The sequence below is a fragment of the Budorcas taxicolor genome, chromosome 8 (assembly GCF_023091745.1).
Source record: "Budorcas taxicolor isolate Tak-1 chromosome 8, Takin1.1, whole genome shotgun sequence".
NCBI classification, from domain to species: Eukaryota; Metazoa; Chordata; class Mammalia; order Artiodactyla; family Bovidae; genus Budorcas; species Budorcas taxicolor.
This window is the reverse complement of record NC_068917.1, coordinates 90,832,130-90,904,218: the sequence shown is the minus strand read 5'-3', so window position 1 is coordinate 90,904,218 and position 72,089 is coordinate 90,832,130.

Genomic DNA, 72,089 nt, shown 5'->3' with positions numbered 1-72,089 from the left:
CAGGAAGCCGCTGCCCTTGGGCTGGTCCTCACTTCACTGAAGCCACTGCCCAACCCCTGGGAGATATGGCTCAGGGAAGCAGCTTCTGTTGAAAGAAGGTGACTTATCTCCAGTCCACATTCGCTGCTTTTCGTGTTCTAACATTTAAGAAGGAAATCCTAAACTGGAGAGGAGACTGGAGAGGAGCTTTTGATGCAGCATGGCTTAAATTGGTTTTCAAAGTGGGTCCCTGGAAACTGGTTAGAAATACGTGTTTTCGGACCCACCCATCTGCTGAGTGGGCACCTCAGGGGTGGGGCTGGGACCTTCTAAGTCCAGAACACCCCTTCCCCTCACTCACCAACCCCTTTTCTGAGCAGGCCTGGCTCGCTCCCTATCACTACATTCTTTATTTCTTTGATAAGACTGATCACAATCTATATTCGTTTCCCCCAGCAAATGCATTGATTCTCACCTATAAGCTCATCAGCTTGAGGGCCAGCAGGGCTGTCTTTCAGTTGCCAGTGTTACAACCTGCCAGGAGCAGACCGTAGGCTCATATTTTGAGTATGAATGTGTATGTGAATTTTCTTAGCTTCTCATTCACAATTTGGAGGTAGACTCTGCTTCAAAGATCCATGGCTAGGATGAGGGCAGGCAGCACCTGTAACTCACCTAGCCTGCTGCTACTAAGTCGCTTCAGTCGTGTCCGACCCTGTGCGACCCCAGAGATGGCAGCCCACCAGGCTCCGCCATCCCTGGGATTCTCCAGGCAAGAACACTGGAGTGGGTTGCCATTTCTTTCTCCAGTGCAGGAAAGTGAAAAGTGAAAGAAGTCGCTCAGTCATGTCTGACTCTTTGCAATCCCATGGACTGCAGCCTACCAGGCTCCTCCGTCCATGGGATTTTCCAGGCAAGAGTACTGGAGTGCCATTGCCTGTGTTCCTCCTATTAATGACCTCTAATAAATGCTAGTGACCTTCCTTTATATCACACAGGCAAGGGAAAAAAAAAAAAGAGTGGGATAAAGGGCAGATGGCAGCCTGCTGGGTAGTAGTTCTTGCTCTGTCTCTCGGGAATTGCAGATGCAAACACTGGATTACTGAAAAGTGCTAGACTTGCAAGTTCAGAGACTACAGTTTGGATCCCTAACCCACCATTTCCAAGGTTGCCCCTCGGGTGTTTCTCTGAACCACTCTGACCTTCAGTTAATTTCCTCATCTGTCAAACAGGGTAATAAATGTTTCCCTTAAAAAAAAATTTCATCCACAGAGAATAAACACATGGATACCAAGGGGGAAGGGTAAATGGGATGAATTGGGAGACTGGGACTGCATAATACAGTCCCAGTGAGACCGGGAACAGTCTTCATTGCTCTGCGGTGACCTAACTGGAAAGGAAATCCAAAAAAGAGGGGATATATGTATACACGGTCTTCCCTGGTGGCTCAAAAGGTTAAGAATCCGCCTGCAACGTGGGAGACCCGGGTTTGATCCCTGGGTTGGGAAGATCCCCTGGAGAAGGGAATGGCAACCCACTCCAGTACTCTTGTTTTGAGAATTTCATGGTCAGAAGAGTCTGGTAGGCTATAGTTGAGCAGGTCTCAAAGGGGTGGACACGACTACAGTAGAATGGTAGAAACAGTAGTTACAGTAGAAACTAACACGACTCTGTAAAGCAAGGATATTCCAATAAAAATTAAAAAGCATTTAAAAATCTCATACAGATTCACATTTCCAGGCCCCTTCCTGGATTAGAGACGGGGGAGAGGCTGGAATTTGTATCTTTAAATCAAGCACCCCAGTGGATTCTTCTGGCAAGTTTGGAAAATACTGACACCAGATGCTTGCTAAGGTCTGGCTCTATGCTATGATCTATACATTTAGATAAATAATTCTTGAGAAAGAAGGTGAGGTATTATAATGATTTTGAAATGATATGCCTTGTATTTACTGAATATCATTCATTGTGATCCTTCATTTTCATGTGTAATCACTTGAGGGGCACAGTTTGCATTTTCCTTTTCAAATGAAAACCTCTCCCAGGGGCTGCTCCTCAGTGCCCTTGGCCATCATGACAGGTAAGAAAATCTTATGTCAAAGGCACAATGTGTGTTATCATTAAAGGGAGGTTAACTCCAAAGCATGTGGTATAGAAGGAAACTGGATCAGGATTCCAGAAACGGAAAGACCTGTGGTGACTCAGATGGTAAAGAATCTTCATGCAACGCAGGAGACCCAGGTTTGATCCCTGGGCTGGGAAGATCCCCTGGAAAAGGGAATGGCAACCCACTCTAGTATTCTTGCCTAGAGAATCCCATGGACAGAGGAGCCTGGCAGACTACAGTCTATGGGGTTGCAAAGAGTTGGACAAGACTGAAACAACTTAGCATGCATGCACGCATAGGCTGATATACAAGCTAGCCCTTGAAGGCCAAGGAAGGTTTGTATAAGGAGGACAGTGAATAGGAAAATGGACCCGAAAGTGATAGGAGGAAATTCCTACACTAAGCAAGAATTTGGGTGAAAGCGTGCTATGGGCTGATTGGGCTATAGAGGCACCGTTGTTTCTGGAGGACAGGGAGTGTGTCAGGGTTGTTGGGAAGACAGGGCTCTTGGAGATTCACTGGGACCACACTTTGCACCTTACTTAAATGATACAGCAGAGTTCTTAGAAGTTAGTGATTCAGGCCATTGGCAGATAGGGCAGGTGTGCCAGGGAGAGCTCTGGTGGGGAGCGTGGTTCAATCTGGCAGACGTGGTCTTGGTGAAGCAGTGGGAATACTGAGGGAATGTTGTTGGAGTGAACTTCCAGGAAAATAAAGGACAGACCTTAACATTTGTGGAAACAGGAGTAGGAGGGACAGCTTCAGGAGTGCCCCAGGGCTTCCCACAAGGAAGAGCCCAGAGGGTGACCTCGGGACCACAGGGTGACGGTGAGCTGGAGCTGACATGGGAGCAGTGGGAACTTGTGTTGAGGTCAGGGTGGGCTGCGCCGGTGTGGGCTGAATGCAGACAATGGCAAAACTGGATTTGACTTACAAGAAATCAGGGTTCATGATAGAGAATTCTGGAGTCTCTTGCATTGAGTCTGCACTTCACTTTGGGGAGAGTCATCATAGTAACCGTGTCCTGGGAATCTGACATATTTCTTGTTTATTTAGACTTTGTTCAATTTCTTTCAGTAATACTTCATCGCTTTTAGTTTTCTTTTCAAAATACAATGGATATGTTTTAATTTGATAAAGTAAAATTTTAAAATAGTGTTTGAGAGAGGTAACTTGAGTGTTCAGTCACTGAGTCGTGTCTGACTCTTTGCAACCCCAGGGACGGTAGCCCGCCAGGCTCCTCTGTCCATGGGGATTCTCCAGGCAATTGGATGAGATTAATTTGCTGGAAAAGCTCAGCAGTCTCTGTAGAAGATATCCCACTATTTAGTTCTGATCATACGAAATGCATCCTCCTCATGGGACCATCCCGTTGTTTAGCACATACCAGATCATGCAGGCCCCTTTGTTGGGGCCCCCTAGGCTCAAGTGAACATGTTGCTGTGACGAGGCCCAGGAACGTGTGAAGTGACATGGACTGTTGGAGAGGTGTGAGGATTTAGGCCAGGCCCTCTGGGGAGGTGACTTCTCAACAGGTTTTCTCAGGTAATGGGCACTCTGAGCAAGGGTGCAGTTGGAGAGCCAGGGAGTCCAGGCCCAGCCTGAACTTGGCTGTGCCAACAGAGCCAGCGTGGTGGCTTAGAGTCGGTGAGAAGGAAGGTGGTACGAGGAGGTCGGAGGTGTGGGCAGAGTCCCCAGTTGAGACCACAGGAGCAGACTGGTGACATCAATCCCAGGTACTTCTTATAGATCCAAGCAGAGGAGCCCCAGCCTCCTGCTAGTGGCTGAATGGTTCCCCCCAAGAACTTCTCAGCCACGTCAGATTCTGAATCTTATTCTGAATGGGTTTTAGTGGGATATGCTCTGACTCAGAAGTTCACAGTGTCTCTTGTTGAGTTGAAGCAGGGGCCATTGGGCCCCCACATTGGACTTCCTCATCTACCCAAGGAGTGAACACTGAGGAAGTGGGGGTGCTCATGGAGAGTCCTCTGCGCGTCTGACTGTCAAATTTTGGGCTCACTCTTAAAAATCATGCAGAACCCCTTGAGGCTTTTGTTTGTGTAGGTGTATCTAACAGTGTTTACTACATGACCTATCAAAACTGAAAAAGTCTTAAAACACAAGTTCTTTTGCATGGATGTGGTTGCCAGAGTGATGGGCTTGCTAACGCTTCACGCGGCCTCCAGGAATATCCACTGCCCACCTCTGCATACTCACCGGGGAATGAGAATGAAAGGGGAATATCATGTACTATTATGAAAACAATCTTGACTTTACGTGGCCCCGAGAGAGGCTTGGGGAACTCCCAGGGGCTCCCAGGCTGCACTTGAGCACTGCAGACTCAGGCCAGTGCTTCCTGTTTCTCACAAGGTGTCTTGGAGGTTAGGACAAGGGCCTCTCCCACTGCAGCCAGGGCGTAGCTCCGACCAGCTCCCTGCACTCTGCAGAGCAGGGCTAGGGACGCCGCCCGCTTGGGAGGTAGTGAAAGTGAGGGGCCTACCCTCCTCTCTATTCAGGTTCTGAAACTGAGAAGGCACACAGTTGAATGGGAACCTCACTGCCATTTTCCTCCTGACAGAGGCTACGATAGGGACATGGCATGGGGTGTCAGCCTGGGAGCCTCCAAAGGGCCCTGCTGCTGCTGCTGCTAAGTCGCTTCAGTCGTGTCCGACTCTGTGCGACCCCATAGACGGCAGCCCTCCAGGCTCACCCATCCCTGGGGTTCTCCAGGCAAGAACACTGGAGTGGGTTGCCATTTCCTTCTCCAATGCATGAAAGTGAAAAGTGAAAGTGAAGTCCCTCAGTCGTGTCTGACTCTTAGCGACCCCATGGGCTGCAGCCCACCAGGCTCCTCCAACCATGGGATTTTCCAGGCCAGAGTACTGGAGTGCCAATGGACACTAGCCTCGGGCAAACCTGCTGGGCTCCTGTGGGTGGGGCCAGGGCTCCTTGCACAGCAGGCAGGCCCCACCTGGATCAAGGTGGGATGCAGAGGGCCTGGCCTGCATGCGCCCCCCTGTTATATCCCCTCACCCTCGACTCCAGGGCCAGGTGCAGAGAAGACAGGATATCTGTCTTGCCCTCTGTGTCCCTCACATCAATTGACAGCGAACTGAAGCCCAGTTGTCCTCTCAGGTACCGGATTCATTTTCTTCCCAGTGAAGGTCTGGGGTTTTCGTCCAGGGCTTCAGCCTGCCTGTGATGCGGTGCAGCGAGGAGGTGCCTCTGTTTTGCTGATGGTGTGGTGGTCGGCCTTTCAGTGACAACAGCTTCTGCGGCCTGCCTAAGCTACCAGGTGGGGCATCCCCTGCTCATCACACTCAACCCTCTGTCCCTTATCCTCTGGGAAATTTCTCACGATTCAAGTCCAACTGGAGGACCCTCTACATGTTGTCCAAGGGTGTGTATGTGTGTGGTCTCACAATTCTCATTTCACCATTTTGGTGTAGTTTCTGAGTTGAGGTTTTTTAAAGTAAAATATATTTCCTAAAAAATAAAAAAAAATTAGTTTTTTGTTTTTTGGGTTCCAATATCACTGTGGACAGTGACTGCAGCCATGAAATGAAAAGATGCTTGCTCCTTAGAAGAAAAGCTATGACAATCTAGACAGTGTATTAAAAAGCAAAGACATCACTTTGCCAACTAAGGTCTGGATTGTCCAAGCTATGGTTTTTCCAGTAGTCATGTATGGATGTGAGAGTTGCACCAATAAAGAAAGCAGAACAATCAATGTTTTCCAATTGTGATACTGGAAAAGACTCTTGAGAGTCCCGTGGACAGCAAAGAGATCAAACCAGTCCATCCTAAAGGAAATTAACACTAAGTATTCATTAGAGGGACTGAAGCTGAAGCTGAAGCTCAGATATTTTGGCCACCTGATGCCAACAGCCAACTGTTTGGAAAAGATCCTGATGCTGGGAAAGATTGAGGACAGGAGGAGAAGGAGGCGACAGAGGATGAGATGGTTGGATGGCATCACTGACTCAATGGACATGAGTTTGAGCAAACTCTAGGAGATCATGAAGGATAGGGAAGCTTGGTGTGCTGTAGTCCATGAAGCTGCAAAGAGTTAGACATGACTTAGTGACTGAACAACAACAGCAACAAAATTTCCTGGAAGAATTGGGTCTCTCATTCTCACAGGTTGTGAATGGCCCTAATGAATGAGCTGGTCGTTTCTCCCAAGAGCAGCTTTGCCCAAAGTACATGAGATGGTATAGGAGGAGAGCAGGTGTATTCAGGGACCTGGGCTGAGGGACCTGCACAAGGGCATGGCATCCTGTCTGAAGCAAGAGTTTTCCCCCGGGGCAGTTACAGGGGTAGGGGAGGGGGCTGTTCAGGGTCATCCCCTACCCTTGAGCCTTTCCCTGTGGGTAAAATGACTTTGGTTCTCTTTTCTTACTGACCTTTAGTCATTATGACTGAAATAGCCTGAGTTCTGGGATGGGAAGCCCAAGGCTCCCTAAGAGACTGGTCATTTCTCATCAGGACAATAAACCTGAAGACTTTCTTCCTGCTGAGACTCTGAATGAACCCTCCTGAGCTCAGTACAGTCTGGCTGTGTGGTCCTTTTCTCATCACAGAGAATGCCTGCCTTTCAGGACATGGCTGTCTTAGTCACTATCAGGTTTTAAAAGATAAAATAAATTTCATATTCCTTATAACCCCAGAAGCACCCGTGATTCCCATGAAGGATATGTAAGCATCTTTGTCACTCCTTAAGCTCACATATGCCATTGCCAGAGGAAGTCACTGTTTAGTATACAGCACTTGGGGGACGCCTCAATTTACATGTGTTATGCACTTTTGCACAGATGGAAGCCATAAGTGGCTACTGTTTTGCTTTCAGCGTATGTGTGTTTTATATCACATTATATGCTGGACACGATTCCGCATCAGCACATGTTGATTCACCTGATTTTTTTAAGAGACCACAGTGTATTCCATCGTGTGGATTGGAACTTATTTAACCAGTTTCCCTTGGAAGGATGTCTGTCTACTTGTCTCCAGCAGAAATGTAATATATTTGACAATAAGATCACAAAATTGTATTGAAGCAAGGAAATGCCACCAGATGGTAACTCAGATCCACAGGAACAAATGCAGAAATCTGAGATGAGAACTGGAGGTTAATAACTCCATTACTGTATATGTGCTCTCCTTTCTTCTTATAAAGACATTAAGCAATCAAGTTTAAAAAACAGCAAAGGATCTGACAAAATGTTTCTCCAGGGAAGATATAAAAATGGCCAATAAACACATGAAAAGATGCTCAACATCATTAGCTAACAGGGAAATACAATCAAAATTATAATCAGCTATCATTTCACACCCAGGAGGATGACTGTCATCATAAAGACAAACAATAACAAATATTGGTGAGGACCAACACCAGATGGAAGAGAAATGGAATCCTCATTCCCTGCTAGTGGAACTGGAAAACAGTCTGAGAGTTCTTCAAAGCATTGAACATAGGTTAATATGTGACTAGTCAATTTCACTTCTGAGGCTACAAGCAAGAATAAAGGAGCACATGTCCACCCCAAAACGGACATACCCATGTTGGTAGCAGAATTATTCAGAATAGACAAAAATGGGAACTAATGAATGGATAAGTAAAATGTGGTACACACATACAATGGAGTATTATTCAGAAATGAAAATTAATGAAACTCGACTACACACTCTAGCATGGATGAGCCCTGAAAATACGGTAAGTGAAAGAAATTAGTCCAAAAAGCCCACATAGATAATTCAGTTTATATGAAATATCCAGGATAGGTGACTCTAAAGAGTCAGAAAATAGAATAATGGTTGTCTAGGGCTGGGATGGGAGAGTTTTAGGGCAATATGGGCAATGACTGCTGATGGATGTGGGATTTCTTTTTGGGATAATGAAAACGTTCTAAAAGTGGTTGTGATTATGTTTACACAAGTCTGTGAATATACTAAAAACCACTGAACTGTTTAGTTAAATGCAAGAATTATAAATATGTCCAATTAAAATGCATGATTTACAACAAATTGCCTCAGTGGATAGAGTCTTCCAGCAATACAGGAGACCAGGGTTCAATTCCTGAGTCGGGAAGGTCCCCTGGGGGAGGAAATGACAATTCACTCCAGTATTCTCGCCTGAAAAATCCCATTGACAGAGGAGCCTGCCCTGCTACAGTCCCCTGGGTCCCTAAGAGTCAGACATGACTGAGCATTCACACCGGCTTGACTGGTTAGACGTATATAACTAACAATAAACTGATCTATCATCTATCTATTTCTGCCTATCAGTCTTCTATCTTCTCATCTCATGTTCACTTTGGCCTCATGACCGATTGGTGAAACTAGGACTGTTTGGATGGTTTATATTTAAGCATGTTAACCAATTTCCTCTGCTATTTTCCACTGTTTTATTTAGGGTGTGCTCTTGATGTTAACACTACAGTTTAGTTCTTAGATTATTCCAGGATACTGAGCAGGGGTTTTTATGGAGCTAGGTGAGGAGAAAACAGCTCTCAGCTGTAGATCCAGTGACAGATGAGACCTGGGTCTTCACTTCTGGAAGAGGTGGATGTGTTCCCTTGAGGTGGGTGTGTTCCCTTGAGGTGGGGAGGATTGCATTTTGAAGGAGCAGATTGGGGCTGTCACTTGGGGCGTGATTACTGTGAGAATGGCATGGAAGGATGTTGAGAAGCCGCAGGAGGGCTCAGAGGATATGATGGCTCCACGCTTCCCTCCTAGACAGCCTACCTGCATTGCAGTGACAGGAGAACTCAAATGCATGATTCTGAGACCCCTTTCAAATTGGGCTTCTATGTTCAATTTTGGTTTAAAAGTCAGATGACTTGGTCTGAGATTTGCAAGGCAGAGGGCCAAGAGGGCTGCACTTTGGCTGCAACTATTGTTTCTGCCAACAAACATGGCGGTGGAGACGTTGACTTGCTGGCGAAGGGATGAGCAGGACAGAGCAAGGTCCAGTTTCTGGGGTTGCAAAGCCTGACCAGCAGGACACAGGGCACCCATTTGATGGGTCACAGCAGGGTGGTGTGACCCTGGAGTTGGCAGTGGCCTTTCCAGTCAGACTTTCGTGATACTAGTGGCTTTCTGATGGAGGCAGTTTCTTGGTTGTGGCATTCTTTGGCAGTGTCAGGGTGATGCTGGAGAGCCAGTGGGTTTCTGATTGAAGAGGGAGAAGCAGCCCCTTCCTGGCTGCTTTGGGAGCTATTCTCAAAAGCCCATCCTGGTGTCTGTTTCTCTGGCCCTGCCTGGACTTCTGTGAGCCACTCAACAGTCCACAATGAATCTCTTTCTGTTCTAAACCAGCTAGAGAGGATTCTGGTTTTTGTAACTGAACCCTGACCAATACAGTGAATTACATCAATGAATTTCTTAACACTGAACAATTTTGCATTACTGGAGTGAACTCAACTTGGGTAGAGTGTGTTCTCCTTTTAAAACACTACTAAAGTTATATTTGCTAATTCTTTACGAAGATGTTGACATTGCTTTCTCATGTAAGGCTGGTCTATTTCTATTTCATATTAGTTAAGTTATTAATGTCTTGCTGACCTTGAAAAAAAAAAGAATCTGGGTGATTTCTTTGTTTGCTGTATTCTTGAATAAGTTGTGATAGTAGCTACTTATTCCTTGAAAATTTTGAAGATTTTCCACATAAAACTATCTAGATGAGGCATTTGGGGGTCAAAGTAACTTTTATTTCTGAAAATTCTTCCATTGTTATTGATTTGTTAGATTTCCTATTTCTTTTTAGGTCGATTTGTCAAATATATATTTGTTGTTATTGTTGTTCAGTTGCTAAATTGTGTCCAACTTCTCCATCCCAAGGAGCCTGCTAGGCTCCTCTGTTTATAGGATTTTCCAGGTAAGAATACTGGAGTGGGTTGCCATTTCCTTCTCCAAAATATGTTTACTTATATAATATTCTATTTTAGATTAAACTGAGCTGTCTCATTTAAATTATTTCTTGTTTAGTAATATAAATATCTATAAACTGTACAAAGAAGATCTTCATGACCAAGATAATCATGATGGTGTGATCACTCACCTAGAGCCAGACATCCTGGAATGTGAAGTCAAGTGGGCCTTAGAAAGCATCACTAAGAACAAAGCTAGTGGAGGTGATGGAATTCCAGTTGAGCTGTTTCAACTCCTGAAAGATGATGCTGTGAAAGTGCTGCACTCCATATGCCAGCAAATTTGGAAAACTCAGCAGTGGCCACAGGACTGGAAAAGGTCAGTTTTCATTCCAATCCCAAAGAAAGGCAATGCCAAAGAATGCTCAAACTACCGCATAAGTGTACTCATCTCACATGCTAGTAAAGTAATGCTCAAAATTCTCCAAGCCAGGCTTCAGCAATACATGAACCATGAACTTCCAGATGTTCAAGCCGGTTTTAGAAAAGGCAGAGGAACCAGAGATCAAATTACCAATATCCGTTGGATCATGGAGAAAGCAAGAGAGTTCCAAGAAAATGTGTATTTCTGCTTTATTGACTATGCCAAAGCTTTTGACTGTGTGGATCACAACAAACTGTGGAAAACTGTTCAAGAGATTGGAATACCAGACCACCTGACCTGCCTCTTGAGAAATCTATATGCAGGTCAGGAAGCAACAGTTAGAATGGGACATGGAACAACAGACTGGTTCCAAATAGGAAAAGGAGTACGTCAAGGCTGTATATTGTCACCCTGCTTATTTAACTTCTATGCAGAGTACATCATGAGAAACACTGGACTGGAAGGAAGAAACACAAGCTGGAATCAAGATTGCTGAGAGAAATATCAATCACCTCAGATATGCAGATGACACCACCCTTATGGCAGAAGGTGAAGAGGAACTCATAAGCCTCTTGATGAAAGTGAAAGAGGAGAGTGAAAAAGTTGGCTTAAAGCTCAACATTGAGAAAACGAAGATCATGGCATCCTGTCCCATCACTTCATGGGAAATAGATGGGGAAACAGTGGAAACAGTGTCAGACTTTATTTTTTGGGGCTCCAAAATCACTGCAGATGGTGATTGCAGTCATGAAATTAAAAGATGCTTACTCCTTGGAAGAAAAGTTATGACCAACCTAGATAGCATATTCAAAAGCAGAGACATTACTTTGCTGACTAAGGTCTGTCTAGTCAAGGCTATGGTTTTTCCAGTGGTCACGTATGGATGTGAGAGTTGGACTGTGAAGAAAGCTGAATGCCGAAGAACAGATGCTTTTGAACTGTGGTGTTGGAGAAGACTCTAGAGAGTCCCTTGGACTGCAAGAAGATCCAACCAGTCCATTCTGAAGGAGATCAGCCCTGGGATTTCTTTGGAGGGATTGATGCTGAAGCTGAAACTCCTGGCCAACTCATGTGAAGGGTTGACTCATTTGAAAAGACTGATGCTGGGAGGGATTGAGGGCAAGAGGAGAAGGGGACGACAGAGGATGAGATGGCTGGATGGCATCACTGACTCGATGGACACGAGTCTGAGTGAACTCTGGGGGTTGGTGATGGACAGGGAGGCCTGGCGTGCTGCGATTCATGGGGTCACAAAGAGTTGAACATGACTGAGCGACTGAACTGAATATAAATATGAATGGCTAACAAGTTTTTCTCTGAATATTATTTTGTATGTTTCTTTTTGTAACATATAGTTGGATTTTATTTACTTACCTATTCTGAACTTCTTTCTATTTTAAGCAAATAAGGTTATATCACATTTATGAATATATCAAATCAGTTTGTTCTTTTTAACTGGTATCTACTGTTTATTTAAAAATATTTCTCTTGCTTTCTCTCTTTCGTTCTGTAGTCTTTTCCTTTTTGTTTACTTTGGTAATTTAGATACTTTTTTTCTTATTTTGGTTTTCTTTAAATAATGCCAAAATTTCCAAATTTTTAATTAGCATTGTCAGAAACATCAATAAGAACAGCAACACTATTTATTGAAATCTCACTAAAAAGCATGAGCAACTTAGCTCACCTTTACCTCCTCTCATGTTTCCTTCCTCCATCATGTATGGACTTTTTTCCCTGTTCCAGTATGGGTAGGTACAATGGGGATAAACTTTGAAAGCATGAATGAGATTTAAAAATATCTAGTAGTTAATATTAGTAAGACTAATAATTCTTATGAATCTTACTCTCTTGTAGCCTTTACACATGAATTTCAACCCACGTCTTTTTCACCGGGAAAGAAGAGAATTGCTTTGAGCGCCTGGCATAGACAAGTTTCCAGACGCCAGGAAGAAGAATCAGGTAGATTTGACTCCAGATAGACCTGATTTCTGAGGGAAAAGGGAGAGCAGTCGGTCAGCTGTGTGTTTTCTGGCTCTGTTCTCTCCAGAAAAAATGATGCATGTGAGAGACTCCCAGCAGGGTGGAATCCAGTCCCTTTTGGGTCTCTTGGAGGATACCCCTCGATGAGGGAAAGCTTGCTCTAAGGGGAAATGTCAATGGTGCATATTTAGATGTGTCAGCTGCAACACATCCCACCAACCCTCTCCTGCCCACTGTGCCCTTGATCCTAGCATCATGAGTGAGTTGTAGAAGCTTCTCATTCATCTCACTGAGAACAGAGAGAGCAGCTTAGAACCGGAAGTCAGCAGCCATGGAGTGACATAGTGAAAGGCAAGATGACCTGGTGATACACACATGTTTTTGAAATATGCTTTAAAAATTTTAGATATTAGGCTATTTCCTGTTATCTTATTGTTATTGATTTCTGACTTTGCCATCTGATAAAGAATGTGGTTTATATGATATTGATTTTGGAGCATGGGTTGAGACTTCTGTGGCCCAGTGGGTGGTCTCTTTTAGAAAACATTCCAGGCATACTGGAAATGCACAATTGCAATTTCCATTTGTTGGGTGCAGGGTTTTGCATATGACTCCTAGATAGGTATACTCAGTTCAGTTCAGTTCAGTTGCTCAGTCGTGTCCGACTCTTTGGGACCCCATGAATCACAGCACACCAGGCCTCCTTGTCCATCACCAACTCCTGGAGTTCACTCAGACTCAGGTCCATTGAGTCAGTGATGCCATCCAGCCATCTCATCCTCTGTCGTCCCCTTCTCCTCCTGCCCCCAATGCCTCCCAGCATCAGAGTCTTTTCCGATGAGTCAACTCTTCGCATGAGGTGGCCAAAGTACTGGAGCTTCATTCAGCTTTAGCATCATTCCCTCCAAAGAAATCCCAGGGTTGATCTCCTTCAGAATGGACTGGTTGGATCTCCTTGCAGTCCAAGGGACTCTCAAGAGTCTTCTCCAACACCACAGTTCAAAAGCATCAAGTCTTTGGCGCTCAGCTTTCTTCCCAACTCTCACATCCGTACATGACCACAGGAAAAACCACAGGATTCAAAACAAAATCCTAAATTTTTCTTTTTGCATTTTTCTGGGAGAGTAATATCATTTCTTAGTATGATTGCATATTTTTCACTTTCTCTGGGAAATTATGTTAGATTTGTTTTAATTCTTTTGATGCTATGCTATTAGTTCTTCCCAAAGATAATAGTTTTATAAATTCTTGGAAAGTTATTCTATCATTAAGTTATGATTTTCTTTATTGCTCTTTTGTCTTGATATCTGTTGTGTCTGAGCTACTCAGTGTGTGGTATTCTGTTATGGAAGCCCAAGCAGTCTCATGTAACTATGCTTAACTTTGTAAGAAACTTCTAAACTGTCTTCCAAAGTGGCTGTGCCATTGCATTTCCGCCAGCAATGGATGGGAGTTTCTATTGTTCCACATCTTCACCAGCATTTGGTGCAGTCTGTTTTTGGATTTTTGCTATTTTAATAGGTATGTTGTCATACCTCATTTCTAAAAAACTCTCCCCCCCCCCCCCCCCCCCCCATTTGACTGTGCTGGGTCTTAGTGGCTGCATGTGAAATCTGGTTCCCTGACCAGGGATGGAACCCAGGTCCCCAGTGCCCCCACTGCATTAGGAGCATGGAGTCTTAGCCAGTGGACGAGGGAAGTCCATCATTGTTATTTTAATTTGTAATTCTTTAACAACAGATTATGCTCTCCATCTTTTCATGTGCTAATTTGTCATTTACATATATTTCTTTATGAGCTGTCTATCCAGATTTTGTAGTCATTTTAAAACAAGTAGTTTTTAAATTAATAGTGAATTTTCAGAGTATTTTTGGATATACAAACATACCTCATCTTATTGTGCTTTGCTTTGTCTAGATTTGCAGATACTATGCTCTTTACAAATTGAAGGTTTGTGGCAACTGGGCGTCAAACAAGTCTACTGGTGTCATTTTTCCAATGGCATCTCCTTACTTCATGTGCCTCTGTCATAGTTTAGTAATTGTTGCAATATTTCAAGCTTTTTCATCATTATTGTATTTGTTACAGTTACCTGTGATCAGAGATTTTTGATATTAATATTGCAAAAAGATTATGACTCACTAATATTTCAAATGATAGCATTTTTAGCCAGAAAGTATTTTTAGTTAAAGTATGCATATTCTTTATTCAGACATGAAACTATTATACACTTTTTGTTAGTTGCTCAGTCATGTCCGACTCTTTGCGACCACAGAGACTATATTCCGCCAGCCTTCTTTGTCCATTTAATTCTCCAGGCAAGAATACTGGAGTGGGTAGCCATTTCCTTCTCCAGGGGATCTTCCTGACACAGGGATTGAGCCTGGGTCTCCTGCATTGCTGGCAGATTCTTTACCATCTGAGCCACCAGGGAAGTCCAATTAACGCCCTTAATAGACTACGTAACTTTTATGTGCACTGAGCAACCACAAAGTTAATGTGATTCACTTTATTGCTATATTTGCTTTATTGATATGATCTGGAACTGAACCTGTAATATTTCCAAGATATGCCTGTGTTTTGGGTCTGAATCCTTTACCAGACATGTGTTTTCCATATTTTTCTTCCAGTTCATGGTTTACCTGTTACTGTCTTAACAATGTCTTTTTCAGAGCAGAAGTTTTAAATTTTAATATAGTCTAAATTTTTCTTTCATGGATTGTGCTTTTGGTCTGTCTGAAAACTCATTGCCAAACCCCAAATCACCTAGAGTATTTATCTATTCTTCTAGAAATTTAAGTCTTACATTTTAGGTCTTTGATCTTTGTGTTAATTTTTGTGACAGGTGCAAGGTATGTTATGTTCATCATTTTTTTTTTTTCCTTTGGTATGTTAGATTTCATTAAGAACATCCAGTTGTTCCAGCACCATTAAAAAAAGAAATGACTATTGAGAATTCCCTGGTGGTTTATTGGTTAGGACTCCACACTTTCACTGCTGAGGGCCTAGCTTCAATTAAACAGGGAACTAAGATCCCACAAGCTGCTCGGCATGGCCAAATTAAAAGACAAAACAAACAAACACACTATCATTTCTCCACTAAATTACCTCTGCTAATTGATTAAAGGGCTTCCCTGGCTGCTCAGTTATAAAGAATCTGCCTGCAACTCAGGAGATGTGTGCAGGAGACACAAATTCGATTCCTGGGTTGGGAATAACCCACTCCAGTTTTCTTGCTTGACTTTCCTGGTAACTCAGATGGTAAAGAATCCACCAGCAACGTAGGAGACCTGGGTTCGATCCTTGGGTTGGTAAGATCCCCTGGAGGAGGACATGGCAACCCACTCCAGTATTCTTGCCTGGAGAATCCCATGGACAGAGGAGCCTGGAGGGCTAAAGTCCATGGGGTTGTGAAACAGTCAGACATGACTTAGTGACTAAACAATAAACCAACAACAATTTACTGACGTTGAGTTGACTATATTCATATCAGGTAATTCTAGGCTCTATTCTGTTCCATTGTTTCTGTGTAATCTTTCATCACTGCCATGTTGCCTTGACTACTGTAGCTCCATGCTACGGGTTTAAGTGAAATAGTATCAGTTCTGCACCTTTGTTTTTCTGCTCCTCCTCTTCTGCTTCTTTCTCCTCTTATTTTTTCAATACTGTTTTGGATATTTTAGATCTTTGACTATTCCATATAAACTTTAAACTCAGCAAATGCAGTTTGCTGATATTTTATTGAAATTTCATTGAGTCTTTAATCAAGTTGAGAAGAACCGATTTCTTAACAATATTGAGTTTTCCAATCACAATCTTTGATTTTTTCCCCCTAATAATTTGTCATTTTCTGCGTATACATCCTGTGTATTTTTGGTTAGATTTATACATAAATTCATTTTTGGTGTTATTGTAAATGACACTGTGTTTTTAATATCAAATTTTAATTACTCATTGCCAGGATAGGAAAGCAATTGACTTTTTATATTAACCTGTATACTACAATCTTTCTAAGCTCGATTATTAATTTCAAGATGTGTTTTGTTGTTGTTGTTCATTCTTTGGGATTTTCTATGTAGTCAATCATGTTATCTGTGAGTAAAATGAGTGTTATTTCTTCTTTCCTAATTCATTCTTTTATTTCCTTTCTTCTCCTATTGTACTAGTTGGCACTTCTAACACAGCACTGAGTAGAAGTGGTAAGAGGAGACATCTTTGCCTTATCTCACATCTTAGGGGGAAAACGTCTACTCTCTTACTATTAATTAACTATGATATTAACTATAGCAGCTTTCTGTTTCAATTTGTTTTGTGTGTGTGTAGTGGGGGTATATGTTCTTCTCAAGGTGAAGAAGTTCTACTCTATTCCTACTAGCCAATTTTTTAAAAAATCATAGATATGTGCATTTTTTAAAATGCTTTTTCTACATCAATTGATATGATGGTATACTTTTTCTTCTTTTGCCCGTTGATGTGATAGATTGATTTTCAAATATTGAATCAGTCCTATGTACCTTAGAATCCCACTTACTCATGATGTATAATTAAATTTTTTATTAATTATTTGAATGACTATTTAGATAAGGTCCGTATAGTTAAAGCTATGGTTTTTCCAGTAGTCATGTTTGGATGTGAGAGCTGGACCATAAAGAAGGCTAAGTGCTGAAGAATTGACACTTTTGAACTGCGTTGTTGGAGAAGACTCTTGAGAATCCCTTGGACTGCAAGAAGATCAAATCAGTCAATCCTAAAGCAAATTAGTCCTGAATATTCATTGGAAGGACTGATGCTGAAGCTAAAGCTCCAATACTTTGGCCACCTGATGCGAAGAGCCAACTCATTAGAAAAGATCCTGATGCTGGGAAAGATTGAAGGCAGGAGAAGAGGATGTCAGAGGATGGGATGGTTGGATGGCATGAGTTTGAGCAAGCTCCGGGAAATGGTGAAGGACAGTGAAGCCTGGCGTGTTGCAGTCCGTGTGATCGCAGAGTTGGACATGACTGTCAACTGAACAACATTTAGATAAGATTCTTATATTGGAAAAGATTGCTATGCCTTATAACTCTCTTTTAATCTGTGACTTCCCTCTTTATCTTTCTGGCTTATTTTTCTCAAATTCAGTCATTTGCCTTGTAGAATTCCCAACTGTTTGGATCTTGTTGATGTCCTCCCCATATTTTTATTTAACTTACTTGTTCCTCTGTCTTCGGTATTTCTTACAAACTATTAGTCGAATTCAGAGACTTATTTTGCATTTAGATTGAATTGATTGATTGATTTGTTTGGGGGCCAGACTATTTCATGGATGGTGTGTACTTCCATCAGACAATATATAATATCTGCTTGTCTGTCTCTGTGATGTCAAAAGCCACTGATGTTCATTTTCCAGATACATAATCTCATTAACAGTACAAAATTTAGATTTCTAGTTCCAGCATTTTTTCATCATTTAGTAGCTGGAATATTACTATGAAGAGAACATTTTCTCTCATTAGCTACCTAGTGAAAGAGTTTATTTAGGGAAACCAGGATAAATCTTTGATGCTTTTTCTTCATTTGCCAGTTTTTAAAATAATGAGATCATTCCTATAATAACTTTTGAAGAAAGTACTGTTATGTACTCAATGATTTAAATATCTTCTTGTGTTTTAATCTGCTGCTCTGCCCTTACGATCTTTGGTGTTGCTCTTACTGTTCCTTCTATGGTGATTAGATCCCATTTTCAGTGGCTCCTTATTTCCTTTTTGCAGAAACCTCATGTTTTATTAGTGTCCTTGCTTTCAGATCAGAGCAGTTGTTCCCCTTGTGCCTTGTACACTTTCTGCTCTGGTGCAGAGTCAGCCATTCCTCAAGGAGCCTTGGTCCCTTTTTGTGGGAAATTCAGAGATTGCAATCTGTATGCTTAGCAGAGTTTTAACAAGAAATTGGAAACGGCGTGTGGAGACCAAGCCTTGAGCAGACTGGGGCCCGAATCACGTGTGGGAGGACTGAGTCACGTGTATCCTGAGTTGTGAAAATATTCCCATGGAATGACTTTGTTTTTCTTCTGTTGGGGGGGCCCAGAGGTTTCACCCGTCCAGGACAAGTTTTCACATTCATTTCTTGGCTTAAGATCCCCCAAACCATATGAACAGAGCAGATTTGGAATCCTTACATGCATGTGGTACAGCCTGAGGTTTTGATTTCTCATGGGAAACCTTTTTCTTCTCATTTAGGGCCCCAGGCAGATGGCAATCCTGCCTGACACATCCCAGGACTGGCAGCTGGAATTCCTCTAGCCTCGTCTTTTCACAGGGAGGGATGGTCGTTTATGGGCAGCCCTTCCGTTCTCACCGTTGGGCACTGGAATCTCAGTGGCCTGAGTGGGTCCGTGTCCCGCCTCCCACCCAGAATATCTTTGTGCCTGTTTCCAGGTAATGGGGCCTTGGGAAGCATAGCTTTTTGTTCCTGTTTTGCTTTTGTTTTGTTTTTCATTTCTGGTATCTAATAACTGAGTTCTCTCTCTTCAGAGCCTAGTTAAAGGTTTTTAACACAGTCATGTGAAGTGAAAGTTGCTTAGTCATGTCTGACTCTTTGTGACTCCATGAATAGTCTGTGGAATTCTCCAGGCCAGAATACTGGAGTGGGTAGCTGTTCTCTTCTCCTGGTTATCTTCCCAACCCAGGGATCGAAGCCAGGTATCCCGCACTGCAGATGGATTCTTTACCATCTGAGCCACCAGGGAAGCCTAAGGATACTGGAGTGGGTACCTTATCCCTTCTCCAGTGGATCTTTCTGGCCCAGAAATCAAACCGGGTCTCCTGCTTTGCAGGCGATATTTTTTTACCAGCTGAGCTACCAGGGAAGCCTTAAGACAGTCATATTCAGCATATAAAATCTGTTCCCTTTTCCTCCTTCTTGTTAACCTGGGCACCATAAAATTATATGTTCTCTTTTTCCGTCTCTGGTGAGGTTGCATTTTATCCATGAGAGCGGGTCGTGGGGAACAGCTCTTTCTCTCGGGATGCTGGCTCCTAGCTGGATTCTCTGTGTTGTGGGGGGAAGATGCCCATAGCTGGAGGTTTTGATGTTTGTGATATTTAACATATCAGGTGCAGTCACCTGCATGGACCTTCTCCTGCCTCTTGGAAGCTGGGTGGGTGACATGTGTCCATTGCTCAAACACCTGTCTCAGAGTGATGTGGGCTCCTGGTGTATGGTGTTGCCCTCATGGATAGAGAGCTATGTCTCCTAGGCGCTTGCCAGGTGTCTTGGCCAAAGCCTCCTCTGCCATCTTCCCATTCTTTACCAGGTCGCTTTTTTAAAAAGATGTTTTTTTTAAGAACATTACCACCAAATACCTCACATTTTCTTATCATCAGACTGTTTTCCTCTGAAGGAATCACAGGCAGTGTCTTCAGAGATATCAGTGCCAAGTGGTGCCTGGAAGGCATTTGGGATAACACTTGACCTACTAGTGAGCCTGGGTGGATGGAGCAATGATGCCGTCTGGGAACGTTCCCAGACATGAATACAAAGGCCGGCATTCTTCTCCTTTCACTCTGGGCTGTTTCCTCTGACATGTTTTAGTACTGATTAGGGACTGGTGGGTCCCTTTGTTCTTAATTAAAAGTGATTGTCTGTAAATTCTACCTTTCTATTTTGTTTTCCCTCAAATTTAAAAAGGCAGAGGCCCAAGAAGACAGACTCAGTATCACAGTCCATACTTCCTCCTGAGAGCAAGGGCCACTTCAGTGGGACTTTTGCAGCTCACATTTCCTCTAATTTTAATAGTACAAAGGTCTTCTCAAAGGTAGTTATCAGGTACCAAGGGACTATGCATACCCATATCGGATGCTGGTGTGTCCTATGGCCTTCCCCAGTGTAAGGTTTCTAAGGAGCCAGCTGGTGATGCATTCATCACAGGTTTGTATAAATGGTGCATTTGCAAGAAAAAATGTGAGATTTTCTGACCTAGTAACTGTTGCTTAGAAACTGTTGTCCACAAAACCTAGAATTCAGGAAAGGGCATTGCTGAAAGGGAACAAACTCTAGACCTAGATACAAAAGATGCAAGTGAAAATCCTAGTCCCAGTAGTGGGATGTGACCCTGGTACATTTGAATTTATCACAGCTTGTCTCATCAGCAGGCCAGCTCAGGATCCAGGGATACCTACATTGTGGGAAATGCTGTGGATCCAAGGATACCACCAGGAGAAGAGATGGGCATTGGTTAGCACCCAACACTTGAGGCCAACAATGAACCTGACAGCAGGTAAGACTCAGAATATTTGTTTAAGGCATGCTCTGTGGCCCCAAGCAGCATCGTCCTTGGACTAAACAGCTCTCCTCCGTGCGGGGCTCTTTAGGATTCACCTCTATTTCCATCCCATGTGGCACTTTCTAGTTCTCAGTAAAGGCTTGTTCATGGGCAAGTAGGGGGTCTGATGAAAAATATGAACGTGCCCAGCATGACTTTGTTCCTTTTTGTCCAATACAAGAATCATACTGCGTTGAAACTGATGATATGTTGATCGATGCAGGCAAGCAAACCAGACCTCTCTGTGCATGGAAAGTTCTCTTCTTTCTTCCTCAGCATCTACACCTGTGCCTTTCACTCAGTGTGGACAGTTCTGTCCTTCAGGGGCCAATAATATTCGGTTCCTGCTTTGATACTGCAGTTTGGATGGTGAGGGATACTGTGTCCTGATCACTTACTCTTGCCAGACTACTTTTCTGCTGCTGGAAGTGGAGACACAAAAGACAGGTTCGAACTCTCCCGGGGCTGCAGCTTGAAACTTCTAACTACACTCCAGGGATCCTGCAGGAATGTGGGTCAGTGGTTCCCTTTGGAAAGTGATGAACACAAATGAATTTATTTTGCCAAAAGCTTGTTTCTGGATCACGGTGGAAATACTGTTGGATTTCAACTCAAAAAGACCAAATGGCAAATTTGTGTTTGCTTAGCCCAAAGGAGTTCCTTGCATCTCCTGAGCCTCAGTTTCTTCATTTGTAAATTAGGGATGGGAACCTACCGTGACAAGGTTGCTTGCTGGGTTGGCTGAAATGACAGTACTGGAATGACAGGATTGCTCATCTGTTCCACATTATTGGGTTGACACCAGATGGATTTGTTTCACCACAGTTGTCCAGCTTCCCTGAAATACCATTTCCCGTGGGACAGAAAGCTGGGCCATCTTAACGTATGTTGCTCTGAAGTTAAGTCCTGATACACTGAAAGTCATTTTGTTCAATTCCCATTTCACAGGCTCCCAGTTTTCCATGAATGGAGAGTTCATGTATTTTTTTATCTCTGATTAGAAAACCTCCAAGTCCCAAATAAGGACCTTTAGTGAAAACTCAAGAGATTTTAGCTTCAAATCCAGAAACAGTTAAATTAGCCAATGTGATAACCGCACTCTGTCCCAGAATGTTGAATGTCACAGGCTTCAGAGTATGTCTGCAAGTGGTATGTAATCAGGTCAGCAGAGGAATGGAAATGCTGGTTAATTGCTTCAATCTTTTTCTCCTTCATTCTTTTAAATGCATTTCAATTGACTATTAACTGGAATGTTTTTCTTCCCAGAAACAGTGAGTGTCTCAGAGGTTCCCATGGGGTACCCTGTGTTTGGGTGTGTGCAGAAGTTCTGGGGGCGCCCTGCAGTTGGGAGTAAGCAGAGTATCTGAAGGGGCACCATGCATTTGGAGGGCACCCTGTGGTGGCTCAGATGGTAAGGAATCCGCCTGCAGTGCAGGAGACTTGGTTCAATCCCTGGGTGGGGAAGATCCCCTGGAGAAGGGAATGGCAACCCACTCCAGTATTCCTGCCTGGGAAATCCTATGGACAGAGGAGCCTGGTGAGCTACAGTCCATGGGGTTGCAAAGAATTGGACACGACTGAGAGACTGACACTTCCACATTTCCACGGTGTTTGTGCAGAGCTGCAGGAACTTACAAATCCCTCCTTCCTGTCACCCAGCCAGGACTGCTTTTTCTACAAAAAGGACTGATACTAGTGTGGGTTTTAACTGCCAGCAAATACGAGGAATTTCTATCTTAAGCTTTCTCTGGAAGTGTGTCATTCCTGGTATGGGTGTGGAGCTGCTGGGTCTGTTTACAGCTCTCTCTTCTTCACTGGTTCCTTGGAAATCACCTGGGTCACTCTGGCATCCACCACTCAAGGCACCGGGAAGATTTGTCTCAGTGCTGCTTTACACTGAAAAGCCCACCTACCTGCTTACCAACACAAGCTCATTGTGTTAGCAGTACATGGCATTAATTGCTTGTAGTGCTTAAAATTTCTAAGTGAGGTAGACCCACTCTCTGAACGCGTGCCTTGCTCCAGCCTACAGTTTATCTCCCCTGATGGCCGTTCTCTCCTCCTCCTTAGTAACAAGAGCTCCAGGTTTTAGCTGGGATCGTTATGGCAGTCAGTGCCACATGTCCCCGCTCCTTTATGGCTAGCTATAGCCAAGTTCCTACATCCCCCTCTTGAGATGTGGTCCTGAGCGTTGTGTGGACTCTGGAAGCACCATGTGCTTCCCTGGGCAACAGCCTGAAAAGTGGATGTACAGAGACTTCATTGGGAGGTGTCATCCCAGAGCAGCGAGGGGCAGGAAAAGGGACTCTGGCAGGAGAGACAGAGATGCCTCACTGAGCTGTTCAAAGCTTCCCAGAGAAACATGCCAGTTTACTCGGTCATCCGGAACTCCTCTCCAAATAACAGTCCATCTGGGGGAGAGAGGAAGGGAAACCAGTGTATATGCCAGCACCCTGTCTCAAACCTCTTGTTTTTCAAATTTTAAACCATAGGGTATGACCTCCCCACTTCTTCTCCTGTGTGTATCACTTCTGAGGTAGCCTTGGGGAAGGCTAGGTCCAACCCCCAATGATGTGGGGCTTCATCTGAGCTCAGGAGTGAGGGAACGTGTCAGAGTCTTCATGGGTACCAGAGTTGCTCATGCTGTCTGGTGGGAGCAATAGAGCCTGTGATGCAGCCTGCCTTCACCCCAGAGATGCTGAGATAACCAGTCTAGGAGAGGAGGTGACAGAGAAGCAGCTGAGCCCTAGCAATCTAGGGAAGGACAAAAACTGGGTTTAGTACATGTCCTTAAAAAGAGTGGGTGTGCCCTGGAATGCATATGTGATGGCTGGAGCTCTGGTAGCTATTCGGAAGCTCAAGGAAGAGGCAAAATGCTTATAATGGTTGGGTATAATCTAGAATAAAGCTCATGCTCCTGATAGCATTTTGAATTTACCCCGCTAGTTAACCAAACTGGTGACCTCCACACTTCTTTTATAGGTCTTGTTGTCTTTTACGAAAAAGAGAAACAGACTTCTCTTTTGTTAAAGCTAATGGGCTTCCCTGGTGGCTCAGATGGTAAAGAATCTGCCTGCAATGCTGGAGACCTGGGTTTGATCCCTGGGTCGGGAAGATCACTGGAGAAGGGGGTGACTATCCATTCCAGTATTCTTGCCTGGAGAACTCCATGGACAGAGGCGCCTACAGGCTCCAGTCCATGTGTTCACAAAGAGTTGAATGCTACAGAGAGACTAACATATTTCTTTGTATTTAAAGGCAAAACAAATTTCAACTACTATAGCACATGAGAACAGTTTGTTGGACGAATGAATAAATGTCCTGGTTGATTAATGTTCGTCATATATCCAAAATAGTAGGTTTATTGCAGTGTATTTGACACCAGTGTTTGTCCTCTGCACCTGTGTGAATCCTGCCTGTCCCTAAGGCTGGGGAAAGTCTTGACCCAGCACATGCTGATGGTCTTTGCATTAAAGCAGTTTCATTTCTTCCTGTTTCCATGTTTCCCTGCATTGTCTTTTCTTAAATATGAACCCAACACCTCCACCTACATCCACTCAGCAAATTCTTCCCCTTTGTCTAAAATTCTCTATAAATGTCACCTCCTTGTGCAGCCTTCCAGCATCCTCCTGGGGAGGGAGAACTCGCCCATGTTCCTCCAGCACTCAGAGCACACACAGTTCCTGCCTCCGCTTCCCTGCCTGGCTCCCTGAAGTTTCTACATCATCCCTTCTCTCTCCTCACACCTTCCACCCATCTTTTCCCTTCCCACTCTTTACTGAAGGCATGACTTACATCTTCCACAGAGAAAGTACAAGCCTCCAGATATGAACCTGCTCTCCTCCACATCAGTCAGCCTCCGTGTGCAGCCGTGGACACTGCCCTGTCTCCTGGTGATGTGTCAGCCTCCCGCAGGGTGAAGACGGCCTTCGCCACTGGGTGAGCCATCAGCACTCCTACAGAAAGCTAGAGTCTCCTTCAACCCCCACACTCATCGGCTCTCCTTAACTTTGTTGTAACAATTTCCCCTCTTTTTTGGCACCATCAATTCTTCTATCTACAGAATCATTCTCATTAGCATTTACACATGCTGTAATAAATCTCTATCCACTCCTTCCAGCTGCTGCTTCATTTCTCTGCTCCTCTTTATAGCAAACTCCTTGAACAATTCTGTTTTCATTTCTCTCCCTTTTCTCCTTTGAGTCCATTCCAGTCCTATTTTTCTCCCCTCCAAGGTCACCATTGACCTTGACAAAGCTAAATCCAGGGGTCAGTCCTGGCTCCGGCTATCCACCACTGCATGACAAAGGTACCCCCCCCCCCCCAATTTAAATAACAATATATTGTGATGAATCATGATTTCGTTGGTTGACTGGGCCCAGCTGGATAGTTCTAGCTGGGCTTCTCATGAGCTTGCTGTCACATGGTTTCTGGGGCTGGAGTAACCTGAAGGCAAGACTGGGTTGTGCATCCAAGATGGCACACTCATCCAACCAGCAGTTGGTGTTGCCCGTGGGCTGGGAGCTTGGCATGACCTTCACCACAGAACCTGCCCATGGCCTCGTCATGTGGCTTGGACTTCTCATTGAATGATGTTGGGTTCCAAGAGAGAGCATTTCAAAGGTGAGCATTCAGGAGACAAAAAGCAGAAACTACCAGGTCACTTAAATCTCCATCTAGAGCAGGTGTGGGCTCCTTCTTCTGGGTTGTGATGGTCAAAGTGTCATGGACTCAACAGGGAGCTTGAGAAATAAAGTTTGCCCCCGTTGAGGAAGTGACAAAGTCACATTGGGAACAGCCTTTGGCACAGGGGAGCTCCCTCCCCCTTGAGACATGGTCTTCAGGGTCTTCCTGGAGGCATTTTCTGCATCTCCCATCTCACTAGCTGCTTATTCTCAGCGCCTTTCCTGGATCTTTCCACTTCCACACATTGGCACTTCCCAGGGCATCATCTTTGCCCATTTTTGTTCAGCCCTTTTGTTGATCATCTGTCTAGTACCATGACTCAGAGTGGTGTGAACCTGGGGTCATAGTTGCCATGGGGTGATACTATGGTGGATATACCCGTAAGTAACTGTTCTGTGGTTCATATGGATAGGGCTCCTTCCCTGAAGGATTTCACAGGGGTCTGCACCTCAGGGTAGTCTCTCTAAAGTTAAAGAACAGTGGAATGACCCCCAAGGCAGGTCTCACTGCTGTGCCCAAACGTGAGCTCCACATTGTACTTGCCTGAGAGAGTGGAACCTCCTGAATTTGCTGCTATCAGTGGAACATGAGGGGCATTGATGTGTCCCTTTAGGCCAGGAAGTACTTATTTACTGGTGCTTGTCTTTCTTCCTTTCCTGCCTCTCTGACTGAGGAAGAGTATATTGATATGGTCACGTTGTATGTGACTCAGAATGCCAATCCGAGAGACAAAGTTATAACTGGTTCCCTGGTGGACTTGAGATGACTGCAAGATGAATGCTAGCTGTGCTAAACCACTGAGACATAAGCTGGGCTATTATCACAGTGTAATTGGTCTGTTATGATGGATGAACACGTAACAGAGCTTTCCAGAAAAATAGGGGTATTTCTTTTTTTTCCCCTCAATCTAAGCAGATAAGAACCTCCCCATGCTCCCAGACCTCCAGCTGCCTGAGTTTAAAACAATAGAAAATGAAGATCCTGAGTGCCTAAACATTCTGGATGTGACCTCTAAAGCATTAAAGATTCACTAACATTTGATCTCTGCAGATTTGATTGGTCTGCAGGTGTCTATCACATACCTGACATTTGTCTCACCTACAAACATGATTATAGAGGTCCAAAGCAGAGTATAGCCCTGTCTCTAGCTGAGATAAGACAAACACAAACAAAGTCATCACATACACAGTTATGGAAGAGCTGCAGGCAATCAGATCTTAGCATTTGTTGAAAACTGATCCACAGGTTGGGCATGTGAATATAAATGAGACATTGTCTGCTTTCTAGAAGTCCCTGATATTGTGGGGCCTGTGATATGGTTGCTCATTCACTCAGCAAGTTTTTACTGACAATCTGCTATGTTCAGGCTCTGTTCTGGGCATGTGGGATACAGCAGGCAACAGAATCAATTGAATGAGGTCTCTGTCCTGAAGCTTTCACTTCCTGGGTGGGATATGGGACAGTCAGCATTACCTGGCATATGGTGATAAGAGCTATGAGGAAGAGTGACAAAAGGGGGAGGCGGATCAATGTATGGTCAGAGATGCCTCATGAAAGGGGATATGTAGATAGATACCATGAGTAAACATGAGTGAGACAGCCAGGTGGGTCTCTAGAAAGAGAGTGTTCCAGGCAAAGATTTGAGAATGCAAAGGCCTTGAGATGGAAATTTCTTGGAATGTTGGAGAAACAGCAGAGATTCTCTGGGACTCTGGAGCATGATGGGTGGAGTGGCAGGAGGCAGGAGGTGGCTGGGGGCCCCTGTTTGGACTTAGGTTTACAGCCCAGCCTGTGGACATTGCACCATGGATGCCCTGAGTAGGCACAGGAGGCCAACTGCAGGTTGCACTCGGAAGGCAAAGAATTGGGTGGTTCTTTAAAAATGCTTGTAATACAAACATCAATAAAATACTGGGTAAAAATGGAGAAAAAGCCTCGTCTCTTTGTAAGTGTCTTAAGAGTCACACAGCTTTATTTCATGTCCTCAAATATTTAAACAGAGTTTAGAGATTCAAGTGAATTTTTTTTGTCTTCTTAAAGCATCCAGGATCTCCTAGTTCCTGCTCCACATGGGTTGAGCTGTTCTCTTGAAATGTTTTTTCATCTCTGACTTCCTGGAATGGGTTTGCTTAAGGAAATCAGTTTTGAGAGTTCGCTTTCAGTCCTGGCCCACTCATGGGAACCTTGTTACAGCAGTTGGCATATCCTATGAGCACCCGAACTTCAGGGCTGTTTTCTGGCCCCTGATACTGCTGGCCTGTTCAGTTGACCCCTGGCAAGAGGGAAACTCCCTTTACTGGTGAAGGCTGAGTACCCATGGCTCAATTCTAGTCTTTTGGGAAGACAGAGACAGAAATCTAAGGTTTCAGAGCAAAATAATGATTCGAAAAAGATGCTTTCATCAAAAGTCAGTCCCCAGTTGCTGAGAATATTGTTGTTGCTCTCCATTTTAAATTGGATTTTCATTTGAGGATGTGGTATTTAAAAGTAAATCATCATCCATGTAGGTTTCTATGGAAGCTCCCCGGTTTCTTGTGGTGAAATTAAATCAGACAAAGAAATGAAGGGAGGAGCAGATGGGCCCATTTTCCAATTTGGGCTCAAGTGGATCTCAAGGGAAGTACAAGGGTAATTCAAAAGAATCTAAAATGTCATCTTCAGAGAAGGCTCTGATTGGTGTCCAAGGAAAGAGCTGTCCTTCCTTTGTCATCACATTCCTCTGATGGAATGGACTCACTACTGGGCTGCACTTCATTTGACTTGGGTTAAGGAAAGGCAGTGAGGGCATCTCATGTGCTGTAATGAACTGAGCTGTGTGCCCCCCCCCCCCCAAACTAATCTGGGCACCCCTGGTAGCTCAGCAGTAAAGAAAGTTCTTGTGCAGGAGCCGTAGGAGATGCGGGCTTGATCCCTGGGTCGGGAAGATCCCCTGGAGGAGGGCGTGCCAACCCACTCCAGTATTCTTGCCTGGAGAATCCCATGGATGGAGCAGCCTGGCAGGCTATAGTCCATGGGTCACAAACAGTTGGACAAAACTGAACCTAGATACCATATTCAAAAGCAGAGACATTACTTTGCTGACTAAGGTCCGTCTAGTCAAGGCTATGGTTTTTCCTGTGGTCATGTATGGATGTGAGAGTTGGACTGTGAAGAAGGCTGAGCGCTGAAGAATTGATGCTTTTGAACTGTGGTGTTGGAGAAGACTCTTGAGAGTCTCTTGGACTGCAAGGAGATCCAACCAGTCCATTCTGAAGGAGATCAGCCCTGGGATTTCTTTGGAAGGAATGATGCTGAAGCTGAAACTCCAGTACTTTGGTCACCTCATGCAAAGAGTTGACTCATTGGAAAAGACTCTGATGCTGGGAGGGATTGGGGACAGGAGGAGAAGAGGACGACAGAGGATGAGATGGCTGGATGGCATCACTGACTTGATGGATGTGAGTCTGAGTGAACTCCGGGAGTTGGTGATGGACAGGGAGGCCTGATGTGCTGTGATTCATGGGGTCGCAAAGAGTCAGACATGACTGAGCGACTGAACTGAACTGAACTGAACTGAAGTGACTTAGCATGCAGGCACATACAACCTCATCTGGTGAAGCCCTAACCTCCAATGTGACTGACTGTATTTAGATACAGGGCTTTAAGAATGTAATTCCCGAATCCATGAGGAAGGCTGGTCCTATGAGAAGGGACCGAGTCAGCCAGCTCTGTCCCTCTGTGTCTGTGCAAGAGACATGGCCATGTGAGGACAGCAGGGAGGTGGCCACCTGCAAACCAGAAACAGGGCTCACACTGGATCTGCTGGCACCTTGATCTCAGACTTCCAGCTTCCAGAACTGTGAGAAGTGAATGTTTGCTGGTTAAATCGTCTTACCCTGTGGCATTTCTTAAGGCTGCCAGAGTCGACTAAGACGTGGAATCAAATGTTAATGCAAGACCAAGTGGATACAGGGGAGAGGGGCAGTGAGGCTGTTTATCGGCTCCCACTGACCACCAACACTGGGCTCACATGCATATGACGCAGGCCCATGGCCAGTTGAGCCAGCCCCGGCTGAGCAGGCCAGGATCCTGTGGGCTGTCACCCTCTTGAGCAGGAGCTGGATGTTCTCTCTGTCATCAAGGCTTTCGTCCTGCTCAAGAAGCATTTCTTCCCATCACTTTCCACTTACTCACTCAGTTTATCGCCTACGAGTCTATTCAGACCAGTGATGCAGTGCCAGCTTGTGGGTCACCACAGGGGCCAAGCCCTGTGCTGGGCATGTGCTGAGCTCTCACTGAGGACACAGTCAATTGTTGGTTTGGCATGGGGAGTGGATGACAAAAAACATTTTAGGGATCATAGCTCAACTATTTGACAAATAAGACAAAAGGTCACATATACAACAGTCAGAATATTGGCATCATAAGTGATAGTTTTTATTTTCTTGGGCTCCAAAATCCCTGCAGATAGTTATTGCAGCCATGAAATTAAAAGACACTTGCTCCTTGGAAGAAAAGTTACGACAAACCTAGACAGTGCATTAAAAAGCAGAGACATCACTTTGCCAACAAAGGTCAAAACTATGGTTTTTCCAGCAGTCATGTATGGATGTGAGAGTTGGACCATAAAAAAGGCTGAGTGCTGAAGAACTGATGCTTTCGAATTGTGGTTCTGGAGAAGGCTCTTGAGAGTCCCTTGGACTTCAAGGAAATCAAACCAGTTCAATCCTAAGTGAAATCAACCCTCAATATTCATTGGAAGGATTGATGCTAATGCTCCAGTACTTTGGTCACCTGATGCGAAGAACTGACTCACTGGAAAATACCCTGATGCTGGAAAAGATGAAAGGCAAAAGGAGAAGGGATCAGCAGGGGATGAGCTGGTTAGATAGCATCACTGGCTCAACGGGCACAAGTCTGAGCAAACTCCGGGAGAAGGTGAAGGGCAGGGAAGACTGCTGTGCTACAGTCCATGGGCTCAAAAAGTTGGATACAACTGAAGGACTGAACAACAACAACAAATAACAAGTTTAAGTAATAAATGAGGCAAGAGATGCTGGTCCGGACACTCAGGAAATGGACTCACTCACCTGTGACCAGGCCTCACTGGGCACCAGCTGTCCCCCCACTGCTTGTGAAGGGGGCACAGATCAGATCTTTGCTCTCTGCGAACAGGGGTTCTAACACAAAGTATTCCTAGTTCTCTCCCAGTAAAATCCCTCCCCCTCCCTTTGAAGGTGTGAGTCAGGAGAGATGGAGAGTCGCCAAGAGGTGTCAGCCTGGGTGCAACTCCCTTCCTGTGGGAGGAAGCTTCAGGAAAAGGAAACAGCACCAGTTTTCCTGCATAGTCTAATTAAGGACACAGAAGGGAAACAAGTGAAAGAGCAAATCAATCAAGGCAGTTACAGCTAGTGATAAGCAGTGTGAAGGAAGCAAACGGTACCCAGGGGTGGAGGAGAGTCACTGGAGAGCCTGTGCTTCTCCGGGAGAGTCCAGGAGACATTTAGGCTGGTGGCTCAGGACCCATCACTGAAAAGGAAAGGTGATGAGGGGCAGGGAACAACATGTGCAGAGCCTTGCAGTGTGGCAGAGTGGGGCATGTGCTGGAAACAGAAAGCAAGCCAAGGTCATAGCAGAGTGAACGAGGGAAGGATGGAGGAGAGGCTGGCGAGATAGAGCAGGCTCATCCCACATGGAGCTGGGGGAGAAGAGGCCAGGAGGGAGGGAGGTGGGGGAGGCCAGTCAGGGAGCAGTCACGTGGTCTAGGTGGGGCAGTGGAGTTTGCATTTTGGCAATGGGATTGGAGAGCTGGGGGCAGGTCTGAGACATGGTTTGAAGATAGAGTTGGCTGCTTCGCTGATGGACTTTGTATATGGAAAAGGGACAGGTAAGAACCAGGGGAAACCTGGCATTGGAGTGGCACACATTTGACTCTTGGTGAAGATTCTTGTGAACAACGGCCAGAGCATCTCAAAGATCACGACTGCTGCTGCTGCTGCTAAGTCATTTCAGTCGTGTCCGACTCTGTGCAACCCCATAGACGGCAGCCCACCAGGCTCCTCTGTCCCTGGGATTCTCCAGGCAAGAACACTGGAGTGGGTTGCCATTTCCTTCTCCAGTGCATGAAAGTTAAAAGTGAAAGTGAAGTCGTTCAGTCGTGTCTGACTCTTCACGACCCCGTGGACTGTAGCCCACCAGGCCCCTCCGTCCATGGGATTCTCCAGGCAAGAGTACTGGAGTACTGGAGTACTGGAGTACTGGAGTACTGGCAACTGCCGTTGCCTTCTCCGAAATATCACAACAGATGTGCATAAGTGTTCCTTGAATAACGATTGCAGGGGCTTCCCTTGAACTTCAGAGAACTCAAAACTGAGGGATTTAATTTAAAAATTTGTTGGAATGGAAGATAGTGGGGAGATGCGGGAAGAGGGTCACATTGAAAGGCAAAAGGTGAACCACGGTATTGATTCATCTTTCTGGTGTCTCCTCTCATTGCTCCCAAGGATCCAGGCATTGATCCATGTCTCAGAGTCATTATAAAATATTAATAGATATACACTTTTTATTTCCATTTTACTTTTCTGGAAATATCTATTTTAAGGAGGGCTTGAGAGGATTCCAAGTCCAAGGAAATCTAGTCATTCCTTAATCCATTGAGCAGGTGCCTTCCAAGCAGCTGCAGAGAAAGAGTGTTTCCACAGTGCCTGCCAGCCAGCTCAGCTGTTGTCCAGGAGACGAGTGCTCCATGGACCTACTCAAGCCTTTCCCAGTCTCTTTCTTGCTCTTAACTCTGCATGTGGAACGTCAAATTGTCAGGAGATTAAAGTGCTCACTTTTACCTCTAGCTGGAGTTCCTAAAGGGTTTTAAGGAAATAGTGATTCCCCAGTAAATGTGTAGACTGATCCAAATCACCATTTTACTTGCTATTTATTTAGTACACTTGGCTGAATAATGGCTCCCCAAAGATGTTCACATTCCTAATACCCAGAGCCTGCCGTTGTGTTACATTACACAGCAAAAGCTCCTCTGACGATGGAATTAACTTAAGAATCTTGAGATGGAGAGATTATACTGGAATATCCAGGTGAATCCAATGTCATCACCAGGTTTCTTATCAGAGAGAAGCAGGAGGGTCAGAGGTGGAGCTGGAGAGAAAAGTTATAAGGATGGAAGCAGAGGCTGGAGCAATGTGATCTGATGATGGAGGAAGGGCCATGAGCCAATGAATGCAAGAATCCCTGAAGCTGGCAAGGAAACAGGTGATTCCCCTGGAGCCTTCAGAAGGAAGGCAGGCTGGTTTGCACCTTGAGACTAACCCAGAGAAATAGACTTAGGGCTTTAGACCTCCAGAACAATAAATTCATGTTGTTTAAAGTCACATAAGTTCAGTTCAGTCGCTCAGTCGTGTCCGACTCTTTGCAACCCCATGAATCGCAGCACGCCAGGCATCCCTGTCCATCACCATCTCCCGGAGTTCACTCAGACTCACGTCCATCAAGTCAGTGATGCCATCCAGCCATCTCATCCTCAGTCGTCCCCTTCTCCTCCTGCCCCCAATCCCTCCCAGCATCAAAGTCTTCTCCAATGAGTTAACTCTTCACATGAGGTGGCCAAAGTACTGGAGCTTCAGCTTTAGCATCATTCCTTCCAAAGAAATCCCAGGGCTGATCTCCTTCAGAATGGACTGGTTGGATCTCCTTGCAGTCCAAGGGACTCTCAAGAGTCTTCTCCAACACCACAGTTCAAAAGCATCAGTTCTTTGGCGCTCAGCCTTCTTCACAGTCCAACTCTCACATCCATACATGACTACTGGAAAAACCATAGCCTTGACTAGACGGACCTTAGTTGGCAAAGTAATGTCTCTGCTTTTGAATATGCTATCTAGGTTGGTCATCACTTTTCTTCCAAGGAGTAAGCGTCTTTTAATTTCATGGCTGCAATCACCATCTGCAGTGATTTTGGAGCCCCCCAAAATAAAGTCTGACACTGTTCCCACTGTTTCCCCATCTATTTCCCATGGAGTAATGGGACCAGATGCCATGATCTTCATTTTCTGAATGTTGAGCTTTAAGCCAACTTTTTCACTCTCCTCTTTTACTTTCATCAAGAGGCTTTTGAGTTCCTCTTCATTTTCTGCCATAAGGGTGGTGTCATCTGCATATCTGAGGTGACTGATATTTCTCCCAGCAGTCTTGATTCCAGCTTGTGTTTCTTCCAGTCCAGAGTTTCTCATGATGTACTCTGCGTATAAGTTAAATAAGCAGGGTGACAATATACAGCCTTGACGGACTCCTTTTTCTATTTGGAACCAGTCTGTTGTTCCATGTCCCGTTCTAACTGTTGCTTTCTGGCCTGCATACAGATTTCTCAAGAGGCAGGTTACATAGATTATAATAATTTGTTACAGGAGCAAGAGGAACCTAAGATGCCTAGCACATCAGTTCTGCAATCATCTAATTGCATGGGTTGAACATTTAACCATGTGTTCTCATAGAATTCACCACTCTATGCCATCCTATACCCCAGTCCTTAGTTTCATCTAGGCTGATTTTGATACTTGGCCAGATTAAGCATTTATGTCCCAGTAGAAAGAGAGGATATTAGCTGATTTCCTTTGTTTGGAATGAGCATGAAATTAGAATCCAAAGTCATCTGACTACTTGGATATCTACATGGTGGTCATAAAGTCTGGAAACAATGATGAAGTTATTTTTATTATTTAAATCATAATATTTATTAATGCTTTATTGATTATTTTATCTATCTTGATAGAGATTTTCTAATTTTAAAATTTGGAAGATTGGTAATGTGAATATTTCAAAGCTATTTTTGTGGGCTAATATATTTAGTTTTAAGCAAATAAAAAATTGATTCTGGAAATCCACAATTTGTAAGTTTGACAATTGTCCATGGCACAAACAGATGATTTTGAATGATTTTTTTGGGGTAAAGGAAGGAATTGATACTCATTGGATGCAACCATTATTTTATCTGGAATAAGCAAGACCAAGTTCACCTCTTTTTGGTTTATTTGTATTTTCATTTGTTTAAACAAACCATTTCATTCACAGTAAAAAACTATATTGGTGAATATTGCTTTAATGGCTTGTTTTACATATGAAAGATTATATTAACTTTATTTTAACTGTAAAGTTATTCATTCAATCTTTTTTTAGGATGACTTAATAGACATAGGGGACCCAGGTGGCACTAGTGGCAAAGAATTGACCTATCAATACAGGTGAGGCAGGAGACATGGGTTCCATCCCTGGGTTGGGAAGATTCCCTGCAGTAGGAAATGGCAATCCACTCCAGTATTCTTGCCTGGAAAATCCCATGCACAGAAAAGTCTGAGAGGCTACAGTTCATGGTGTCACAAGGAGTTAGACATGACTGAGAATGCATGTGTGCACGTGCGCGCTCGCACAGACACACACGCAGATGTAGCATTGCTATTCAAAAATATATGCATGTTTAAAAATATATGCCCTTTAAAAATATTAATAAATACTGTTACTAAGATCATGGCATCTGATCCCATCATTTCATGGCAAATAGATGGAGAAAAAGTGGAAATGATGGCAGATTTTACTTTCTGGGGCTCCAAAATCATTTTGGATGGTGATTGCACCCATGAAATTAAAAGATGCTTGCTCCTTGGAAGAAAAGCTATGACCAACCAAGATAGCGTATTAAAAAACAGAAACATCACTTTGCTGACAAACTTCTGTATAGTCAAAGCTATGGTTTTTCCAGCAGTCATGTACAGATGTGAAAGTTGGACTGCAAAGAAAGCTGAGTGCCAAAGATGAATGTTTTTGAATTGTGGTGCTGGAGAAGACTCCTGAGACTCCACTGTACTGCAAGGAGATCAAACCAGTCAATCCTAAAAGAAATCAACCCTGAATATTCATTGGAAGGACTGATGCTGAAGTTGAACCTAAAATACTTTGGCCATCTGATGCTGAGAGTTGATTCACTGGAAAAGACCCCGATGCTAGGAAATATTGAGGGCAGGAGGAGAAGGGGGCAACAGAGGATGAGATGATTGGTTGGCATCACTGACTTGATGGACATGAGTTTGAGCAAACTCAGGCAGATAGTTAAACACAGGGAGGCCTGGCAGGCTGCAGTCCATGGGGACACAAAGATTTGGACATGACTTAGCAACTGAACAACAACAACAACGTGTGTCTGAGGATGTATGAGTGTATGTGAGTGCATGTGAATGTGTGTGTTTAAGATGTACTGGTTGGCTGTCAGTTTCACCCTAAGAGTATTCCTTCTATGAGAGATGAGATCACTTGTCTCTTGGCCATGGCTGGTCCTCAACCCCTGGGCCCTGATTCAGGACATTGAGTGTCAGTCGCTCAGTTGTGTCCGACTCTTTGTGACCCCATGGACTGTAGCCCACCAGGCTCCTCTGTCTGTGGGATTCTCCAGGCAACAATACTGAAGTGGGTTGCCATGCCCTCCTCCAGGGGATCTTCTGACCCAGGGATCGAACCTATGTCTCTAATTTCTCCTGCAATGGCAGGCAGATCCTTTTACCACCAGCAGCCATGTGGGAAGCCCAAAGGAAAAAATTACATTGTGGGATACATGACCCAGTGGATAGGAGGGAAGCCTCTATTCAGAGATCAGTTGTGAACATTTGCTTTCTCTGTTTTTCAGGCTGTTTTGATACCTTTTCATTAGAAGGCTTCCCTCCTTGCATCTGCACTCATGAGGCTCCCCTAGTGGTTCTGGATGGTCACCTCTAGGCTCTGCAGTCACCCAGACCTGCTCCCTCAGGTCTCCTCTTCAGGAGGCTTGGTTCTGTTCTTTTCCCGCCCCCCCCATCCCCCACTCACAGTGCTTTCATAGATGACATGTGCCCTCCTGGAGGACCCGGTGGCTGCACTGTGAAATCATAAGTTGTTACAATCTAAGCAATTAGGGTTTTCCGTAAGACCACATGCTAATTGAGGTTGGAGACAATGTGTGTCTCATTTGCTGCTCTATCCTCAGAGGACAGCCCAATTCCTTTCTATCCTTATATTCTTGATCGTCAATAAATACCTGGTGAATGAATACAATATTATAAGTGCTGAGAAATATGACTTTTTTTCTATGCAAAGTTTTTTTGAATAGAGGGTCTCCATCAAATTGAGGACAAGATGTGTGCATATGTAATGTGTATGTGTACAGGTATTGATATATTGAGGGCTTCCCTGGGGGCTCAGATGGTAAAGAAGCCACCTGCAGTGCAGGAGACCTGGGTTCAATCCCTGAATTGGGAGGATTCCCTGGAGAAGGGCATGGCAACCCACTCCAGTTTTCTTGCCTGAAGAATTTCCATGGGGACACAGAGAGTCGGACACAACAGAGTGACTAAGCACACACACACACACACACACACACACACACACACACACACACACACACACACTGATATACTGAATATGGAGTGGCATATTGAGTATGCAAACAATGGCCAGACCACATCTGGCAACAGAATTCTGACTCAGAGTTTCCATAGTAACCAGCCCAGGACTGTCAAAACTTAGTCAACGACCACTGGCTTCCCTTTTTCTTGTCCTGTTTCCAACACTGGACCAACCAGAGAAAGTAAAATGTGCTCCCTAACCAATCAGATGGGATGCCTCCTTGTTGGCCCATCTCCTGCCTCCCCAGGCCCACCACCTCCACTCTTAACACCTTCTCTTCTTGTTCTCTATGAAGGTTTGAGTCTCTGGTAAAGGAAAAGAATGGTGGTTGATTCCCTGGCTACAGCAAGCTTTGAATAATTGCATTTGGTCCTTCTCATTTGGGTGGACTTCATTTATTTTATACACAGAGACACATACATTTTGGGCATTGGTTTTAATGATAACTTCAAAGGTTAATAGACGCATATCAAGAATGATATGTCCATCACACAGACATGCACTGTGACTTCTTTATCTGCATTTGCATGTTGACTCATGGCATTTGTCCCACTAAATAAAGGCCAAAGGCCAGGGAAGTGAATAGTTGAAAAGAATTTAGCAAGAGGAGTGGTGGGGAATCGATTCTGCACAGGGCACATGCTGAGGTGGGAATAACTAGATCAGAGGTTTCTGTCCAAGGGTTGAAGCTGAGTCTGCTTCCCCATCTCTGGCAGCTGGTCAAGGTAGAGGAAGCTCAAGATGGGCAGGGCTGGGTCCCTAAACCACTGTATGGAGGAGGTCTACCTGCCCATTGGAACAATCATTTTTGATTTTGAGAACAAACCAGTTAACCCTAAAGGAAATCAACCCTGAATATCCATTGGAAGGACTGAGGCTGAAGCTGAAACTCCAAAACTTTGGTCATCTGATGTGAACAGTCTTATTGGAAAGGACCCTGATGCTGGGAAAGATGGAGGGCAAGAGAAGTGGGTGACAGAGGATGAGATGGTTAGATGCCATCACTGAGTCAAAGGACATGAACTTGGGCAAACTCTGGGAGTTGGTGAGGGACAGGGAAGCCTGGCATGCTGCAGTCCACAGGGTTACAAAAAGTCAGACACAATTTGGCGACTGGACAACAAAGTAAACTTTAATTGCATCTGACTAAGCCATGAGATTCTGGGGCTTGTTACAGAAACTTGCATTGCCTAAATGAATGTGTGTGTGATCAGTTGCTTAGTCAGGTCCAACTCTTCCTCTGTCCATAGAATTTTTCAGGTAAGAATACACAGGTGAGTTGTATTTCCAGGGATTTCCAGGGAATCTTCCTTATCCAAGGATCAGCCCGTATCTCTCACATCTCCTGCATTAGCAGGAGGGTTCTTAACAACTGTGCCACCTGGGAAGCCCCACCTACATGGCTACCTTCCTCCAAGCATAAAGAAATGAAGACACGCAGTAGCAGAGAGCACCAAGTGCTACACAGACCTCGGTGAGCTGGGAAGTGGCTAGCCATGGGGGTGTTACTCTCACCTCTTCTAGGAGGCAGCCTGAAGCTGACACAAGTTTGAGGGGAGCCTTCCACGTAGAGACTTGGGCTGGAATAAGGGTTCGAGGTCTGAGGTGCCTAGGGAGTCTGAGAAGTAGAAAGAGGCCAGGGTTGCGCTGCATCAGCCGAAGTGGACAGAGCAGTACCTCATGACGATGGAGTAGCTGGCAGTGGTCAGAGTATGGGGGCTGGGTAGAATGAAGAAGAGAGTGGATTTTATTCCAAGTGCACAATGGGAATCCTACAGCCTGCTGTGGGGCAGTGTTCTTTTTATTTTTATGTTTCCAGGGAAAGAAAAATGTTTGTTTTGGTAGTATCCTTATGACAGTAATTACTGCACCTTTTCAGAAAAAGGGTTATCCATTTAACAAACATTTATTGCCTGCCTACTCAAATGGCTAAACAATGCAGTCATTTACTTCTTATTCAGACAACATGTATTGGATGCTTACTGTACTCAGTGTTAATGTCATGGGGTAGATGTTCAGGGGTGAACAAAGAGATGGAGTGTCTCCCTCCATGAAGCTGATAGCCTAATGAGAGACAAGCTTTTAGTAAATGTCCCCAAGTAAACTGAGAAAGACATCTTCAATGCAGGCCATGAAGGAAAAGAACATGGAGCGTTGGGAGCCAATACTAGGGAGAACTTCTTCAGATGCGAGGATAAAGAAATCAGGAAAGCTGAGTGCTGAAGGATGAGTCATGAGGCCTGGGGGTGGGGAGGAACTCCTGCCAGGGGGAACTGCATAGGTGAAGACCCTGACATGGGACTGAGCTTTATGTGTCTAAGAAACTAGAAGATGGTGGAAGGCAGAGAGCCAGGGAGAAGGTGGGTAGGGCCAGAACCCATGGGGCTCCCACAGGAGTAGAACTGCAGGGCGGTGTTCTGTTTACACATGTGAGGGATGGCTTAGGTGCCGGTGGATCGTGGAGCAGACAGGGCTGTGGTCCAGCCAACGGATGGCAAAAGATGGACGTGGAGATGTTGGGATGTATTTTGAAAAGGGAGCTGTTGGAATTTACCTAGTATTAAATGAGGACAGAGATGAATCAATGGACCTACCTAGGACATTGACTGAAGACCTAAGAAGTGTTTCCAGAGAGACTGAGCCTGGGCTTGGAAGAATGGGCCATCCTGAGCCAGCAAACAAAGCCTGCTGCTGCTGCTGCTGCTGCTAAGTCGCTTCAGTCGTGTCCGACTCTGTGCGACCCCATAGATGGCAGCCCACCAGGCTCCCCTGTCCCTGGGATTCTCCAGGCTAGGAGTTATTAATATTCTCAAAACAGCATTGTTATAGGAGAGACATCCCCTGCATTTGTTTTATTCAAATTAAAATCCAGAAATATTATCTATAAAATGAGCCCTGAAGAGACAACCTCCTGTTCTAAGCCCAATACTGGCAAATTAGTTTCTGCAAAATGACATTACTTGTCAAATTACATTAATGTGACCTATTTTTACTTTATTGGGTCTGCAGTTTTATAGTAAAAGATTTGAAAATTATTTTGTTTTACAGTTATATAAAAGCTGAAAAACTCACGAAATATATTCCTAAATGTATACATATTTAATTCACATTATGATAAGAATAATAAAGGCCAGACAGGAGATCCATGATAAACTTTTTTCTTTTAAAGGGAATGGTGTTTTGGTCAGGTTTAGCAAACGGTGCTTGGATGACCTGCTGAAAAACGCTGTGTGAGTCTGCGGTGGGTACACAAAGATGGCCGAGTTGGTCTCTGCATATGGAAGGAGGGGATTCTGCTAAGTGACATGCCCGTCACCTGCCCTTTCTCCATGGGGACATCTCCATTGTGCATCACACTTGTAGGATGGCAGTTCTCCTGGGAAAGAGCTGTGACTCCTGCATTGTCTGCATGTGACTGCCCACCATTGAGGGAGTTTACAGAATGCTTCCCTGGTGGCTCAGAGGATAAAGTGTCTGCCTGCAAAGCAGGAGACCCGGGTTCGATCCCTGGGTTAGGAGGATCCCCTGGAGAAGGAAATGGCAACCCACTCCCATATTCTCGCTTGAAGAATCCCATGGATAGAGGAGCCTGGAGGGCTACAGTCCACAGGGTCACAAAGAGTTGGACATGACTGAGCGACTTCACACACACACAGAATGCCAAGGTCTAGATACTAAACCTACGGATACAGATTTATCTCACTGGGATCCAGTCTGGGCACCGGTGGGTTAGAAAATTAACTGCTACTGCTACTACTGTTAAGTCGCTTCAGTCGTGTCCGACTCTGTGCGACCCCATAGACGGAAGCCCACTAGGCTCCTCTGTCTCTGGGATTCTCCAGGCAAGAATACTGGAGTGGGGTGCCATTGCCTTCTCCAGTGCATGAAAGTGAAAAGTGAAAGTGAAGTCGCTCAGTCGTGCCGACTCTTATCGACCCCATGGACTGCAGCCTACCAGGCTCCTCCGTCCATGGGACTTTCCAGGCAAGAGTAGTGGAGTGAGGTGCCATTGCCTTCTCCGAGAAACTTAACTAGGTGATGGGAATGCACAGTCAGGCTAGAATGCAGAATCATCTGGAACTGCGATCTGGTTGGTGAGCATGTCTCATCAATGCTAGTCAAATGCTTTGGGAAAGATGGACAGATGATGTGAAAGTCAACAGATAGCCACCTGTTGGAACAGGAGGAATGCTGGACACCCCCTGGAAATAATGTCATAAAACAGAGACCTCAGTCTCCCCACAGCAAGTGTTTTGACTGAGGAATAGGAAAGGGAAAATGCAATATAAGAAGTTATAAAACAGACAGGAAATAGGAAATTCACCTTCCTGGCTTTGAACAAATATATTTTTATTAAATCCCCTGATCTAGCAGGCACCTCAGAATGCAGTGTATTTCTGAGAGGACAGCAAAGCAAATGGGCAGATGCTGTCTCTGTATGCCTGGAGCCAGACTGTCCATGGCAGGGAGTGATGGGGTGGGTCTGAGCTGCCCTGGGGCTGGTCCAGGCGTCTTTGTGACCAGCATCCCCAGCATCTTCATGCATCTGGTCTAAGCTGGAAGCTGTGTTGTCCAGAACTTCTCCGTGATTTCACGTCTTTGTGGAAACAAAGGTTAACTTCTCATTCCTGTGTCTTGGTGACAGTTTTACCCCTGTGCTTCTCGTGGTTTCCTGAACACATCCACTTATGTTCTCCCTCCCTTGTAGACTTGGAGCGGGGTGGTCCTCAGAACATCAGGCTCCTCTCTGGTCCCTTGACACTTACTTCAGTGCTTTTATATAGTTGGCGCCCACACACCAAACCAATTCAAGATTTCATTTTCCCCTAGAGATCTTCTATTTTTGTTTCCATTTTTCCATGTTACAGTCATTAGTATGGATGATGGTTGACCCTTCTAGGGGTTAGTAATGACGATTGTCCATCGTTGGAAGCCATTAGGAAGCTGGAAGTTGTGTGGCGCTTGGAGGGGACTTGTCCTGGAACTAGCCACAGCAGCTGTAGGTGAAATTGGGGGTGGTGATAAAAAGTGACTCAGACATTTTAAAGATGATTTCTTTATCTCATACTTTCTACTTGAGCATCTATCAAACAGATGGCTTGGAAGAGGCCATCCTCAGACTCCTGAAGTGAGGTGAGAGGACAAGCAGCTGATGGCCCCACAGGACATACTGAATCACAACTCTGCCTTTCCACAAACTCTCTAGGGGATTTGATGCACACTAAAGTTTGAGAACAATTGACCTAGGATTACTTCCATTTTTCTCATTCTATCCTTTGCATTTAATCTTTGGATGCATATTTATTAAGCTTCCACACAGCAGAAGCATTATGCTAGGTGCTAGAGAGACAAATTTCTTGACTTTGAAAATTTCAGTCTTGGCAGGGTGGCAAATACACTGATTTTTGTTGTGAGGGGTCAGGGCTGTCAAAGTGGACTGTAGGTACAGGTGAAACAAAGGGAAAGGAAGTATACATATCAGGGAGCAACATGATGGGGATGTACAGCCATTCCCCCCCCACCCCATAAAATCCCAGCAGCTCAGCAAAGTGGTTCCCATTGGCCTGTTTCATAGCTCATCACTTTGATGTAGGGGCCATGTAGCCATCTGTAGAGGAGGGAGATCTGAGCAGAGTTTTGGAGTGTCTGGCACGAAGTAAGTGAGAAAAGATGTTAGACACTACTCTTATCTAGCATTTCATCAAGTGTGCGCAATACCAACATGAGCTCAAGGCTCTATTTCTTGAAAACTTTAGTGGCAGCTCACATATCAATGGCAGCCTGTACTACATTATTTTTCAGAGTTGTCTGGTTAAGCATCACCTCGGGCACTAGTTAAAAATAAAAATATCTGGGCTCCACCTGAAATAGCCTGACCCAGATTCACAAGGAAATGATCCTGGGAATCAATTTCCATCAAGTCCACAGGGATTCTCAAACTTAAGTAAGGAAGAAAAAGTATTCTCAAACAAAATGAGGCATGCGTTAAGAAAAAGATATGGTCACAGGGCTCTAGGGATCAAATGCATGTGAGTGTATGTGTGTGTTTGTATGTGTGTGTTCAGTCATGTCCGACTCTTTGTGACTCCATGGGCCATAGCCCATCAGGTTCTTCTGTCCATGGGGGTTCTTCAGACAAGAATACTGGAATGGATTGCCATTTCCTACTCCAGGGGGATCTTCCTGGAGGATCTCCAGGGATCAAACCAGGATCTTCCTGCATCTCCTTCATTGGCAGGCAGCTTCCTTACCACTGAGCCATCTGGGATTAGAAGGTATAGGTTAAATGCCAAGGGAGAAATAGGGCAATATTGATTTAATAAAAATGGAGTGCTATGTGGGAGCAATGTCAGCAAGATGGCAGACTAGAAAGTTGTAAGTCCTCACTGTTCTATAGAAATATGAAGTAAATGACATGCAGACCAGAAGCAACTTTGTAGGAACTCTAGAAACCAGTTAAAGACTCACTTTAGATTTAAGGACATACATAGCTTGAAAGTGAAAGGTTGGAAAAAAATACTTCATGTAAGTATTACCCAAATGAGATCAGACAAAACTGTCTTTAAGTCAAAAACTGTTATAGGAGACAAAGAAGTGTATTATATAATGACAAAAAAAGTCAATTCATCGCAACAAAACAATTATAAATATATATGCACCACACATCAGATTTCCTAAATATATGAAGCAACCATTGACAGAATTGAATGGAGAAACAGATCACAATAATAGTAGAAAACATCAATATCTCACTTTCAGTGCTGGATAGAAGAACCAAACAGAAGATCAATAAAGGAGAGAAGACATGACAATAATATGAAACAACTGAACCTCACAGACACATGCAGACTACTTCAGCAAAAGTAGCCGGAGATATGTATTTTTTCTCAAGTGTATATGGAACATTCTTTAGAACAGACCATATGTTAGATCATTAAATAAGTCTTAATACATTTAAAAGGGTTAAACTCTTACAAACTATTTTTTCCAACTAAAACAGAGTAAAACAAAACATCAATTTTGAGTCTAGTCACTAAGTCATGTCTGACTCTTTTGAAACTCCATGGACTGTAGCCCACCACACTCCTCTGTCCATGAGATTTCCTGGGCAAGAATATTGGAATGAATTGCCATTTCCTTCTCCAAAGGATCTTCAGACCCAGGGACTGAGCGCACGTCTCCTGCATTGGCAGGTGGGTTCTTTACCACTGAGCCACCAGGGAAGCCCTAGACATCAATAGGCAGAAGGAAAATGAGAAAATCACCAATACAGGGAAGTTAAGCAGTACACTCTGAAAATACTAATGAACCAAAGAAGAAATCATAGTGGAAATTAGAAAATACATTGAGACAAATAAAAATGAAAGGGCAGCATTCAATGAAAGGGCAAACAGTGCTAAAAGGGAAACTTATAGCTGCAAAGGCTTACATTTTAAAAGAGAAACATCTCAAACCAACAATCTAAATTTACACTTTAAGGAACTAGAATAAGAAGGACAAACTAAATCTAAAGTTAGTAGAAAGAAGAAAATAATAAAGATTGGAGCAGAGAGAAAATAGAAAATAGGAAAACAGTAGACAGCTCAGAGTCTTCAAAGAGATCAATGAATTTGAGAAACTTTTAGCTAGATTGACTAAAGAAAAAGGAAGACTCAATAACTAAAAATGGAAATAAAAACAAATACTTTACAACTAATCTTATAGAAATAAAAAGGATTACGTGGGAAAATTGTAAACAACTGTATGTCAACAAACTGGATAACCTAGATGAAATGGACAAATTTCTAGAAACACAAAACTTACCAAGATTGAATCATAAAGAGATAGAAAATCTGAGCAGGCCTATACCTAGGAAGGAGAGTGAATCAGTAATCACAGATCTTCCAACAACAAAAAAGCCCAGGACCATATGACGTCTACCAAACATCTGAGGAAGAATGAACATCAATCCTCTTCAAATTCTTCTAAAATATTCAAGAGGAAGGAAGATTTCCAAACTCAATCTGTGAGGCCAGAATTGCCCTGGTATCCCAGCCAGATGAAAACACTACAAGAAAAGAAAACCACAATATCCTCTATGGAAATTGATGCAAAAATTCTCAAGAAAACTAGCAAAGCTACTTCAAAAGCACAATAAAAATAAGTATACACCACGAAATGTGGAATTTATTCTTGAAATGCAAGAACGATTTTAATGAATGAAAATCAATCGATATAAGACACTATATTACCAGAATGAAGGATGAAATATGGTCATCTCAACTGGTACAGAAATAGCATCTGATAAAATTCAACACCATTTCATAATGTAGAAATAATCACACATGCAGAAAACTTTGCAGTTATATGTAGAAAATCTTAAAAAATACCACAGAACCCTTAGAACTAAGGAATAAATCCAACAAAGTTTCTGAATGTAAAATTGGCCTACAAAAACCAGTTGTTCTTCCATACAGGAACAACAAACCATCCAAAAGGAAATTAGGAAAACCATCCCTTTTACAAAAGCATTAAAAAGAAAAAACTATTTAGGAATAAACTTAACCAAGGAAGTAAAAGACTTGTACATTAAAACCCACAAAAGACTGTTGAATAAATCTAAAGAAGACATCAATAAACAAAAAGATATCCTTTGTTCATGGATTGCAAGATGCAATCTCATGAAAATATCAACACTATCCAAGACTATCTATAGATTTAGAGCAATCCATATGAAAAATACCAATGACATTTTTTGCATAAATAGAAAAATCCATCCCCAAATTCATATGGAATAAATCTGAAGGAAATCTCACTGTTTCGATTTCCTTTAGGAATGACCGGTTTGATCTCCTTGTAGTCCAAGGGATTCTCAAGAGTCTTCTCCAACACCACAGTTCAAAAGCATCACTTCTTTGGCACTCAGCTTTCTTTATGGTCCAAATTTCACATCCATACATGACTATTGGAAAAACCATAGCTTTGACTAGATGGACTTTTGTCTGCAAAGTAATGTCTCTACTTTTTAATATGCTATATAATTTTGTCATAGCTTTTCTTCCAAGGAGCAAGTGTCCTTTAATTCCATGGCTGCAGTCACCATCTGCAGTGATTCTGGAGCTCAAGAAAATAAAGGCTCTCACTGTTTCCACTGTGTCCCCATCTATTTGCCATGAAGTGATGGGACTGGATGCCAGGATCTTGGTTTTTTGAATGCTGGGTGGGACCTTACCTTACACCATAAAAAAAACAAACTCCAAGTAGATCAAAGACCTAAATGTGAGACTTAAAGCTATAAAAATGCTAGAGGAAAACACAGGGGAAAAACGTCACAACATTGGATGTGACAATGACTTCTCAAGTATGACACCAAAAGAGTAGGCAATAAAAGAAAAACGGAGAAACCAGACCACATCAAAGTCAGAACTTCTGTGCACCAAAGGACACAATTGACAGGTGAAGCTGAAGAAGGGAGGAAAATACTTGCAAATCACATTTCTGAAAAGGGATTAATATCTGGAATATATGAAGAACATTATAACCCAAGGACACAAAAACAAACAACTTGATTTAAAAAATGGGCAGAGGACTTGAATAGACATTTCCTCAAGGAAGTTACATAATACAAAATGATGCTTATCATCTTTAATCATTAGGGAAATGCAAATCTAATCCACAATGAGATGCTACTTCATATCAGCTAGAATGGCTGCTGCTGCTGGTGCTGCTGTTAAGCTGTTTCAGTCGTGTCCGACTCTGTGCGACCCCATAAATGGCAGCCCACTAGGCTCCTCCGTCCCTGGGATTGTCCTAGCAAGAGTACTGGAGTGTGTTGCCATTGCCTTCTCCAATGCATGAAAGTGAAAAGTGAAAGTGAAGTTGCTCAGTCGTGCCCGACTCTTAGTGACCCCATGGACTGCAGCCTACCAGGCTCCTCCATCCATGGGATTTTCCAGGCAAGAGTACTGGAGTGGGGTGCCATTGCTTTCTCTGGCTAGAATGGCTACTATTCAAAAATAGGCAGTAAGTGTTGGTAGAATATGGGAATATCAGAACATTTGTACATTGAGGGTAGGAATGTAAAGTGGTACAATTCCAGTGGAAAATAGTATGGCAATTCTTAAAAAAATTTAAAGAGAATTACCATATGATCCAGCAATTCTACTCTGGAGTATATAATTTTAAAAAATGAATTCTTAATTCAAAGATATTAAAAATCATTGTGATATTTGTAACATCTATGTTCATAAGAGCACTATTCACAATAGTCAAAAGGTAGAAAGCAACTCAGTGTCTATCACTGACTGAATGGATAAACAAAACAGAATGTGGTACACACATGCAATGCGTGGGCATGCGATGGAATATTATGCAGCTTCAGAAAGAAAGAAATCTGACCCATGCTATGACATGCATAGATGAATCTGAAGACATGCTAAGTGAAATAAGCCAGCCGCAAAAGACATGCACTGTATAATTCCGCTCATATGAGGGACCTAGAGCAGTCAAATTCATAGAGATATTAATAGAAAGTAGCATGGTGGTTGCCAGATGTTGCAGAGAGAGGAGAATGGAGAATTGCTAAATGCATAGAGACTTTCAGTTTTCAGAGAGGAAAAAGAGTTCTAGACATATATGATGGCAACTCTTACACAACAATGTGAATGTACTTATTACTACTGAATCTTACACTTAAACATGGTCAGAAAAGTAAATTTTGTTATGTGCATTTTACTGTCATTAAAAAAAAAATTGAAGGGCCATGAAAACCCTGGGGTGAGGGAATCTACCAAGGAGGTAGTGGAAAACCTCCAGAACCCAAGTGAGGGAATGATTTGGTTGCTGAGGTTTGGAATTGGTGCATATGAGTGTGTGCTAAGCTACTTCGGTCATGTCCGATTCTTTGAGACCCATGGCCTGTAGCCCACTCGGCTTCTCTGCCCTTCGAATTCTCCCTGCAAGAATACTGAAGTGGGTTGCCAAGCTTTGCTCCAGGGGATCTTCCTGACCAAGGGATCAAATCTGCTTCTCCTACGTCTGCTGCATTAGCAGACTGGTTCTTTACTACTAGCGCCACCTGGGAAGCCTTTGGGAGTGGTAATCCCACCTATCCACCCATCTTTGTATGTAGACAGACTGGTCTAAAGGAAGGACTCTTTGGGGTCAGAGAAGCAGTTAAGAGTTAGCCTAGAGATCCATGCTTTTTAACTGTTCAAGGACATCAGACTGGCTGGAGAGCTTATTTAGGGCATAGGCATAGGCTGTCCTCACACACTCATATTCAGTGGGTCTAGGGAGAACCTGCAGAGAAGGCGATGGCACCCCACTCCAGTACTCTTGCCTGGAAAATCCCATGGACAGAGGAGCCTGGTAGGCTGCAGTCCATGGGGTCGCTAAGAGTCGGACATGGCTGAAGCGACTTAGCAGCAGCAGCAGCAGAAGCAGAAGCAGGGAGAATCTGAGACTGTATGTTTCTAACAAGCTCACAGGTTATACTGATGGGGCTGGTCTAGGACCCTCCTTTAAGCATCTGTTATAGGGAAGAGGCAGAGGGGGCTATCAAGAAGTACTAAAAGCAAAGTGAGCAGCCAGCCCACGGCTGGCAGGGCGATGACTGAGACCATCGTGGGGTCTGGACACCTGGTCTGATCTGTTTACACTCGTGCTGCAGGGTTTACAAGAAGCCACCTGAGGTGGATTTACTACCCACTCATAAGAACAGCCTCACTGAGTAAACAACCCCAAACGATCCATTTCCTGGCCATTCCCTTCCCGCGTGCCCCAAGTTCAGCAAAACTGAAACCACCTGCCTTTCTGAGAAAAGCTTCCTTATACTTTATTACCCACTTTTATGGGCTCCGTGATATGAGTTCTGACATCAATGATCGTGTTCTCGTTTATCACGTGGCCTGGCAAGATAGCGGTCTGCACACTCTGAGCTCCATGCTTTAATGCTCTTTAGGGCCGAAGGCAAGTGGCTGCTTTTGAAAACACAAAGTTAATAATTCTCCAAGCCGGAAGCCAGGATTTGCACCCTCAGAGAGTTGGCTTTGTGTTGGGAAGTCTGCTTCAACATCTGGCCCTTGGCAGGGTCTCCAGGAGATGCAGGCAGTTGCTGCTTCCTTCTTTCCCACCTGGGAAAAAATGCGATTGCAAGATAGCAGATAGCAGAGTGTGTTCTGGAGTCTTCTACTGTCACAGCCTGCTCTGGACAGAATATTGGGACTGGGATTCTAGGGCTCGTCTTTTCTGGCCTTGGATGTGGTACCCCGATCTTGGCATTCTCTGGGCCTCTATCAAGTTGGGGAGATTCTGGCTCCCAGTTTGTGTAGCAGTTCCCTTTGGGTCTCAGGACTGGGGAGCTTGCAGATACACTCCACCTTCTCAAATAAGACTGTCTCATCAGTAGCTGATCATGAACCCATGGGCATCAGAGAGCAGTGCAAAGTTCTGACTTTTTGACTCTGCTTCTTACCAGCAGGTGGATCCCGGTCCCTATGGAGCTGGCCTTGAGCTTCTGGGGAGCCAAGGGTACCTCCTCCCTGGTTTCCTTCTTGTTCTCCCATTGTTGCTGCCCTTTATGCTGAAGCTGTGAGGATGAGTCTTTCTATTCCTAATGGCACTATCTTGGCCTGATGTGTGTGTTTCCCCATGGTCCTCTGCAGGGTGTGGACTCTCATGAAGAAAAAGAAAGGATGTTAAACCTGTAAGATCTGGGTCTAGCAGCATGTGAATGAACCCCATATCTGGAAAACATCTCGGTTACATGACTCTCCTCCTCTGGACAGAATCACCCCTCTAGGGAGTGGTGTGTCATCACAGAAGAGCATCCAGTGCCTGGCATACTGCAGGCACTCAAGAAACATCTATTATCATCACTCTTATGACACCATGGCCTAGGAGCTCTCTGGCTCTTCCCCAGGCTCCTCCAAGCTCCTTGCAAGGCTAAAAGTTGCATCCATGCCTTTGGGGAGCTCACTGGAAGAAATAATCACCTGTTTTCTCTTGGGAGTACCCGAGACACTCCTCAAGTGGGATGAATATGAGTGAAGGTAGGGGTCAGGAGGGGAGAGTGTGACTTTGTTTCCTGCGGGTAGGAAGGTGGGGCAGAGTTTTCCACTCTGTGGTGGCACCAGGAAAACAGTATGAATACTTCTTGACAATAAACAAATAACTTTGAGCCCTGGGAAAGATGGTTTGGAGAGAGGGAGACTGCTCCAAATTGCTCTTTTGAAAAGAACAGGCTTTCTTGGCCGACAGAGAATCAAACGTGATGAAATACAATGCGTCTGGCACTGTCTCCTCGTGGAAACTGCCCTGCTTCGGGGGAGATGGAAAATGCATGACAAAGCTGTGGAAAGAGGACTAAGGTGTCACAAATTCTGGATTGTCTCTCAACGTGCAAGTCTCCACAGGGAAAAGGAGGTGCCTGGGTGGCGCATGGCCTCAGGTGCTGTGACAGACAGCTCATGTCTTCCAAGTGTCTCTGTGCAGGGTGTCACGCAAGGCCCCACCTCTGGACAGACCTGCCGGAGTGGGAGGTGGGTGCTAAGGGCAAGGCCATCTCCAGAATGGGGAGGATGGAGCCCAGGGCCCTGCAAGAGTTGCCACCATGACTGGGTGGTTGCTTCAGATCAAGGGGGCATGCCCTCCAACCCTCTCCTTCCACTGCACAGGAGATTGGTATGTGTGTGTGTGCGTCTGGGGAGCCGTATAGGGCTGTTCAAAGTAGCAGAACACGCACGGTGAGGGGAAGGGGCTGAGTACCGAGCATGGTAAATCCAGTCTTCTGTCTTCATTAGGATGGAAACTACTCAAAGGTATGTGCTCGAGTGCTAAGTTCCTTCAGTCGTGTCCGACTCTTTGAGACCCTATGGATTGTAGCCCTCCAGGGTCCTCTGTCTGTGGGATTCTCCAGGCACGAATACTACAGTGAGGTTGTCATTTCCTCCTCCAGGGGATCTTCCTGACCTAGGGATCAAACCTATGTCTCTTACATTTCCGGCACTGGCAGGTGGGTTCTTTACCACTGCAGTCACCTGGGAAGCCCCACTCAAATGTATATTCGGAGTATAAAGAAGTACAAATAAAATTTTAGCTTTGTATTTATGAAAAGCAAAGAAATTGAATACTTGGGGATGCTGTTTCAATGCACCAAGGTGTAAACATTCAAATATGTGTGGAAATGCATTTTCAGTAAACTTATACCTTGGAATTTAAATCCTGAATGCATGAAATAAATAAATGTACTTTTGTCTCAGAGGACAATATCATAAAATGAAGCTGTGAAAAATCCTTTTGACAATTTTAGGTTATTGTTCAAGGCACAATTTTTATTTGAGATTTCACAGTTTATGGTGCGTCATTTAAAATATCACTTTGTAAGTAAATTTTAGATTTTAAAATTGGCTATGCATTTATTTCTGGAGTTGTAACTGACCTTCAGAGGAAACCAGAGGCCTTAAGTTTATATAAATCTGTCCAGAGAACCTGTATGTAGAAAACTATGGCACCATATCATGCTGTGATGTCACAGTTTACAAAATTCCAATAACAGCCCCAAGTCAGGGATCAAGTTCTGTGCAGCAAATGGCAATAAGAGAAAGTAAGATAACCAAACAGACTGAGAGGAAGTTGCTCCAGAGACAGGAAGCATCCAGTCTGGCTATTAAGAGCTTTGTGACACTGATGTGCTCAGAAGGTTGCAGAGGAGCCTGTGACAAGGGTTCAGGCAACTTTCCTTCACGGGAACACCAGCAAGGACAAAATTGGGAGTGGACTGGCAAGTGAATACCCAGGCTTTCGCTGGCCATCCATGTCATCCTTTAGGAATGTGGCTTAGGTGTTATTTCCCTGACCCTCTGGACAAAGTAGGGAGTCTGGCTCACATTCCCTCAGTTTCCTCCACAGATGCCCCACAGATGTGCTTGCGTGCAGCCCTGGAACTTCCTGGTGAAGTCCCTGCCTGCACTTCTCCTTCGTGTGCTCATTTCTTCTGGCTCTGAGCTGGATGCCTCCTGCCTCTCCTCCTGGACATGCATTTTATGAATACGAAAGGTGTGCATTGTCCTTCCTCCAGCTGGAGTTAGCAGTGGTTACTCTGCTTGGGGCACTGAGCTTCAGATGAAGAAGTACTGGGTGCAAAGATACTCCTAAGTTTTCATTTCCACCATCAAGAGGCAAGTAGAGTGCATCACTGTGGCTAGGTGGGGCAGACATCTTGGACTCTGATCTAGGGACCACCATATTCCTCATGACGGGTGGAGATGGAGATGTTAGCTTGGATCTGAAGCCAGTTCTGGGATGGGTGAGTATGCCCTGAAGGGCAGCTCATCACCAAGTCTGGCTATCCATCTACCTACCCAGTCACCCTTCCAACCACTCATTCATCCATCCACCCACCCATCCATCCATCCGTGTCTTCAGGCCCTTCCATCTCCAAGGTGCCTCCTCTCAGCAAGACACTCCACCCTCCCCACCACTGGGTCTTTCCCACCGTTTCTAAATACAATCAAGAGTCTCCTTTTAAACAACTACTCACCGTCACCCAGTCTGCCCCACATGTACTTCCTATCTCTTCTCTCTCATTCTCATGAGATTCGTGAGAGAATGGACTTTCTCAGTGCCCCCTCCCCACCCCACTCTCACCCTCAAGAGAAGACACACTCAGCCACCCAGGGCTTCATGCATCTGCCAAACAGGCACCTTCAGGGCATCCCTGCGTCCCCCTCTCTTGACTGTGCACTTTCTCTTAGGAACCCTTCTGGCCACCACCCTGGCATTAAAGGTGTAGTGGTTATATACTTGCCAATTGAATCATTCCAAAGGCCAACAGGTTATTCTCTTTTTTTGTGGCAGGAAGGATCCATTTTTCACAACATTTATGTACTCAGGTTGGGTTGGAGTATTATTGCAGCTACAAACTTAAATGGCAGGAGATGAGACCTGTCTGCCTTTCCCCTTCCAAGGAGGGGTGGTTCCCAGGGGACTTGCTGGCAGAGCCTCACGTGGAAGCTGGAGCAACCTTCCTGGAAGCAGAGCTGCCTGGGGGCTGGTGGCAGGTGCGCAGAGTCCTGGGCAATGTCTGGGCTGGGGCACTGGTTTCTGGACACTCCTCTCCTGCCATCCGCATCCTCGCTCCCAGCTCAAAGGTGCCGGTGGAAGGAGAGAGGCTGCAGTGGGTGAGTGCACATGACCTCCTGGTCCTGATGGTGCCTCCAGGGGAGGGCAACCACCTGGGATCCTTCTCCCTTCAGGACCACATAAAAGAGATGAAATCAGTATCTGTCGAGTGATCCAAACAAGGCAAAGATTTCCCAAGGTGACATTTGAAGGAATAAGCTCTGTGACCTGGCCTGCTGGGGCTACAAGTTCTCGTGGAGTCAGGCATCGCTTCTACCTGGCCATGTCAAAACACTGGAGGGCAGAAGTTCTGGACCAGGTAACATTTTGCCATCAGAGAACTTAGACGATGCTGGAGACACATCTGGTTGTCACAACTGGTAGGGAGCCAGGAAGCTTCCAAGTGTTCTGTGGTACAAAGAAGCAACCCCACGAAGATCACCTGCTCCCCAAAGTCCATGGTGCTGAGGTTGAGAAACTCCATTCTGCGTGACTGCCTGGAGGACTGGTTCTGTTTAGTAGACTGAGAGCTTGCATGTGGCCAGTGCACGGAGGTTCTGAGGAGGAGAGATGTCCCACCAAGCCTCCTAGAATTGGCTCATTGCCCCCAGCTGCTGCCCTTCCTTCCTGTGTCCCTAGAGATGGAACCCCACATGTCAGAAAGCTCCAGGCACAGTAAGTGTGTGGGTCTGCCCTGGGATCTGTGAGCAGGGCTCTGTTCTGGTTTAATGGGGTGAAGGGGGACCTTGACATCAATCCGACATGAGCTGGAAATAGTGTGAGGAAGACAGCAAGGGTGCTCCTGGTTATCTCCTGAATGACGTCTGCAGAACTCAGAGACTAGAGACAGTTTGTTAGATCTTATGGATATTGTGGGCCAGGGATGCTGGCCAGGCATGGCTGGATGATTTTTCAGCTCCAGGTAGCATGGGCTGAGTTCAGTTGGTGGCTATCCACTGGCAAATGGGTGTCTGGTGGTCCAAACTCTTGGCTCCCGTATCTGGCACGTTGGCAGGGGTGGCTGCAGGCTGAACCTGGCTGGGGTGATGATTCAGAGGGCCTCCTCAGAGCACCCAGGGGTGGCTGGCTGTCTAACGGTGCTTCAGGGTTTCCCAAGAGGGTCCATGAGTTGGGCAAAGATTGCAGCTCTCTCATAATGCCTGAGCCCGCAATTTGGTGCCATGTTCTGTCCTGTCTGCTATACTTTATCGATGAAAGGAAATCCAGATCCACCTGCATTCAAGAGGGAGGGGACATAGGCAACCCGCCTTCTATGGGGTGTGTGTGTGTCAATAAAAGGGCAGCCATCTTTAATCGCCCCCCCTCCAGCTTCATCCTAGAGGATATGTGAGGCACGTTAGAGGTGATAAAGCCCAGACACTGAGCCAGATGTACCTCCCTCCTCTTTGAGGACAGCCAAATTCCAAGGAAGGCAGTGTCAGGATGTCAGCAGTGTAGGAATGACCTGGAGATGAAGATCACGATATTGGTGACTAGTCCAGCTCCACGGCAGTCCCTCTTCTATGGCAGGTGGCCTCACCATTCCTTTCTTCCTAGCAACCACCCTCTATCCCTTGCCCCACATTAATGCACAGATATCCTGACTACAGAATAGATGGTAGAGCAGGAGCTGGTCCTCAGAGTCCATGGTGACGTGTCTCCCTGGCTCAGATTATTTTTACCAAGTGTTGATTTGGGAAGAACAATTCTGCCTGAGTTCCCAGTGGGGAGCGTGGAGGGAGGGAGAATTTTCTAGAACAAGCAACTCTGCACGGGCAGCTCCTGCTTGCTCACGAGGGATTCTTGACATTTCATGGAAACAGGACAGTTGAGAAAACCCATGGGGACTCAGTAACGGGCCAAATAAGGAAGCCAGTAAATGCAGGCAGGAAGGCCCATGGTTCCTGTTTAACCTCTTGTGTTAAATGTATGTGATGATTTGAGGTGTGTTGATATCAGATGCCCCTTCAAAGAGGAGCCTGTTGCCTTCCTGTTTCTCCTGAGCGTGAAGAGCTCTTAGGACTCTGCTGGTGACTTTAGGCTCTGCCCTGGGGGTCATCTCTCTTCTCTCTTCCTCCTCTTCCCCAATATGCTTCGGCTCCAGGTGAACTGCACTCTCCCTAAAGACCGATCTTGGAAATGAACCTGTTTCTGGTTATTTAAGTCACTTCCCACGAGGCCAATGACCATCTTCTGAAGAGAGATTAGAGGTGAAGGGAAGTAGCACAAAGACGTGAAGATGCCTGCAGAGACAGTCAAAGCTCCCAGTTATTAACAGATGTTTAGGAGATGCTGGGGATGGTTGGAAGAAAGGCATCCTTTCATATGTTATTTCAAATGTGATACTGGTAAGGCAAAGTGCCTCACACAGAGAAAACATTTGATGAATTTTAGCTACTTTAAAAAAAACTACTTTATGTTCCTTTTGATAATTGCATTTTAGAATAATTTTCTCAATCAGTAACAAATTAATTACTTTCTGTCCTGTCCATCCAGGTGGTGACTATGGTTCAGACTTCTGCATTGCAAATACAGTCTATTAAGAAAGGCCCCCTTCCCTGGCATTCCAGTAGGTAACCTGTATGAAAATGCCTGTGGCTAAAGATATTTAATGAAAGTGAGATGGTAATGACGGGGCATCTTTCTGCTTTTGAAGCGAAACTTGAATGATCCTTTAGTGAAGTTGCTCAGTCTTGTGCAACTCTTTGCAACCTCATGGATTATAGCCTGGTCGGCGTCTCCATCCATGAGATTTCTCAGGCAAGAACACTGCAGTGGATTGCCATTTCCTTCTCCAGGGGATCTTCCCAACCCAGGGATTGAACTTGGGTCTCTGGTATTGCAGGCAGACTCTTTACCATCTGAGCCACCACATATAAAGTAATAAGTAAATTGATTTTTTTTCCTTTTGGCTTTGATTCATCTTGGAAGGTAGGGACTCTGGGCCATGGTACCCTGAACATCTAATTCCCTCTCTGAGCCATTCAGATGCTCAGGAAATGTTAGTTCAGATACCAGCTCCTTCACAGGAAGAAGGGGCTGGTGGTGTTGGTCTGGGATCGCCCACCTCCTTCCAACCCTTTGTATTTCTGTAGGGGATAAATTAGCCCAGCTGTGCTTGGGTTCTGTTTTATGAATGTGTAGGCATCATCCTACATGTTTGAAAACATCAAAGAAGAGGGAGAAAACAGCTTTCTATAGGACCTTAAAAATCAACCCAAGTCCTGCTGGTTTTTCATGCAGGCCACAGCCCCTTGAATTGTTCAGAATGGGAGCCTTCCCGAGGGTCAGAGATAAATAACTTTGCAGAGAACCATGCACCGGATGCCCCTGCCTTCCTCTTGTATTGTGGCAGGTGCTGTATTTACTTAGCTATTTTCTCCTCAGCAGAAAGCACATCAAAAGTCACTGATTTATTTACTTAAGGGCTACCACAGAAATCGTGCAGAAAACACCTTGCATTGTGTGAGATCTTGTGTCTGTTTCCTTGGAATGTATATTCTACTGAAAAGGAAATCCATGAACTGCACCCTCAGGGAATACAAGGAATTGGAAGACTGTGTGTATTCTCAGACCTGCACAATGAGAGGGGTGTTCTTGTTCTGCAGGACCTGCTCGGTGAGGGTCTCAGTGCCTCCTTACTTGAGTAGTCAGGCACTAGGCTCTACTGGCCCAGATACACTTACTGCTTGGGTGGGCCGCCAGGGTCTCCATCACCTGCCTTGGAGCTGCACCAGAAAGCAATGCACAACCAGGGAAATGCAACAGGAGGTGAGAATATCTGGCCAGGCCTTGCAGGGGCACCTTTCGATCACCTTTGCTCTGTGAACGGTCTCCTGCTTCAAGGTCCTGCAGTGAAGGGCAGTGACCCAGGAGAGGCTCCTGAAGTGGGTCTGGCAAGTGGGCCCCTGACTGAGGGCAAGGAATTATGTGTTGACCCTTCGAGGCTTCAGTGCCAGTGGGGTTGGAGATGTCTCTTTGGTCACCGTCCTTATATGGAGGGACCAGCTGTCTGAGAAGGCATTAATGTGAGGATGCTTGCAGAATATGCCAGCAAGCTGAGTGAGGTGGGGAGTCCATTGAGTCTAAGCTTTGAGTGCTAAGTCGCTTCAATCATGTCTGACTCTGTGTGACCCTACAGACTGCTGCCTGCCAGTCTCTGCTGTCCATGGGATTCCCTAGGCAAGAATACTGGAACGGGTTGCCATGCCCTCCTCCAGGGGAATCTTCCTGACCCAGGGATTGAACTGGAGTCTCTTACATCTAACCTGCATTGGCAGGCAGGTTCTTTACCACTAGGATCACCTGGGAAGCCTTGACACACATTATATTCAATCCTGACCTTGGGAGGTTGGACGACAGGCTCCCAGTCTGCGCCCACGTCTGTCCAGTGGAATATGAGGTCTGTGCTGACCGCAAGGGCTGACCAGCCCTCATAGGACCTTCCGCATTGCTTAGGAACCCAGGGATTGTGACCTTCTCAGGTCAAAGCCATTGGTGGTATCTGTGCTGTGCTTACTCGCTCAGTCATGTCCACCTCTTTGTGACCCTTTGGACTGTAACCTGCCAGGCTCCTCTGTCCGAGGGATTCTCCAGGCAACAGTGCTGGAGTGGGTTTCCATGCCCTCTTCCAGGGGATTTTCCCAATTCAAGTATTGAACCCAGGTCTCCTGCATTTCAGGCAGATTCTTTACCATCTGAGCCACCAGAAAAGCGCTTGGTAGTGTCCAGTGAGGGTTAACCAAACGCCTGCTACAAATGCTCCATGACCAGCCATCAGCTCCTTGATACCTACTCTATAGAGAAATGAGTGCTTGAATCCACAACACATGAATTCAAGTGTCTGTAGCACAAACTGTGGTCCTTCCACACAGTGGAATAGACTCTAGCCATAAAAGGAGTGAAGTGCTGACACTACCACGTGGATGAATATGGGCAGCATGATGCTCAATGAAAAAAGCTGACACAAAAATGCCATATTCTATTATTGCATTGATGTGAACCTCCTAGAGTAGGTAAATTCACAGAGACAGAATTCAGATTGGTGGTTTCCAAAGAGGGTGAGGAGGGTAGGGAGAAACTGTTTAATAAGTAAGGGGTTTTTACTTCAGAGTGATGGAAATGTTTTGGGACTAGATAAGGTTGAAGAATGCAAAGTACTCTAATGATACTAAATGTTACTGAATTGTTCATTTTAAAACACATAATGTGTATTTCATTTGAATAAATTAAAAGAAATGTTAATTAAAAAACCTGTCAGCATCAGCTTTACTAATATTGATATTAGTCTCACATCCACCACTCTCTGAATAAAGCGTTTTTATCTACATGCTAGCATCCTTCACAGCAAGGACAATGGATATAAATTCAAACATGGGCTCATCTCACCAACCTTGTGCTGGGACATAGGGTGTTCACACAGTTTAAGTCCATTCATATGAAGGTTAAGAACATGCAAGAACAACCACTGGTGGTGGAAGTCAGAACAGTGGTCATCTCTGGAAGGAATTTCTGGGGTGGCAAATGTTCCATACTTTGACGTGGGGGCCGTGACACAAGTGTATACAATTGTCAAGACTAAACTGCGCCCTTAAGATTAGTGCTCAGTTCCATATGTAAATGTACTTCAATCTAAATAGTAATTCCAAGAGAAGAGAAAAATCAATTTAGAGACATAGAAACATTAACCTTCGTATATGGAACTCACCAACGCCAGGCTTGCCAGATTGTTCACAGGAGACTGGTCCCCTGGCTGGTCCTTCTCCATGTTCAGCAACACCTGAGGCCAGCTTGGCCCCTCTGCTTTCACATTGTCATTTCCTGCTTTGTGCATCCATCCCCAGCAGGTTTCACTCCCCATGGGGAGCCTGGCCTGGAGCCAGGTAGGAGTTTTATGAAGTGTTGTGGAGGGACCCATGAGCTAGACGCTTGCTCCCTGGGTGTACAGGGGCAGGGAGGCAGAAGGAGACCCCATGCTCACAGTGACCTCAGGTGTCCCAGCACCGATGGCAGGCATCCACAGTTCTGCTTGGCACCTGCCCACATCTGGACAGGAGCCCTGAGGAGGTGTCTGGACCAGATTCTCAGTGCTCTATCCAAGGGGAGCTACTACTGGGTCTCACTAAGCCAACTCACAGTCCTCTGTGGCTGCAGGAAGCCCCTTCACTGAACAGCAGCCCTGTGTGCTGAGATCTCAACCGCAGGAGGACTCCCACAGAACCCTCAGCCCTGCCCTGGCATTTGGGGCAGGCCTCCAGGAGCTTGGAGCAGAGCTTTTCAGACTTTCCTGGACACTGAGACACCCAGGGCCCTGGGAACAAGCAGACTCTGACTCAGAGGGTCTGGGGGCGGTGATGCTAATGTTCTGGTCTGGAAAGTCTGGAGGGGAAATAAAACTTGGTAAAAAATGATGAACTTGCATGCTTATATATATACTAGCCAGTTTCTACTCATAGCAGCCTATCCAGACCTAAATGTAGAATTTAAAGGACCATCAATCTGTGAACCCATGGGTAACATAAATGAGGTAAGCTCCCACCCCCAAGCTCTGAGTCCTTTCCCATCACAACACCCCTTTTATACTCCATCCGAATTTTTTGCATCTTTCTCTGTCTGGAAGCCTGCTGGGGGTCAGATGCAGCTTACTCTGGCGGGGAGGCTGTGTGGGAACCACCCTGCCTGGCCTCCCAGTAACTTCTGCGACACCTCCCATTTCCACAGAGCTATTTTTAGAATTCTATTTTTAAATTGTCTGAAGTTCACATTGACTTCACCGCCTAATTGAAAAGGTCACCTCCCTGGAATTGTCTGTTGTACACTCCACCCTGTGGACAGTGCAGAGTGGAAATGATCAAATATCCCTGGTTGGGGCCACATGCTGGCGGCATCCATCCCCGCTAGGATACAGGCGAGGTGGTGGTGGAGCCTGGCCCCCAGGCCAGCTCAGATGCAGGTCAGTTCCGGGTTCTCTCTTTCACCTTCCACCTGTGCTGACCCGTCAGGCATGCAGACCCGGAGGTGGACACAGATGCTGCCCTGTTCTCACTGCAGTCCAAGGTGAGGCTGAGGGTAGGGTTTGTGTGGGTATTGCACAGGCCATATCTTTCCTTTTTAGGAATGCTCTGCCCTAGATTCATGGCCTAGTTTTCCAGAGCACCTGCCCTTCTCACCTTGAGGAGTGTAATAGACTCTGGAGGACTTACGACCACACAGACCAATGGGCCCACCCCAGAGTCTCAAACTGAGTAGATCTGGTGTGGAGACTGGGGCTTACATGTCGCATCTGGTGTTGCAGGTCTAGATACCAGGCTTTGGGAACTATGGGCCTGTGCCAAAGGTGTCAGAGGCTGTTGGGGAAATGCAAAGTCTCCTGGCAGCTGTGGGCTACTGAGAGGGTAGAGTGTGGACTGTGGTCCCCAAGACACCTGGGTTCCAGTCTCTTAAGTATCCTTTCCTGGGAGATGAAAGCAGGTCATTTAATTCCACTAAACCTTAGTTTTCCAATCTGTAAAATGGGTTGACATCTCTTATCTCATAGGGGTGTGGCCTGGTAGGGACCAGAGGGCCTCCCAGTGTGTTTTCTGGAGCTTCAACTTGACCCCAGGATGGGCTGAGAGCAGCTCCTTGGGGCCGAGCTCTCACCAGCACTGGCTGTGAGCCCTTGATTGTATGCCCCTGAGCTTTGCCTGGACCATTGTGAACTAGGCTTCTGTCTGTGAAATGAGAGAATCCCTCTCCTTGGTTCTTATCTTGCCGCTCGGAGGCAGTTTCAGGTGGTAAACTGAGTGAATGCCTGAGTTGGGTAGGGAGCAGTTCTCTGGGACCCCACCGCTTTAATACTGTGAAGGCTCTAGAGGTCTGATGCTCTGCCAAACCAGTTGAACTCAGGCCACCTCAGTCCTGCCTGCAGGCTCCCCAGGCCTCTGGGAATGAATTCTGCAGAATTCATTGGCCTGAACGCTGACCCGGAGCTGCTGGTTCAGAAGAACTACTTGAATTTGCCTTGGCACGGGGGCTGCCCGGGTTTGCCTTGCCTCCTCTGGGCTCCTCGTGGTCGCTAATGCCTCCTTTCTCTGAAACTGGGCACTTCCGGCCTGGCACCGCCTTCCTCCTTTCTCCCACTCCTGCGCCAACAGCCGGACAGCCGGGACTGCTTCTCCCAGGACACATCCCCTGCCGTTCAGACAACCCTCTTCCGCTAACCAAGTGCAGGAGGAACAGAGGCTGAGTGCAGCTCAAAGTCCGCAATCCTGCCTTCTGCTGAGGGCTTTCCCGGAACTCTCTCCTCCCCCCACCCTCCTCCCCTCCGGGAAGCCGCTGGCAGAGGGATGCGGGCGGCGAGGCCGGATCCTTGGATCCTGGAATCAGCCAGCTCCGGGCAGACCAGGAGAGAGCAAAGGGCAGAACGTGTTGCAAAGGCAGGAGGCATCGGCGTGGGGAGAAAGTGAAGCCAGGACGGGTGGTGGTGTCTCCTCCGGGTGTTATGCAGCTCGAATTCTACAATTCAAAAGACACAGCCGACAGCCAGGTTGGGGCATGCCCCTTTGTTGTGTAAATCCTGGGGTCTGAGTTCCCAGGGCCCAGAGCTTCGACTTGTGACTGCCAAGTTTCTGCTAGGATTTGGGCATGACCTCCCTCAACCCCAGGCTTGTTTAGGTTTACTTGGGGATCGTTGCCAGCAGGGGCCTCCTGGAGCCACCTGGGTAGAGGGATGTGGGCGGCCCAGCTCCCAGCCCTGGGCGCCCAGTCCCTCTTTGCTGCTCGAACCCGGGGCCCAACTCAGCACCTGCTCCCAGCCCAGCGAGAGCATCGTGGTGATTGAGGATTCCTTCCCTGTGCCCCAAATCCAGTTTATAATAGAAACTCTTCCCTCTTCTATGTTCAAACATAGAGAAAGGCTGCCAAGCAGCTTCTATACAGATCTTTTTGGGGGCTCCGCTCCTTTTATTTCTTTTATCTTTTTCTGTTAAGAGTGGCAAAGAACCTGCCTGCCAGTGCAGGAGACATGAGACATGGGTTTGATCTCTGGGTGGGAAAGAGCCCCTGGAGGAGGGCATGGCAACCCACTCCAGTACTTTTGCCTGGGGAATGCTATGGACAGAGGAGCCTGGCAGGCTACAGTCCACAGGGTAACAAAAGAGTCAGACAGGGCTGAAGTGACTTAGCATGCATGCATACTCCTTTTATTTCTTTAATCTCTTTCCATTAAGAAGCAGCCAGCAGCCCTGAGAGTCAAGCTGCCTGCAGAGCTATTACCTCCAAGAGACATCAGATTTTGGTTTAAGAACCTCAGCTGACTGGATTTCCTGTCTGATGGCAGACAAAGAAATTCAGCCTAGAGTCCCCTAAAGCAGTGTCATAATTGCTGCTTGTGTGAAGGAAGGTCAGGGTCTTCCCATGCTTATGTTTTGTGATCTCTGTTTCTAAGGGGTTCAGCCAACTTCACAGCAGGAAACACCCCGTGGGGGGCACCTCCCTCTGGTTTGCCAGAGGACAGTGGGCATGTTAGGGTGCTGCAGTCTGTCCTTGGAGGTTCAGTGCTGGGCTGCTGGGCACCTGGGCAACCATGCTGTTATAATGGGTGTGGAGCGAGGATGGCTGTCACCTGGGTGAGGTGACAGCCCAGAAGCCCTGGGGCCAGAGAGGAACAAAAGGCTCTCAGGCCAACTGACCAGGGTGCCAGCAGGGCCCCTCAGTACTAGTACAATAACCAGAGGGAAGCAGCAATGTGGCAAAAGATTAAAATAAAAACAATAAACAACAACACAACCACAACAATAATAAACAAAAGTTAAAAAACTAAGAGAAAACCACGGGCTCCTGCAATGGAATGTCAAGTCCCTTGGGAGTGAACTCTCCTTCCCTCTTTGGCAGTTGGGGACCAAGCTCTCCAGGGAAGCACACATGTTCCGGGGGGGTCTGCAGTCATATCAGGAGGGACGCTCCCTGCCTGACTGCAGCCCTACACAGGTGCTACCCAGCTCCTCTCTCTAGTCAGCTCACACTTTTCTACTTCAGTTTCCCTACCTTTAAAATGGAGATCAGTATAGTGGTTAGCACCTGAGGTGCCGGTTCCATCACTTTATGGCAAATAGAGGGGGAAACAATGGAAACAGTGACAGACTTTATTTTTGGGGGCTCCAAAATCACTGCAGATGGTGACTGCAGCCATGAAATTAAAAGATGCTTGCTCCTTGGAAGAAAACCTAGACAGCATATTAAAAAGCAGATACATTACTTTGCCAGCAAAGGTCCATCTAGTCAAAGCTATGGTTCTTCCAGTAACCATGTATGGATGTGAGAGTTGGACTATAAAGAAAGCTGAGTGCCAAAGAATTGATGCTCTTGAACTGTGGTGTTGGAGAAGACTCTTGAGAGTCCCTTGGACTGCAAGGAGATCCAGCCAGTCCATCCTAGAGGAAATCAGTCCTGAATATTCATTGGAAGGACTGGTGCTGAAGCTGAAACTCCAATACTTTGGCCACCTGATGCGAAGAACTGACTCATTTGAAAAGACCCCGACACTGGGAGAGATTGAAGGCGTGAGGAAAAGGGAATGACAGAGGATTAGATGGTTGGATGGTATCACCGACTTGATGGACATGAGTTTGAGTAAGCTCTGGGAGTTGGTGATGGACAGGGAAGCCTGGCAACCTGCAGTTCATGGGGTCACAAAGAGTCAGACACGACTGAGTGACTGAACTGAACTAAACTGAACCCAACGTGCCAGGAACACTTGATTGCTTAGTCTTGACAGGGTCCAGCACATCCTGGGGCCCAGCGACTTTTGGCTCTGTTACCGATTGTTCTTTTTTTAAAATTAGAGTATAGTTGATTTACAATGTTGTGTTAGTTTCAAGTATACAGTAAAGTAATTAAATTATATATATATATATATATATAGTCATTCTTTTTCAGATTCTTTACCCACATAGGTTTTTACAAGATACTGAGTAAAGTTCCCTAGGCTATACAGTAGGTCCTTATGAGTTATCTATTTTCAATATAGTATTGTGTCTGTGTTCATGTGAAAATGTCAGTTGCTCAGTCGTATCTGACTCTTTGTGACCCCATGGACTGTAGCCCTCCAGGCTCCTCTATCCATGGAAGTCTCCAAACAAGAATACTGGAGTGGGTAGCCATTTCTTTCTCCAGGAGATCTTCCCGATCCAGGGATCAAACCCAGGTCTCCTGCATTGCAGGCAGCATCCAGGCCACTAGGGAAGCCCTTCTGTGTTCATCCCAAGCTCCTACTTGATTCCTCCCCCACATTTGACAGCAGTGCCTGTGGGAGAGGAGACACTCCCTCCAGGCTTCTACAGGAGGTATCACAGGGCCGTCTGTCCCCTTCTTCTGCCACCACTGGTCACCAAAGTTTTCAGTGACTATCCTCTTGTGTGGGTCTCTTCATGAAACATCTTCACAGTTAAAGCGCTTTTTTTTTTTTTTTTTGGTAAAACTGGTCTCATCCCCCATACAGTGTCCTTAGACTCTTCGGTCTAAAGTTAGAAGAAGCTAGAGGGCATTTAGCATCATTTTTGTCACTACACTAGAGCTGTCCACACCCTCCTCCTCAAAGCGGTGCACAGTCTGGATGTGTAGTGCCTGCTGCCTGTGCCCCGAGTGATGGGTCATCGGGGGGTTGTGGGTAGCACAGCTGCACAGGACTCCCAGGGGTGATGGCCTTTCACAGCCTTGACCTGGCTGATTGGGTCATCATCTTAAATTTCAGACAGCCTTTTCTTACAGGCCCCTGTTCTTCTAGTAAGTCACAGAGGAAGGCAAACAAATGGAACCTGTGATGTAAAATATCATTTACGACAGAGAAGAGGGCCACTTGAATGGTGAGGGGCTAGAAGATGGCACTAGTCGTAAAGAACCCACCTGCCAATGCAGGAGACATAAGAGATGTGGGTTGGATCCCTGGGGTGGGAACATCCCCTGGAGGAATACATGTAACCCACTCTAGTATTCTTGCCTGGAGAATCCCATGGACAGAGGAGCCTGAAGGGGTTCAGTCCATAGAGCCGCACAGAGTTGGACTCGACTGAAGTGACTTAGCACACACAGAAAGAACACACACAGAAAACATTTTACTTACTAGATTACTGGTTTATTTTAAAACCTGGTGTTTACTCTAAAGCAGAGATTAGGGGTAGGCTTAAAAGTTGTCAGTGATCAAATATCAAAAAAGCCCAACTTCTCATTATAACCTCTTGCAGCCACGTCTGCAGCAGCACTGTTCACAATAGCCCCAAAGTGGAAACATCTTAAATGCCCAGAGATAGATGAATGGATAAACAAAGTGTGGTATATCCATACAATGGAACACACAAGGATATTCAGCAATGAAGCATGTTGAAACATGGAAGAACCTTGAAAACACTATGCCAAGTGAAAGAAGCCGGACACAAAAGGACAAGTATCACACAATTCTATTTATAGGGAAAGTCCAGATTAGGCAAACCTGTAAAGATAGAAAAGAGATTAGTGGCTGCCCGGGGCTGAGAAGGGGATATTAAGAATGATGCCTAAGAGGTACGTGGTTTCTCTTTGGGGTGATGAAAATGTTCTAAAATTAGGTAGTGGTGGAGGTTTCATATCTCTGTGAATATGCTGAAAACCACAGCATGGTACACTTCATATAGGTGAACTGTATGGCACATGAATTAAATCTTGACAAAGCTGTTATGCAATGCAGGAGACCCTGGTTCTATCCCTGTGTCAGGAAGATCCCCTGAAGAAGGGAACGGCAACCCCCTCCAGTATTCTGGCCTGGAGAATTCCATGGGCAGAGAAGCCTGGTGGGCTATAGTCTCTGGGGTTGCGAAGAGTTGGACTGAGCACCTAACACTTTCACACACTTTCACAAAGCCGTTACCTGAAAGAAACAAGGGTTAGACTAGATTAGCATTCATCTGCAGGGAGTCTCGGAATGCTAACCCAGGTGGTGCTCCATACAAAGGTGTTTATCTGCTCAGAAAGCTCTGGGAGGCCAGCCTGGACAGCCTTCTTTAGTGCATTAGCTCTTAAATGTTCTGAAACATCCTGCAGTGAAGAAACTGGTTTACTTTATTTAATCCTGTGTTCTCCAAGCTTTGAAGCCCTGTCCTAGGGCCGCACCTGGAAACACTGCACTGAAGTCTGCAGTACCTTGTCTTCTTCTCTGGAATTCTAGAACTTGATGCCTGAACAGTGCTATATGTCTGCATGTCTGCAGCCAGGGGGTCGATTTGCACATGTATTTGAGAGCAATGTACAGCAAGGGAACTGTCCAAGAGCCCAGGTTCCTTCCCAGATCCATCCCTGTGACTTTCCACCTGCACAGCCCTCCTCTGGGTCTCCGTGTTTTATTTGACATGCCCCTTGTGGCAGCAGAAGCACTCAGTAGCCATGTACCCATCAAGGAAGCAGAAGGCTTACAAGTCCTGGAAACCAGGGAGGTGGAATATCACTGAGGAGCCTGTGAAGTCTGCCCTGTTTGTTCAGGCAGGGCCCTCACAAGGTGAGACTGGCACTTGCTTTTGAAGTGGCTTTCAGACCTGGGCAGGTGTACACATACTTTGCCTGCCTCTGACCTACCTCTCTGATTTGCAAGCCCAACGGCTTAGTTGTCTGGATGCTATGAGTCAGGGCAGACTCTGTAAAGTTACATAGGAAAAAACCCTCAGGTTTTCCTTCCTATATGTAGGGAATAACCCGGCTCTTCTGTACTATGTTTCTTCTCTTGGAGTCTCCTTTACTGTGCTTCAGTTGTTTCTGACTCATTGCGACCCCGTGGACTGTAGCCCACCAGGCTCCTCTGTCCATGAGAGTCTCCAGGCAAGAATACTGGAGTAGGCACCCATGCCCTCCTCCAGGGAATCTTCCTGACCCAGGGGTCAAACCTGTGTCTCTTACATCTCCTGCACTGGCTGGCAGGTTCTTTATCACTAGTGCCACCTGGGAAGCCTGTCTCCTTTATTCAGTCAGTCAGTTCAGTTGCTCAGTTGTGTCTGACTCTGTGACCCCGTGGACTGCAGCACGCCAGCCCTCCCTGTCCATCACCAACCCCTGGAGTTTACTCAAACTCATGTCGATTGAGTTGGTGATGTCATCCAGCCATCTCATCCTGTGTCTTCCCCTTTTCCTCCCATATTCAATCTTTTCCAGCATCAGGGTCTTTTCAAATGAGTTAGTTATTATTTGCATCAGGTGGCCAAAGTATTGGAGTTTCAGCTTCAGCATCAGTCCTTCCAATGAATATTCAGGACTGATTTCCTCTAGGATGGACTGGTTGAATCTCCTTGCAATCCAAGGGACTCTCAAGAGTCTTCTCCAACACCACAGTTCAAAAGCATCAATTCTTCGGCGCTCAGCCTTCTTCACAGTCCAACTCTCACATCCATACATGACCACAGGAAAAACCATAGCCTTGAATAGACGGGCCTTAGTCAGCAAAGTAACGTCTCTGCTTTTGAATATACTATCTAGGTTGGTCATAACTTTCCTTCCAAGGAGTAAGCGTCTTTTAATTTCATGGCTGCAATGATTCATCTGCAGTTATTTTGGAGCCCCACACAATAAAGTCTGTCACTATTTCCATTGTTTCCCCATCTATTTGCCATGAAGTGATGGGACCAGATGCCATCATCTTAGTTTTCTGAATGTTGAGCTTTAAGCCAACTTTTTCACTCTCCTCTTTCACTTTCATCAAGAGCCTTTTGAGTTCCTCTTCACTTTCTGCCATAAGGGTGGTGTCATCTGCATATCTGAGGTGATTGATATTTCTCCCGGCAATCTTGATTCCAGCTTGTGTTTCTTCCAGTCCAGCGTTTCTCATGATGTACTCTGCATATAAGTTAAATAAGCAGGGTGACAATATACAGCCTTGACATATTCCTTTCCCTATTTGGAACCAGTCTGTTGTTCCATGTCCGATTCTAACTGTTGCTTCCTGACCTACATACAGATTTGTCAAGAGGCAGGTCAGGTGGTCTGGTATTCCCATCTCTTTAAGAATTTTCCAGAGTTTGTTGTGGTCCACTCAGTCAAAGGTTTTGGCATAGTCTCCTTTATTACTCACGCTGAAGTCTTCACTTTTGGTCCCCAAATGTATAGAAGTTTTTCTCTGCACAGACAAGCCATTCTCAGTGACCAGCAGTGTGTCCAAGAATTTAGCTCAATTCTGATACTCTCTCCTCAGATAGCATCAGATTCCACAGGTCAAGGGCTCAGCCCTACAAGACCGCCTCCTCCCAGGACTTTAGATGCCAACTGAAACTCCAAATTATCACCTGTATGTCTGACTGACCAGCTACCCATCGGAGGTTCCAGTAACCTCCTTCTTGAGTTCAGTTAATTCGTGAGAACCCTTTACAGAGCTCAGAGGAACATTTTACTTGCTAGATTACGAGTTTATTATTAAAGAACCCAACTCAGGAACAGTCAGATGGAAGAGATGCAGAGGACTGATCATGGGGAAGGGGACGAAGTTTCCATGCTCTCTCCAGGCTCATTGCCCAACATGATCACGTGTTGACTAACCAGGAAGCTCTCTGAATCCCTCTCCTTTAAGAGTTTTTATGGAAGTTTCATCATGCAGGCATGATTGATCATAAACTCTATTTTCAGCCATTCTCCCTTCTCAAGAGAGAGGGGGTTGGGGTTGAAAATTTCAAGCTTCTGCATAGGACCAATTGGGAGAGTAGCATTGACATGTATACACTATCATGTGTAAAATAGACAGCCAGTGGGAGCCTGCTGCATAGTACAGAGAGCTCTGCTTGGTGCTCCATGATGACCTAGATGAGTGGGATGTGGGGGAACAGGAGGGAGGTTCAAGATGCAGGGGATGTGTATATATATATATATACACTTACATATATATATATAAAATAAAGATTAAAAAATGAAAGAAAAATCATGAACCAATTAAAAAATTCCAAGTTTCTCATCATGGTCTTTCCATGTGACCAGTTCCTATCCAGAAGCCATCCAGGAGATACCCAGAGTCACCTCATGAAGACAAAAGAGACTCCTATCACCCAGAAAATGTTGAGTCTCAAGAGCTCTGTTAGAAATCAGGGTTAAAGACTAAATGTTAGAATAAAAGGTGTTTGTGGGGCTGTCCTTCTGCATTTCTTCTCCAAAACCACCTGTGTTTCTCACACATGGAAGCATGGTGGCCTCAGAGTCAGATAGACAAGTGACTCTCAAATGGCAGATTTGAGATTGTGTTATGAGCTGAAATGAGTCCTCCCCAAATTCCTCTGCTGAAGCCCTATCCCCTGGAACCTCAGAATGCAACTGTATTTGGAGAGAGAGTCATGGCACATATAATTATCTAAGAGGAAATTATTGGGGTCAACCTTAATCCAGTCTGAATGGTACCTTTACAGGAAGAGGAGATTAGGACACAGACAGGCACAGAGGGATGGCCGTGTGAAGACACAGGGAGGAGATAGCTGTCTGCAAGGCAAGGAGAGAGGCATTGGAAGGAAACTACTCCTGACACCTTGAGCTTGGACTTCTGGCCTCCAGCATTGTGAGGAAATGCATTTATGTCTTTAGGTCTATTGGTCTTTGCCACCTGTGTTATGGCAGCTGGAACAAACCAATACAAACCGGATGCTTTTCTTCTTTGGGGAAAATGTCTCCCTATCAACCTTTGCCACATGCTGGGAAAATGCAGAAGCAGTAGACAGTTCCTCCATAGGCCTGAGCCACTCATGCCGAGGCTGCCTCATCTGGGTGACTGGGGCCCCTTCCCTAGTTTGCCCTCATTTAGGTGGGCCTTCATCTGCTGTCAGGATTCCTTAGGGAGAAGGCCCCTCCATGGTCCTGCCCCCTCACCTCAGGTCCCACCTCAGCATCCCACTTGGATGGTTGATCTGTTTCTTCCTTATCAATAAATTATTTCATAAGGAATCAGAGTAAGTTTCAAATGCCCTTGCAGGGAAAATGGGGATGGAGCCAAGCCCTCACTGGGCCAGCTACTGGCTTGTCGTTCCTTTGTGGCAATGGGGTTCTCGGCTTCTCTGCACCATGATGCCATTATAAACCCGTGTCCAGTCTTCCACGGGGGCAAGTATGTGTCACACCCCTGAGAAGCCAGGGAGGAGAAGGAAAGTAAGTGGTGGTGATGAGGAAAATCCACCCGAAGGGAAAATCACCTCCACAGGGTTGCGTCTCTGCAGCAGACAAGGAATTGGGTTTGAGGCATTGCTTGGTGAGTTTTACCTCTGTAGGAAAGCAAGCCAAGGATTCCAAGAACAAGAATTAGTTTCCCTTTTTGCTGTGCCTATGTACCAAGAGCTGTCCTGATTGTCAAGTGATTCAACAGTCTATGGAACAGAAGCTCTGATTTAGGAGGAGATGGGGCTCTAGGGAGAACAGAGCTGGAGGAGTCAAGAGGATCATGGCCTGGGAATGAGGCCCATGTGTCAGTGGTCAATAGAGGGCCATGTGCTGGAGGCTGTTAGAATGAGGCCCCAAGGCAGTGGGTGTGGAGAGAGAGGAGAGGATCAGGGGTGACATGGGAGCCCTGTTTCACAGGAAGAGTCCTTTCAGAGGACAGGGACAGCGTGTTCAGGAGCATGAGGTACCGGGAGCAGGCTGGCATGATGCCTGCCCCAGTGTGCCTTTGGAACTGCAGGAACTTTAAGGATTTATTCTACAGGGACATCTAGGAGGGGCATGGATGATCCTGGGCTGAGACACCACTTTGCCTTCCCTGCAAAGCAGCCATGGGCTCTGGGGTTATTCTTGAGTGCCTTCACAGCAGACAGAGCACAGGAGCCCTGCAGTCTTTGGGGCCTCCAGCTTTCTGGGCCCAAGACACACGGCGGGTCACACATTGTGGGGGTATGTGCACACCCCTCTGAGCTCTCCACATACCCCTCTGAGCTCTCCCACCATGCATTGCCAACAATCCTATCAACCAGGGCTGTTCAGGGATGCTGGCTGGGAGGAGCAGTGGACCCATTTCAGGCCCATCCTCTGGTTCTCAGTCCTACCATCTGTGTCTTCCCTCCAGGGATGCTCCAACTGGACCAGACATCAGAACCCCCAGATGGCTGGTTGAAAGACAGGTTCTGGCCCCATCCACCTAATTTCTGAGTTAGTAGGTTTGAATGGGGCCTGCATTTTACTTTGCACAGAGAGAGAGAGGGAGAGAGAGAGAGAGAGTTCCAGGTGATGATGATGGTGCTGGTATGGGACCATGTTTTGCAGAACCATTGTTGTGGAGCAGAAGAATTCATGTAAAACAGCAGAAGAACCTGTGCACCAGGTTGGCCTTAGGCTGTTGCAACAGACTATCACACAGTGGGTGGCCGAAAGCAACAAAAAGTTACTCTCTCCAGTTCTGAAGGCCAGACATTCTAAATCAAGGTGTGCGCAGGGCCATGCTCCCTCTGTTGCTTCAGTGAGGAAATCCTTCCTCTCCTCTTCTAACTTCTGGTGTGGTCAGCAATCCTTGGTGTTTCTTGGCTTGTGGGAGCATCCCTCCATTCATGAGGCTGCCTCCTTTCCTGTGTCTTCTCATTGTCTTCCCTCTGTGCATGTCTGTCTCTGAGTTCCAATCTCCCCTTTTTATAAGGGCACTGGTTATTTTGAATCATGACCTCATGATCTCAATTTTAACCTTAATTACCTCTGTAAAAGAAAAGTACCTCTAAATAAAGCCACATTATGAGGTGCTGGACATTAGGACTTGAACATATTCAACCTGTAGCAGTGCCCTTGGGAGCAGTCAGGTCATGTTCACATCCAGAGCTGGGTCTAGACACAGGATTGGGCTGCAAGTAAACCCAACAAATTCTCCCTCTTATGCTACACCTTAGCCTATTCCTACAGACACTCACTCCTCAGAAGATGAAGAAGATTTTTTCTTTTTGCTGCTTTTGAAGCCTCAGCAGTGGCCACACCTTCCTGAGTTGCTGCTGCTGCTGCTGCTAAGTCACTTCAGTCGTGTCTGACTCTGTGCGACCCCATAGACGGCAGCCCACCAGGCTCCCCCGTCCCTGGGATTGTCCCAAGTTGAGACTTCCAAAAATCCAGTGCAGGCTGTTCATTGTCTACAAATATAAAAGGGAGGGTGCAACCCAGCTGCTCTGCAGACTAGAAAGCAATGTAGGAACATTTCAGGACCCTTAGGGCATTAACCATCTGGGAAGAGTCAAGAGAAACAGAGGGCTATATTTTTCAAGGAATCCAAGGATGAGGAGGGTGGATTCCCAAACAGGTCCTGTGCAA